This window comes from Zingiber officinale, chromosome 3A (assembly GCF_018446385.1).
Source record: "Zingiber officinale cultivar Zhangliang chromosome 3A, Zo_v1.1, whole genome shotgun sequence".
In the NCBI taxonomy this organism is placed as follows: Eukaryota; Viridiplantae; Streptophyta; class Magnoliopsida; order Zingiberales; family Zingiberaceae; genus Zingiber; species Zingiber officinale.
This window is the reverse complement of record NC_055990.1, coordinates 19,904,069-19,972,627: the sequence shown is the minus strand read 5'-3', so window position 1 is coordinate 19,972,627 and position 68,559 is coordinate 19,904,069. Positions and strand designations below refer to the sequence as shown.

At 38.8% G+C, this 68,559-nt stretch overlaps 7 protein-coding genes across 14 annotated transcripts; 5 read left to right on the top strand and 2 right to left on the bottom strand.

Annotated features, from left to right (window-relative positions):
- The first annotated feature begins 2,068 nt into the window (after positions 1 to 2,068).
- LOC122051283 (cyclin-A2-1-like) lies at positions 2,069 to 8,267 on the top strand. Its single transcript, XM_042612324.1, has 12 exons — positions 2,069 to 2,289; positions 2,986 to 3,312; positions 3,501 to 3,951; positions 4,217 to 4,323; positions 4,464 to 4,556; positions 5,482 to 5,615; positions 7,095 to 7,170; positions 7,252 to 7,328; positions 7,397 to 7,430; positions 7,516 to 7,671; positions 7,760 to 7,894; positions 7,975 to 8,267. The coding sequence occupies exons 2-12, from the start codon at positions 3,031 to 3,033 to the stop codon at positions 8,029 to 8,031; spliced, it is 1,602 nt and encodes a 533-aa protein (XP_042468258.1). The 5' UTR covers positions 2,069 to 2,289; positions 2,986 to 3,030; the 3' UTR covers positions 8,032 to 8,267.
- Positions 8,268 to 41,811: 33,544 nt separating this feature from the next.
- On the bottom strand, positions 41,812 to 46,100 carry LOC122051282. 5 transcript variants are annotated; one of them, XM_042612320.1, is made up of 8 exons: positions 45,033 to 46,099; positions 42,872 to 43,201; positions 42,677 to 42,802; positions 42,467 to 42,547; positions 42,309 to 42,358; positions 42,187 to 42,226; positions 42,012 to 42,093; positions 41,812 to 41,920 (listed from the first exon to the last, which is right to left on the bottom strand). In XM_042612320.1, exons 1-5 carry the CDS (start codon positions 45,820 to 45,822, stop codon positions 42,330 to 42,332), a joined length of 1,356 nt encoding a protein of 451 aa, XP_042468254.1. In that variant the 5' UTR covers positions 45,823 to 46,099; the 3' UTR covers positions 41,812 to 41,920; positions 42,012 to 42,093; positions 42,187 to 42,226; positions 42,309 to 42,329. The 5 variants fall into 5 exon arrangements, with proteins under 5 accessions (XP_042468254.1, XP_042468256.1, XP_042468255.1 ...); XM_042612322.1 differs by having other exon boundaries at positions 42,012 to 42,358; positions 45,033 to 45,333; positions 45,412 to 46,100; XM_042612321.1 differs by lacking the exon at positions 42,187 to 42,226.
- A 1,891-nt stretch (positions 46,101 to 47,991) lies between these two features.
- On the top strand, positions 47,992 to 51,669 carry LOC122051280 (dual-specificity RNA methyltransferase RlmN-like). Of its 2 annotated transcripts, none has more exons than XM_042612316.1 (9): positions 47,992 to 48,213; positions 48,306 to 48,361; positions 48,532 to 48,634; positions 49,753 to 49,850; positions 49,969 to 50,099; positions 50,241 to 50,349; positions 50,777 to 50,968; positions 51,059 to 51,195; positions 51,284 to 51,669. In XM_042612316.1, exons 1-9 carry the CDS (start codon positions 48,057 to 48,059, stop codon positions 51,558 to 51,560), a joined length of 1,260 nt encoding a protein of 419 aa, XP_042468250.1. In that variant the 5' UTR covers positions 47,992 to 48,056; the 3' UTR covers positions 51,561 to 51,669. The 2 variants fall into 2 exon arrangements, with proteins under 2 accessions (XP_042468250.1, XP_042468249.1); XM_042612315.1 differs by having other exon boundaries at positions 48,294 to 48,361.
- Positions 51,670 to 51,924: 255 nt separating this feature from the next.
- LOC122051281 (photosystem I assembly factor PSA3, chloroplastic-like) lies at positions 51,925 to 53,999 on the top strand. The gene is made up of 3 exons (XM_042612317.1): positions 51,925 to 52,272; positions 52,350 to 52,514; positions 53,622 to 53,999. Exons 1-3 carry the CDS (start codon positions 51,925 to 51,927, stop codon positions 53,943 to 53,945), a joined length of 837 nt encoding a protein of 278 aa, XP_042468251.1. The 3' UTR covers positions 53,946 to 53,999.
- Positions 53,995 to 60,518, top strand: LOC122051278 (phospholipase A1 PLIP1, chloroplastic-like). Of its 3 annotated transcripts, none has more exons than XM_042612313.1 (8): positions 53,995 to 54,724; positions 57,139 to 57,236; positions 57,312 to 57,701; positions 57,785 to 58,519; positions 58,753 to 59,211; positions 59,290 to 59,349; positions 59,417 to 59,833; positions 59,903 to 60,518. In XM_042612313.1, the coding sequence occupies exons 4-8, from the start codon at positions 57,902 to 57,904 to the stop codon at positions 60,374 to 60,376; spliced, it is 2,028 nt and encodes a 675-aa protein (XP_042468247.1). In that variant the 5' UTR covers positions 53,995 to 54,724; positions 57,139 to 57,236; positions 57,312 to 57,701; positions 57,785 to 57,901; the 3' UTR covers positions 60,377 to 60,518. The 3 variants fall into 3 exon arrangements, with proteins under 3 accessions (XP_042468247.1, XP_042468246.1, XP_042468248.1); XM_042612314.1 differs by having other exon boundaries at positions 54,030 to 54,151; positions 54,610 to 54,724; positions 57,312 to 58,519; XM_042612312.1 differs by having other exon boundaries at positions 57,312 to 58,519.
- Positions 60,519 to 61,633: 1,115 nt separating this feature from the next.
- On the top strand, positions 61,634 to 65,001 carry LOC122051277 (1-deoxy-D-xylulose-5-phosphate synthase 1, chloroplastic-like). Its single transcript, XM_042612311.1, has 10 exons — positions 61,634 to 61,822; positions 62,196 to 62,324; positions 62,421 to 62,585; positions 62,679 to 62,829; positions 62,906 to 63,177; positions 63,282 to 63,555; positions 63,645 to 63,952; positions 64,045 to 64,326; positions 64,417 to 64,701; positions 64,777 to 65,001. The coding sequence occupies exons 1-10, from the start codon at positions 61,724 to 61,726 to the stop codon at positions 64,924 to 64,926; spliced, it is 2,115 nt and encodes a 704-aa protein (XP_042468245.1). The 5' UTR covers positions 61,634 to 61,723; the 3' UTR covers positions 64,927 to 65,001.
- A 140-nt stretch (positions 65,002 to 65,141) lies between these two features.
- LOC122051276 (pentatricopeptide repeat-containing protein At2g30780-like) lies at positions 65,142 to 68,285 on the bottom strand. Its single transcript, XM_042612310.1, has 3 exons — positions 67,855 to 68,285; positions 66,574 to 67,783; positions 65,142 to 65,503 (listed from the first exon to the last, which is right to left on the bottom strand). Exons 1-2 carry the CDS (start codon positions 68,251 to 68,253, stop codon positions 66,662 to 66,664), a joined length of 1,521 nt encoding a protein of 506 aa, XP_042468244.1. The 5' UTR covers positions 68,254 to 68,285; the 3' UTR covers positions 65,142 to 65,503; positions 66,574 to 66,661.
- Between the last annotated feature and the right edge of the window lie 274 nt (positions 68,286 to 68,559).

The following is a 68,559-nucleotide window of genomic DNA, read 5'->3' as shown; positions in this document are numbered from 1 at the left end:
ATATCAACTATAAAATTATAACTCCTATAATTATATAATTATAGTAATTGATCTTGTCCAAAAATTAAAAAGATGATTAGCTGGATACCCCGCTCTAATATTGACCAAACAAAGATCTCAAGCCGTCTTGCATGTCACAAAGAGTATTAGCTATTGTATCAGGAAAGGGGCCATCGACGTTGGCCCTCTAACACTTAAGTCATAATCAGTTTTAAGAGATGAATAATGAAAAAACTATAGTAATGAGTGTGTAAAAATATATAACCTTACATACCTCTGTGCCTATAGATGGTGACCTCCTTTTATAGTGATACTGTTGTGTATATACACTAATTTCAAATCATTTCCAAGAAAGGGCATGTTATAAAGTGACTTTGACACCTTTCTTAAAATGAGCTAACAAATCTATATGATTTGATAGGTTGGAAGTTTCGAAAATACGATTTGTCTGCTAGATATTCTCTGTTCTTCGTGACACAAATTGCTAAAAAAACGTATTAATTTATTGAGCTATGGGGCCCGCCACACACAGGCTACTTTGACCAACTAATTAAATCACTGATATCGTCCGACCGTCCCTTCTTCTTAAACAGTACTTGGTCGCTATTTATGAATGTAGTGGGTGATTCGACTTTCATTCAGCTTCCTTATTTGACCCGTAAGCAACCAAGTCTCTAGCGTGTTCGATTGGACCATAAGTCCTATCAGCTAAAACATTCGGTTAGGATAGCTGATACTTGATTTCACATGGACATTGTTTACAAATCCGTCTTCGAGTCTTGATCGACCGGAGGGGTTGATTGGATGAGCCCTTGGCTTAACCTTCCGCCCGCGCACGAGGCTGGAAACCAAGGCTTGATCAGACCAGAGGTTAAGTTAGTCCGATCAATCAGTCTCTTGTTCAGAATGATATCGACTACCTTTTATTTTGATTCACGTTAATCGATTTGCTTAACTTTGATCCATCCAGAGGGTCACCGTAAACATCGTATCAGCCATTTTAATTATGTAACCGCTATACTCTTTTAAGGGGTAGATATAGTGGGGGATGGGGGCATCAGCTATCACCCTTCTTTATCGGTGATGGAATCCTAGTATTATAGGATTTCATCGATGAAGATGAAAAATACCGTATCTTATTTCACATAAAAATTATTTTTTTTATTTTTAAATTTCTGAAAATTTCTGTTTTAGCTGCTACATTATCATAAAAATAAAGACACTTTAATTTAGATTTTAAAAAAATGTACGGAGACAAAATGAGATAATAAAATGAAAAAAGGACGCCTGTTTTGACTTTTGGCTTAGTTTTTGTTTGACCATTCCAAAAATAGTCAGTTCAATATTATTATAATAATCTTAATTAAAATTATCGTAATATATAATAAATAATTTTCTAATTTTTTAAATTAAAAATACTTTAAAATTAATCAGAATTAGTAGCTGGTATAATTAATTATAGCAACTGTTATAAAGGATTAAAAAAATAAACACCGGACAATGACTAATCATAACATCATAATTTTCCAAATATAATTAATTAGTAAAAAATAATAATTAATATAACCATAAAATCAACTCATATGATTGAGTTTTATTTTAAAAATTACTAAATTTATTAACCATCTATATTAATTTTTAGATTTTTTTTACCTTTAGGTTTAATTTTTTTTCCTCCACGTTGGCCTTCAGACTTTAAATTGGAAATATAGTTAGAATAATCCAATTTTACATTTTAAAGCAAATATTAACTTGCATTAATTTCCCTTTTCAAGTTATTTGAATCTAATTTTACATTTAAAGCAGATCGGCCAATAGGAGCTGTACATTAATTATCCATCTCTGACTTCTAATTCTTTTTTAATGTGGCAAAAACAAAAAATAATAATAATAAGAAAAATAGAATTAAAAGAGTCCGTCTCCGATCACTGGTGCTTTTGTTAGATCCAGATCGGGCGGCCAGGAGAGACCCTGTTTTACCGGGTTGACGGATCGGAATACGCGATCCGATAAAATTCGGGAATTTGAAATGCGTCTCGAGCGGCAAAACCACGTGGCTTCGCTGTGGGCTTCTCGGTCCCTTTTTGAGCGCTCCTCTCACTCCCTTTGCCGCACTACTCGTCGCGATCGGGACTTGGGGGGAAGGAAGCGGGTCGTCGTCGCCGTCTCCGGGCCGCGCCGCCGCCACATTCCGTCAAATCCTCTCTCGATCTTGGCTCTTTTCCTCTCGGGGCGGCGGGGCGACCGGGTGTGGGCGGCGGGGCGACCGGCGAGTGCCGGAGAGTTTAGGTAGGGTTCTCACTTCGCCTTTCCGGATCTATTGCATGTTTGTCTTTTTTACTTAATATGCACTGAAATGGACTATTTTTGTCTCTTCGGTGCGTTACATTTCCGGATCTAGGCTTTGACTGTTCTTGAATAGATTGTTTTTCATTTTTTTTTTTTTTGAACGAATCTCGAATGATGGGTATTTGTTGGCTTCGATACTATGGACTAGCCGCTGTTCGTTCATGTTTTACCATTTTTTTCCTTTTTTCCAAGAACAATTTCCTTACTGGATTTGGAATGAACTTACCAAATTTCATGATCATTTGCGTGCAAGAAGTCGTTTTCCCTGTTTCAACACGTAAATACATGAGCCGTCACATATGAGGCGTTAGTTGGTGGGTAAAAAGGTTGTCTTACCAGTTACATCGTTCCCGTGGATCATTTTTCCCTTATCAAATGTTTCTGTGAAATGGATTTACATGAATGCAGAAGTATTTTGACATGCATGTTCTCTTTAACGTTTCTCCTTTGGTTGGTTTTCAATGAATCAAGGGAAACAATGAAATAAAAACACAACTTTGCTACCATGCAAGATTATTCTGAGCCTGGTGCTATTACTTTAAAAAATTATGAAAGTTGCAATTTGTATATACACCGATAATGGTAATATTCATATATATCCTTTAATAGTGTCTGAATTAGTTATCCATTTTCCAGGATCTGCAAGAACTTTTATAATTGAGAATATAGCTATTTTCAGCAATGAAGAAGGAAAATTGCTCAAGTGTTTCTCTTGATGCTCGACTTACAAGAGCACGTGCTGCTGCTTGCCGTGCAAACAGTGGATTACCCCCTTTGCCATCATCCGTCGCAAATCCAGAGAGGAAGCAGACATGTTCAAAGAGAAGGGCTCATGATATAAACAGTCATATTGCTCCATGTCCAGTAGGTTCACAGTGCAAAAAACGTGCGGTTTTAAAGGATGCCACCAATACCTCTTCACAGAATACTTCTAGAAAATGGATACCATCAGGCAAAGTGCAGGTTTAGTAATGATGCACCTTTGGTTATGTTCAATAATTCCTCCCCTTATCTATTCACTAAACTTGGCTTCTACATTTTTAGAAAGAAAAAACACATAAAACTTTTTTTTTTGTTGAGTTCCTTTTCAGTATTCTCATAGATGTCAGTTTTTGACAAAGAGCTTTTATTTGTCTGTTCCCATATTCCAGCCTTCTGTTCAAAGACAAAGAAGAGCTCCTTTAAAAACCAAAGGGTGTGTTGATTCTAAGGCTTCAAATTTGTCCCTAGATGGAAATGAACCAATCAATGATAATGTGGAAAATCTATTGAATGAAGAAACACAAAAGATGGAGATGTTGGTATCAAAAGAACCTTCTTTGTTGGAAAGAATGGACTCATTTGAATCAGACAACAAAGGGATGCCATTAGTAGGCAATGCCTTTACTGATGATAATGAGGAAAATGAGATGTTTGAAGAAGAACATAAGATGAAGATCTCTGAGACAAAAAATTCTTCTTCTTTGGGAAATGTGGAAGATAGCATTGTAGTGTTCAAAGATATGGATACTACTAAGGATAGAGAGAGTACATGCGCAACAAGTTTGGTTAGAGCACATAACTTCGAAGGCAACCTTGAATTCACAAAACAGACAAAGAATGGTTGGCTCTCACTCTCGGCTCTTTTTTCCCTTTTAATGATAAATCTAATATCAATCAATATGCTAACCTAGAATTGCTCCATGCAAGGTATATGATTGTGATATCAAACTTAATCAAATTACCATGTCACATTGTCTGCTATTTGGATCATAAATTAACTTTTGAATGTTATCCAGTCTCTTGTGATTTCTTCTCCTGTTGGATCACTGTTGATTTTTCAAGTGCATGGTTATGTTAATGATGTACTATCTTTATTGCAATTTAGGAAAATTTAGCGTCTTGGGGTTCATTGACATTGATACAGACCATGGAAATCCTCAAATGTGCTGCACTTATGCCTCAGAGATATATACAACCCAATGTGTAACAGAGGTATTTTTTTTATGAGCTTCTTGTTCTAATATCTGGGTCCTTTGAGTGTTGCTTTTCATTGAAAATATATGCTTTGTGCAACCATCATGGCCCTGCTGAATTTTTTGTGATAGTAATATTCCAAGTTTATTATTTGTCAGCTTGTTCGGAGACCGGTTGCTAACTACATGGAATCATTGCAACGGGATGTCTCTCAGAGTATGCGGGCCATTCTAATAGATTGGCTCGTGGAGGTTTGTCAGTTCTTATCCTTTTCATCGTCTTCATACTTTCCTAATCAATTTTGGTCAGAAGTTTTATTGATTTGATTTTTTTTTTATCTGGTTGCCAGTAGAGTCTGAGAGAAAAAAAAATCAAGGATAACAGTCATGGATTGATGCTCTAGTTTAGGGGGCAAGAGCCACTCCTACTACCTTTGGGTTTGCTAGTGCATGTTATGTCATTTCGAGTTTTGGCTGTTATGTTCGAATTTTTATATAACATATACCTGTTCAAATAAACTAGTCAACTTTTAAAATTTTCAGTTTATTGATTGGAAAAAATGATAGTCTGGAAAGTTTTATAAAATATTTGAGCTGCAGTTTTACTCGAGATGGTAAATTCGTTGATAAGACTAAACAAAAGCCTAAATGAAGTGCTTTATCTGATTTCTAATAAACCTAATTGTTTACTTAGTGAAATTTAAGCTTTATAAATTTAACCTACTTTGCTCTATTCTGCTTACTCTATTATTCTCTCCTTTCCTTAGCACGTTTCAAAAAATTCATACAAATTACAACAACCATTTAGTTCAAGTTGCAGATATATTTATCTGCTGAGGCTTGAAGCATTCGTTGATTGCACCTTATCAACCTTTCTTCCTTTCCCATTACTCTGTATGAAAGCTACCATATTCAGCATCAGAAACTGATCGGGTTCACAAAGCTACATTCATTATGTACATTATATCATGAAGCTTATTTTTTAATGATCAATTGTAAAGAATATGTTAAATGTTGGTTCTATGTGATTGGATTTTTTCATCATCCTTTAAAAAATCAACATTATTGCCCTCGTGTTTCTCTGAGATATATTGGTGCAGTTGCAACTGTGTAATCATTTCTCTTTGAATAAAGACGTTGTTGCCCCCTTGAAGTTTCTGCATATTGTCTTCTTCAGGTTTCTGAGGAATATAAGCTTGTCCCGGATACACTTTATCTTACTGTACATATAATTGACGAGTTTCTTTCACATAACTATATCGAAAGACAAAGGTTGCAGCTCCTTGGCATCACTTGCATGCTAATTGCCTCGTAAGTTTACTTTTCAACTTGTATGCTACCTTTTTTGTGCCACGAGTATATTGTCTACAATGCTTGTACCATTAGATTACATTTTATCCTTTCTTTATTCCACAAAATACTAAATATTATTGCAACATATGTCTTTCTTTCCCTATGGTACCACATTCGGGCTAGATAATGTTTTTTTTATATTGTCTCATGACACATTTATTTTGTTGGAACCGTTTCTCTTATTAATTATCTTGGAGTAATCATTTTTTATGTATATATTTTAAGCTGCTAGTGATACTTCTAAGTTATTCTTTTGACCACTCGAGGAACTATTTATTCTTAAATCTATATACCAAGGAATATATATTTTAAGCATGCAGGATATGCTGACGGAGAGAGCTCAAGGTATTAAATGAGTCAGGTAAGCCAACTGGTTTGGGAGGATTGGAGGGCTGTGCGAGTTGTACTAATTGTTGGGGGTTGGTGTGCAAAGGGTGGGTAGGGGTGGTTAAATTCATATTAGATAGCCCGAGTGAGTTGTTGTACGGCCAACAACTTGGGTGGTCCAAGCAAATTAGATGGTCCACAAGGGCAATGAGGATTTTGTTGGTTGAGTGCATCTACCTACAATTGAATTATTTGGATTAGGCAGATTGAGGTTTATGGTAGATGAGCCCATAAGGTGAATAGGTGAATTGAGCATATGAAGTGGACTGAGAGAAATATATTTTTATTTTTTTTATATTGTGGGGATCATTAATTATAATATTCTTACAAACAAAACTTACGAATAAAAATGAACTATCTATTCCATTTATGAATCAAATTTATGAGTGCAATATCTTAATCTATTGCTACCCTATTCCATTTCTGTATTGTTCTTCCTACTATGGAGGAATGAAAGATGTTGATAGGAAGAGGAAAGTAAAGTTAACCCTTGTTTATGTTTTCATAGAGGGATAGAACGCATGGCTGGCTTCTTTCTTTTTAACGTTTTCGTTGGAGTGAAAGGAAGACAGAAGAATTCTGTTTTTTTGAAATTGATTTATCAAAAACAAAAATAATAATAATTATACAAATAAAGAATATTACTTTGCAACTTTTTCTTAGTAATTAGCCACATTCTGCCCCAAAAGTGCCAATCTGGCAGTAGCAATTTTGATCAAAATTGGGAAATATGTTCCTTGACTATAAATTGCTTTGTTTATTTGTAATGCTCCTTGACTACACTGAACTGATAAATGTAGACTAAGTGAGATCATGTTGGCAAGACAGTTATGTTCTCATATCTTCATTGTAAATCCTTGATGCTTCCATCTGTCTTAGAGTCGCCATAACAATAGATTTGGTATCAATATGTCAATGCTGATTTCTTTAAAGCAAATTCACAGTTCTCTATCCTGATTCTTTTTTACCAATTTCTGTGTTTATATTATGTTTGAACAATTAGAAGACAGATTATGCATGCTTATTTCTAATAACTTATCCTGTATATAGAAAATATGAAGAAATATGTCCTCCACGTGTGGAAGAATTCTGTTTTATAACTGATAACACCTACACCAAGGCAGAGGTACTTTATTAGCTTAGAACATATAAATCTGTCCATGATTCTGCTTACATCTAATCATTGGCACTGTTAATGTACCACTAGGTTTTGGAAATGGAGAGACAAGTACTCAGCTTTTTGGGTTTTAAGCTCTCGTTACCTACAACCAAAACCTTCCTCAGGTAAAATAGAAACCTTTCAGTTCGATTCAAATCAACACCTGCCTAAAAACATTTCCAATCATTTTCAGGAGATTTTTGCAAGCTGCAAATGCGTCGCATGAGGTATTGTATATCTAATCCATTTGATCACAAGAAAACATACTTGTTATTTCTTTCATAATGACTCTTTATGATCTGCATTTTTCAGAATCAAACGTTGACCTTTGGGTACTTGACCAATTATTTGGCAGAGATGACCCTAGTGGAGTATAGTTTCTTAAAGTTTCTCCCTTCGATCATAGCCGCATCCGCTGTGTTCCTGGCTAGATGGACATTGGAGTCGAATCACACGAACCATCCATGGGTAGATATAAAGAAGCACCTCGTCTCATTCCCAATCATCCAAGTGTATCATTCGAACCTGATAAATCTGTTTTTGACTTCAAATACAGAATTCCACTCTAGAACATTACACCTGCTACAAGGCCACTGATCTGAAAGAGGCAGTCTTGGCGTTGCGAGAGTTGCAGATGAACAGCAAGAACTCCCCACTCGACGCTATACGTGAAAAGTATAGCCAACCAAAGGTAAAAACTTTGTCCAAACAATGCATTGATTCTTCTACCTCCCAACCGATATACCCAAATTCCAGCATTTTGTTTCACAGTTTGATAGTGTAGCCATCCTCACGTCTCGATCGATTGAAGAGTCGCTCTTCTCGTAAGGAAGCTGTGTTCATCTCCGACATAATGGATTGACTTGACTTCATTGAAAGGGTAACTAAGCTAACAGCATGCTTTGTCCCTTTAAATATTATGGCTACTGATTCGGTGGCTATTTTTTTTTACCATTCCTTGTAAAACACTTGTTTCCTCATGTTGTGGGTTCACAAAGTTGATGCCTGTAATCAATAACGATATTTATTCACGATAATATTCCACGTAGTGTATGTGTTATGTACCTCTGTGACTGCTGTAAATAAAAGGATTTAGTCGTGTGGTTACGGCACACGGATTAGGGTTGTGAAATTTTCAATTGTGCATGTCTTCTAGAAAGATCCTGTTGGTTATTTCTCAAAAAGTTAAGTGGACCTTCACTTTGTGATTTATGTTGTGGACCATGATTTCTATAAATCACGAGACATGGTGGTTTCTTTCAGCCAACTTGGTATGAGTTTATATATATTTATTTTCAGAGATCATTAAGCCTACTCTCTCCATGAAAATATACATAATTATATTGAGTGAGACAAGGTTTAGAAGTATTAATTATTTTTTTTTGAAATCGAACACAATTTATTGTGAATTGCAATAGTTGGAGATATGCTATTACATTTAATTTTGCTGCTACTTTTCGATATGAATATTATTAATGATACTATACATGTGCAAATAGATTTAATTTATTTACATATCCTTGTTTTACTTTTTCTTTCGTATTTTTGTATGATCAATGTATCAAGGAAATAAATCCTTGATAGTTTGATCATATGCAACATCATATTGAGTGAGACAAGGTTTAGAAGCATTAAAAGTTTTTGAAACTAAACATAATTTATTATGAATTGCAATGGTTGGAGGTACATTTAATTTAGCTTGTTTGATATAAATATTATTAATGATACTAAACATGTTCAAATCAATTTAATTTATTTTCATATCCTTGTTTTACTTTTTTCTTTCATATTTTTTGTATGATCAAAATATTAAGGAAATAAATCCTCTTCTCATTTTGATGTTACCAGGAAAATTTGGTTAATTTAGTGTTTCGTTCAACAATTATTTTTTGAAGAAATTGCTATAGTGATTTAGTGTTTTTAGCTAGGAAAAAAATTTCATTTCCGTGTAATAATTCGACCCTTTTTTTTCTTCTTTTTTGTTTTTTCAAAATTGTAGAATCATCAAAACTTTGATGACTCAATTTTATTTTTTCTAATGCGAGAAATGAAAAGGAGAAGGAAAGGAATTCAAAGGGGAAAAATATTCTTGAGAAATGATATGTTCAAGGAATATGGAACACGAAATCCTCAAGGAATGACTCAGCACTTCTTACGTGGAAAAAAAGGAAATAAAAAAAATATTTCGTATTGCACAACCTAACTTTTGCCCTAAATCCCGCGGCTTCTCCTTTCCCCTCTACCTGCGACGCGATTCTCGGCTCGACTTCTCCCTCCTCCACCCACGACGATGGCCAACCGAACCCTAAGACGCCACCCCAGCAAAGCCCTAAAGTCGTCCTCCACAAGTGAAGCCCTAAAGCCGTCCTCCACCAGCAGAAGCTCATCCTCTACTCCACGCGGCGAAGCTCCAAGCTCCTCCATGCTGTGAAGCTCCTTGAAGCTTCTCAAAGCCCTAAATCTCCTCCACGCGGCGAAGCTCCATGCTGTGAGGCTCCTTGAAGCTTCTCGAAGCCCTAAATCTCCTCACACGCGGCGAAGCTCCAAGCTCCTCCACGCTGTGAAGCTCCTCAAAGCTTCTCGAAGCCCTAAATCTCCTCCACGCGGTGAAGCTCCAAGCTCCTCCATGCTGTGAACCTCCTCCGCTAGTGAAGCTCCACCACCAAACATCCACCAGAGAAGCTACTCCTGGCAGTATCTCCTTCTTCCTCCTGCCCTTTCCATTTTGGTAACTCATTGTATCTTCTCTTATGTTTTAGTTAAATGTCATGGTGATGATTGAACAATTCATGAACTGTCTTATTTATTTTTGATGGAAATATTTCTTCCTATGCAAAGAGTTTCCAATGTATAGGAAGTGGATTCACTCACAGTATCTTTTCCTGTATTTTAGTTAAATTTCATGATTCATTATCCTGCTTAAAGGGGTACCTTGATTGATGCTTTGTTGGTTCTTCACAAATCTGACATCAATAATGTGTGTTGTTTGTTCCTTGCTATTTTGTAAGTTGTGTATTCATAACAGCAAAAGAAACATATTGAATTATTTATTTATGTATCTTCCTTGTGATATTCTCATTTCAGTTTTTTTTCCTAATGATGTTCTTAAACATTTCTTTGTGCTATTATTTATTTATGATTGTCAATAAATATTTTATTTGAATTTAGGTTGTAAAATTGTTATGGAGCAAGAACTATTAATTGAGGGCGATGTGAAAAATTTGGGTGATTCGTCAAACTCAAATACACTTGATACTCCACAAGTTGGGATGTATTTTTCATCTGAAGAAGAAGTCCGTGCTTTTTACAAATCATATGCCCAAGGTCTTGGTTTTGGGATTTCAAATAGAGATGCCAATGGGTCGGGTTCGGGTCGGATTCTATATCCTCCGTACCCATACCCATCGGATATAGGATATCCGATGGGTATATCCATACCCATTAAAGGACCGGATATATTCTATATGTGTAATTTTTCTTCTTTCTATCGAACTATTATCATTCAACAAAAACATATTAAAATTAACATCCTATTAATATATATATATATATATATATATATATATATATATATATATATATATTTATTTATTTAAAAAAATAGATTAAACATCTATATAGTCTCCTACTAATATCAACAAAAAATAGTAAGTTGATTTTAGAAAAAGAAATTTTCTTTAATATATGTATATATATTATTTAATCGGGTATTCGGGTCGGGTATCGGGTATTGATAGTCCCTTCATACTCTCCTCCATTCGGGTCGGATGTCGGATCCTCCATCGGGTTCGGGTGAAATTATCATCCCTAATTTCAAAGTTGGGTTCCAAAAAAGGAGATGATGGCCAGATAAAGTATTTTTCATTCGGATGCTCTAAAAATGGTAAGACCGTTCCTAGAGTGAAAAATTCCTTTTTTCCTAGAGCTTATAGCAAAACGGATTGCAAAGCAAAAATTAATATTACAGTTCAGAATGATGAATTATGTGTCATTATTAGTATTCAACTAGAACATAATCATGCATTAAGTCCAAGGAAGTCAAGACATTTCAGATGCAATAAAGTGTTAGATTCCCAAACTAAGAGGAAATTAGAGTTGAATAATCAAGCAGGAATAACTTTGAGTAAAAGTTTTCAATCATTTGTTGTTGAAGCTAGTGGTTATGAAAATTTGTCGTTTGATGAGAGAAAGTGTAGAAATTATGTGGCTGAAGCACGGAGATTAAGGCTTGGGAATGGTGATGCAGAAGCCTTGAATAATTACTTTTGTCGTATGCAAAGTAGAAATTCAAATTTCTTTTATGTAATTGATGTAGATGAAGATTCTCGCATCAGAAATATATTTTGGGCTGATGCAAGGTGTAGGGTTGCATGTGATTCTTTTTCTGATGTCGTTACATTTGATACCACGTATCTTACCAATAGTTATGATATGCTATTTGCTCCGTTTGTTAGAGTAAATCATCATGGTGAATCCATATTACTTGTCTGTGGTTTGATATCTAAAGAAGATTCAGAAACTTTCATTTGGTTATTTAAATCATGGTTGACATGCATGAGAGGAAGAACTCCACGAGCTATTATTACGGATCAATGCAAAGCCATGGAAATTGTAATTCTTGAGGTATTTTCAGACTCTTATCATCGTTTATGTCTTTGGCATATTATGAAAAAACTTCTAGCTAAGTTTAGTAGTCATGCTAACTATAAGTTGATAAAGAGAAACTTGAAGAATATTGTTTATAATTTTTTGACATCTACAAAATGTGATAGCAACTGGAAAAAATTTATCAAAGAATTTAACTTAGAGAAAAATGATTGGTTGAATTCTTTGTATGAAATTCGTCATAAGTGGATGCCTGTGTATGTGAAAGATAAATTTTGGGCAGGAATGTCGACAAGTCAAAGAAGTGAAAGTATGAATGTTTTTTTTTTATGATTATGTTCATTCAAAAACAACTTTGAAGTAGTTTGTTGAACAATATGACAATGCTTTGAAAAACAAGATTGAAAAGGAAGATAATTCTGATTTTGCATCTTTTAATTCAATAATTCCGGTCATCAGAAGCAATCCAATTGAAAAGCAGTTTCAAAGTGTTTACACTAACAAGATATTTAAGTTGTTTCAAAATGAACTACGAGGTTTGATGTTTTGTAATACTTCATTTGTGAAGGAAGAAGGATCAACATTGTTTTTTGAGGTGATGGATGTTGGTTAGTCCTAGGAAAACGTACCGGTTCCACTGTACAAAATTCTTTGTACAAGTGTCGAACCTTTCCTTAAATAACCTATTGTGTTCTTTAGAAGTTAAATTAGGAATCGCAGACGGAACTTAACATCATTGATTCCAAATTTAACTTATCTGTTCTTAATGGTTTAGATTTGAATCGCAAGCGGAACTTAACACTATTGATTCAAATCTACCTAAGTTATTAATTCCATAAATATTAATTTCCAAAATTAGCTTCCAGGACTGCATGGCGAGGCACATGACCTTCTTGGATATGGGAGCAACCACCACCGCCTAGGCAAAGCCTTTTAAGGAAATCTAATATTTATTTCCTTAAATAACTCTAGGTTAACCAAAAAGAACAATCGAATCACAAATTCGAAAAAGAAGAAAACACAAACTCGAAAAACTATTTCGAAAAACTAGATCTAATTGTCTCTTGTATTTACAATTCTTACAAAGAAAATAACTAGTATGATGCGGAAGAAAATTACTAGTTATACCTTCTCTTTGTAAGCTAATAACCTCGAGATCTTCTGCCATATTCCTCGCCTCGCCTTGGACGTCGTGTGAGCGACGATCCTCCAAGATGAACACCACCCAAAAGAGTCCTTCCTCTTCCTCTAGAATTCGGCCACCACCACCACCAAGGAGAAGAGAGCAAAGGGAAAGGGTGAAGGGAGAGGGTCGGCCACCAAGGGATCTCTAAGCAAGAGAATAAGAGTTGTGTCTCATGAAGCCCCCTCACCCCTTCTTTTATATTACTTGCCCAAGGCAAATAAGGAAATTTTTTTTACAAAAATAAAATCATCCAAGAGTTTTTCCTTTTCCCTTTTAATTTTTCCTTTTCTTTCCTCTTGATTGAATCAATCACCAAAATTAATTTTTTGTGATGATTTTATATTTTTATTATGGTCGGCCCCTTGCTTGGGCACCAAGCAAGGTGGCCGACCACCTCATCAAGAGGAAAAAGGAATTATTTTTTAATAAAATTTTACAAGAAAAAATTCTTATAAAATCTTACAAGCTCTCTTTCATAAAGTAGGAGTTAAAAAAAGGAAAGTTTCTAAAAATTAAAACCATGTTTTAAAATTTAAAAATTCTCTTATAAAATTTCCTTTTTTAACATGATGATAGAAAATTTTAATTTTAAAACTTATCTCCTTTTTTTTTCTAAACCACGAGGATGGTTAAAAAAGTAAAGTTTTAAAACTTTTTAAAACTCTCTATTAAAACATGTGGCCAAATTCAAATAAGGAAAGTTTTAAAAATTAAAATCTCGCTTTTAAAACTTATAGTTTTCTAATAAAAGAAGATTTTAAAAATTTAAAACAACCCTCCTATTTGAATTAATATTGGCCGGCCCCTACAAGCTTGGTCACCAAGCAATAGGGTCGGCCCCTATAAGAGGATGTGGCCGGCCATTGTTTGGTCACCAAGCAATGGTTCGGTCCCCTTCTTGGACACCAAGAAGAGCCTTACATTTGGATGGACTTGAGGCTATAATGAGGCTACGACAGGGACCTAGAGGAGAAATTGGTTTTGGCCTTCCGATGAGCTTGAGTATCTCGTGCTCGCCCTGAACACACAACTCAAGTTCATCGATAATAACTCATTCCACTAGAGAGTTATTACCGCACTACCGCACCAATCCCAAATTACATTATGGGCTCCTTCTTATCATAAGTATGTTAATCTCCCTGTGTTTAAGATTACGAATGTCCACTAATTAAGTAAGTTACTGACAACACACTTAATTAATATCTAGCTCCAAGAGTAGTACCACTCAACTTTATTGTCATGTCGGACTAGGTCCACCTGCAGGGTTTAACATGACAATCCTTATGAGCTCCTCTTGGGGACATTCTTAACCTAGATAACTAGGACACAAATTCCCTCTATAATCAACAACACACACTATAAGTAATATCATTTCCCAACTTATCGGGCATATTGATTTATCGAGCTAAACCTCAACCTTTGATAAGTCAAAGAAATAAATATTAAATATATATGCTTGTTATTATATTAGGATTAAGAGCACGCACTTCCATAATAACTAAGGTTTAGTTCTTTTACTAAGTCAGTACAAAAAGAACATACATAAATGGTCATACTCAATACACTTAAAGTGTATCAGTGTAATTTATTAGTCAAGATAAACTAATACTTAATTACACTACGACTATTATGATAGTTTGTTCCATTCTATCTTAGTCGCGAGCAACTATTTATAATTTATAGAGAACCGACAACTTGATCTTCTGAGTGTGACACCACACTTCATGTTTTCTACTATATAAATTAATTGAACAATTACATTTAACAAATAAATGTAGATATTGACCAATGTGATTCTTTTATTTCAACAAATAAATGTTTACAAAAGCTAGACTTTTAGTATACACTCCAACAATGGAAACTGTATATGGAAAAGATAGAACAACTCCAAAAGAGATTTCCTTTTGGGTACAATATAGTGAGTTACAATGTCAGATGAAGTGTTTGTGTCGTCTCTTTGTGTTTCGTGGAATTGTTGTTGGAGTGTATACTGAAAGCCTAAGCTTTGTAAACATTCATTTTGAATAAAGAATCACATTTGGTCAAATTATCTACATTTAGTTGTAGTTGTTCAATTAATTTATACTGTAGATAACATAGTATGTGGTGTCACATACAGAAGATAATGTTATCAGTACCTTATAAATTATAAACAGTAGCTCACGACCAAAATGGAAAGGAACAAACCATTAGAAGGTCGTAGTGTAATTAGGTATCAGTTTATCTTGACTGTATAATTACACTAGTACACTTAGAGTGTATTGAGTAGGACCATTTGAGGTCGTTTCTTTTATACTGACTTTATAAAGAAACAAAGACCTCGGTCATTATGGAAGTGTGTGCTCTTAATCCTGATATAATAACAAGCACATATATTTGATATTTATTTCTTTAATTTATCAATGGGTGAGATTTAGTTCGATGAATCAATAAGCCCGATAAGTTGGGAAATGATATCACTTATAGTGTGTGTTGTTGATTATAGAAGGAAACTGTGTCCTAGAGATACTAGGTTGATAATGTCCCCAAGAGGAGCTCATAAGGATTGTCATGTTAAACCCTGCAGGTGGACTTAGTCCGACATGACGATAAGGTTGAGTGGTACTACTCTTGGACTTAGATATTAATTAAATGAGTTGTCGATAACTCACTTAATTAGTGGACATTCGATATCTTAAACACAGGGAGACTAACACACTCATAAGAAGGAGCCCAAAATATAATTTGGGATTGGTCGTGTAGTTCAATAATAGTTCTCTAGTGGAATGAATTATTATTGATAAAATTAAGTTGTGTGTTCGGGGCGAACACGGGATGCTTAATTTTATCGGGAGACCAAAACCAATTCCTCCTCTCGGTCCCTATCGTAGCCTCTTATTTATAGAGTTCTATATCCACCTATACCCACCTTATATACCCACCCAATAAGGGTCGGCCAAGCTAGCTTGGGAACAAGCTAGGGCCGGCCTAGGTATGAATTTGGGTGGCCGGCCCTAGCTTGAACCCAAGCTAGTGGGGGCCGGCCAAATTAAATTAAAAAGGAATTTTAATTTTAATTTTTATTATGCGGAAGAAATAATTTATTAAAGAGAATTTAAATTAAAATATCTCTCTTATAAAAGATCTACAAAAGATTAAAGAAAGAGATTAGATCTCTTTCCTTATTTGTAGATTGGTGAGATATTTTATTTTCTCTTTAAAATTATTCACATGATAATAAAATTAAAATTATAGAAATTTCCTTTTATTAACCATGAAAAGATTTTTAAAGAGAAATTTTATTTTTTAAAATTTCCGGAAACAAATTAGAAAGTTTTAATTTGTTGATTGAAACTCTCCTAATTTGCTCTTTTGATTGTGGCCGGCCATCACAAGTTGATTGGGAAATTTTATTTTATTTTTCTCAATTAATTCATGTCAAGGAAAATTAAGGAAATTTTATTGTAATTAAATTTCCTAATTTGCCTAGGCCAAGGAATATAAAAGAAGGGGTGATGGTGCCTTCAAGAGACACAACATCTATTATTTCTCTCCCTCTTTTGTTCCTTGGTGTGGCCGGCCATCCTCTCCCTCTCTTCCTCTTGTGGTGGCCGAACCCTTCTTTTCCATTGGAGCTCTTGTGGTGGCCGGATACTACTCGGAGAAGAAGAAGAAGAAGGAGAGAAAGCTAGCATCTCTTGGAGCTTGGTTAGTATTTTGGTTTTCCTCCTTGGTGAAGTTTTTCCTTTGTGGCCGAACCTTGCTTGGAGGAGAAGAAGGTGGTTGGTGGTTTCTCATCTCAGAAGATCGTTGCCCACACAACGTTCGAGGTTAGAAGAGGAATACGGTAGAAGATCAAGAGGTTTTTCTACAAGGTATAACTAGTAATTTTTATTTCTGCATCATGCTAGTTATTTATGGAAATAATACCAAATACAAGAGGCTTACGTTCTAGAATTTCGAATATGTTTTTTCGATGCTGTGTTCTTTTGTTTTTTCTTTTCCTTGTGATTTGATTGTTCTCTTTGGTTAACCTAAAGTTATTTTAGGAAATTAAATATTAGCTTTCTATAAAAGGTTTTGTCTAGTCGGTGGTGGTTGCTCCCATATCCAAGAAGGTCATGTGCCTCGCCACGTCGATCTTGGGAACCAATTATGGAAATTAATATTTAATGGAATTAATAACTTAAGGAGACTTGGGTCGAACGTGTAGTTCCGCGAGAGATCCAAGTCAAAACCTAAAAGAACAAATAGATTAAGTTTTGGATCAAACGTGTTAAGTTCCGCAGGCGATCCAAAATTTAATTTAAAAGAACACATGGTAGCTAGGAAAAGGTTCAGACCTTTGTACAAAATTTTTGTACAGTGGAACCTATAGGTTTTCCGAGTAGCAACCAACAATTGGTATCAGAGCTAGGGTTTTGCCTCTGTGTATTTGGTATTTAGTTTAATTATGCACATGTCATACATAATTTAGGCAGGTTAATAGTAGGATGTGCTAACTTTGTGGATGCAGGATCCAACTATTATGGCTTTTAGTTATTATGTGTGTGATTGGACCCTTGGACATGTCAAGGGCATTTATCGTGTGTGCATGATTGTATTAAAAATAGAGCTGTATTTAGTTTTATTAGGATTTTATTTTGATCTAGATACATGTACATTCCTTTTATGGAATATAGGATCAAAATGTAAAATTCTATTTATGTCATGGATCGAATCTTGCAAAGCGTGGAACCTTCTAAGGACCAGAGGTGCAGCGGAACTAGGAGCAAGATGGATGCGACAGCTAGACCCGGTGGCGGTGGCCAAATATGGCAGCAGCTTGGGATGACAACACACGGAGGACAATTAGAGATAAAAGCCATAATAGTTGAAAATTAAATTTTCTATTTATTGCTTTTATATAATGCTGTGTGTGCATGTTAGTTTACAAGTTTTAGTAGGCTAGCATAGTTAAAATTCCTCATTTATAAATAACTAAGTGGGAGAGGATTTTTAAATAAATCCCATGGTCTCCATTACTGGTTTGTAAGTGATGCAAACAAGCTTGCGCGTTGGCTCTGAGTGCCTTCCTCCATAACGGATGAGCTTGTTTGCGGATCACTAGAACAGACTTCCATTTTTGGATGACTATAGGAAGTTAATTAAGAGCGTGTGATCTTCCCCAACGGAAGAGGCATAATCTTATTAATGGACTTAGTGTCAAGTAATGGTATACACTTAGACACATCTAATAGTATCCTCCCCATCGGAGTCACTGCTATTATTTGTGTGACCAAAAGATACCAACTATTAATTTTATTTGTCAAAAAGTTAGGTTGACAAGATAATAAAATTAATGGGATAAAACCCTCCTTTTACAAATGTTGAATTTGTATACGTCCACACTAACGTGGCATACAAAATTCACGGTGTTTTGAAGGTGTTGGTTAATTTAAAATAGTATTGTTTGAGGAATCAATATTATTCTAAATTTAGAGTGCTGACCAAAAGTTATTTGTGATTCTTAGGAAGTCTTTCAACCCACTGTCCATCATACTTCAACAGAATAGACTTACTGGACCAAACTACATAGATTGGAAAAGAAACCTGGACATTATTCTTATTGCTGAAAGCTATAAATTTGTACTGACTGAGCAGTGCCCTGATGCATCTACTGAGAGGAGATTGAATATCATAGGAAATGGGTAAAAGCAGATGAGATGGCGCGGTGTTACATTTTGGCTTCAATGTCAAATGTATTGCAACATCAAGATCAGCAACAGCCTATGATATTATGAACAATCTCAAAGAACTCTTTGGTCATCGGGATAGGGCTTCTAGGCAAGAAGTCATGAGAAAGATAATGACAGCCATGCAAGAGGGTACTCCTGTGAGGGATCATATCCTAAAGATGATGGCTTATCCGAACGAGATACGGATCCTTGGAGGAGAAATTGATGGGAAACCCGGATCGATATGATCCTCAACGCTACCTAGAAGTTTTGAGCGGTTCCGCTTTGAACTATAATATGAATAAGAGGGTTTATTCATTAGCGGAACTATTGACAACTTCAAGCAGCAGAAGGATTATTTAGTCACAATGCTCAAATTCACTATCGAAAATGGTTCTACTTCTAAACCGAAAGGAAGAAGAAGAAGAAACAAGTGGTTCAGGAAAGAAAGTGAATAAATCTCGAGTACGGGATTTAAAGCTGAATGAAGACGAAGGGCAAGTGCTTCATCAGTAAGCAGGCATTGGAAGGCGGACTGTCCTCGTAGGAACCAAAACAAAGGTATATCTCATACTCTAGTTGTTGAAACATGTTTAGCGGTGTTATCTACCAGCACCTGGTGTGTAGATACGGGAGCCACTGATCATGTCTGCAATTCCTTGCAGGGGTTCCAGGAAACCCGACGACTATCTGAAGGAGAAATTACCGTCTACATGGGCAATGCTACTAAGGTGACAGCTGTTGCAGTGGGAGATGTCTACTTATCTTTTAGTAGAAATAGAAATTTGATTTTAAGAAATTGTCTTTATGTACCCAGTTTTAGAAAGAATTTAATTTCAGTTTCTAAACTGTTTTTAGATGGATATTCAGTTTCTTTCAGTAACGATGTAGTTATTAAAAGAAATAAAGTGATTATCTGTTCTGGTGCATTAGTTGATAATTTGTATACTTTAAATCTAATTTCTTCCACAAAGCAAAACATGGAAATTTATAACTCATCTTCTAACTCTAATAAGAGAAAAGAACCTTCGGAAATGAACCAAGCATATCTTTGGCATCTAAGGCTTGGTCATATTAACTTAAGTAGGATTCAGAGGCTTATAGCCGATGGACTTTTGAGTTCATTTGAGTTGAAAAATTTTCCAACTTGTGAATCTTGCTTGGAAGGTAAAATGACCAAGAGGCCATTCAAGGCCAAGGGGTATAGAGCCAAAGAAGTGTTAGAATTGGTTCACTCTAATTTGTGTGGTCCTATGTCTGTCCAGGCAAGAGGAGGTTTTGAATATTTTGTCTCTTTCATAGACGATTATTCAAGATATGGATACATTTACCTAATGTGCCGCAAGTCCGAGTGCTTTGATAAGTTCAAAGAATACAAGGCTGATGTGGAGAAACGACTAGGTAAAAGTATCAAGACACTACTGATCCGATCGTGGTGGCGAATACCTCTTAGGAGAGTTTAGGAATTACTTATCGAGGTCGGGATTCAATCCCAATTGTGCTGGAACAAGAATGGTGTGGCAGAGCGAAGGAATATGACTCTTATGGAGATGGTTAAATCAATGATGAGTTATTGATTACCAAATTCGTTTTGGGGATATGCTCGGGAAACACATTCCGAACTTAGTACCTTCTAAATTAGTTTCTTCTACTCCCATAGAATTGTGAAATGGGCGAAAGCCCGTCTAAGACATATTCAGATTTGGGGTAGTCCAGCACATGTCTGAAACCAGATCTTGATAAGTTAGAATCCGTCAGAAGTTTTCGTGTTTGTGGGGATATCCCAAAGGAACGAAAGGTGGTTTATTTTATAGTCCTAAAGACCAGAAGGTCATTATTAGCACCAATGCCCGCTTTTAGAAGAAGACTATATAATGGATCACAAGCCCGAGCAAAGTTGTTTTAGAAGAACTTAGAGAGGACACGTCTACTTGAGTACCAGGACAAGATGAAGTACCACAAGAGCGCAACACGTGTCACACATGATACACAACCACGGATGCCTCGTCGTAGTGGGAGGTTGTAAGGCAACTGAAGATTCATGTTTTTGGGAGAGTCTTGGATTTGATCCCGTAAACATGAACCTGATATGATTAAGCACTCCAAGATACAGATGCGGCATCTTGGCAAAAGGCGATAAATTCAAATAGAGTCTATGTACTCTAATAAGGTCCAGGAGCTTGTAGAACCACTGATGGTGTAAAAGCCGTTGGATGTAAGTGGATCTACAAAAGGAAAAGAGGATGACGGGAAGGTAGAAACCTTCAAAGCTAGGCTTGTTGCGAAAGGGTACACTCAGAAAGAGGGAATCGATTATGAGGAAACCTTTTCACCGGTAGCCATGCTTAAGTCTATCCGGATACTCTTATCCATTGCTGCTCATATGGATTATGAGATTTGGCAAATGGATGTCAAGACAGCTTTCCTTAATGGAAGTCTTGAAGAGAACATCCATATGAAGCAACCAGAAGAGTTCATTGAAAAAGGCAAAGAGCATCTAGTGTGCAAGCTCAATCGGTCCATTTATGGACTGAAGCAAGCTTCAAGGTCTTGGAACATCCGGTTTAATGAAGTAATCCAGTCATATGAATTTATTCAAAGTCCGGATGAGTGTTGTGTATATAAGAAGTGTAACGGAAACGTGGTGGTATTTCTTGTACTATACGTAGATGATATTTTGTTAATTGGCAACAATGTCAAGGTATTATCAGACGTAAGGGTATGGTTGTCCAAACAATTTGATATGAAGGACTTAGGAGAATGTGCACACATTCTTGGGATCAAAGTTATAAGGGATCGCAAGAAAAGAATGTTGTGTCTGTCTCAAGCTTCATATATAGATACAATCCTTGCTCGTTTTAGCATGCAGAATTCCAAGAAAGGTTTCTTACCTTTTAGGTATGGAATAGCTCTATCTAAAGAGATGTCTCCTAAGACATCAAAGGAGATAGAAGACATGAAAGCAGTTCCTTATGCCTCGGCTGTAGGAAGCCTTATGTATGCAATGCTATGTACGAGACCTGATATTTGTTTTGCCGTGGGCATGGTCAGCAGATATCAGAGTAACCCTGGACAAGGACATTGGACTGCGGTAAAGCATATATTAAAGTACCTGAGAAGGACTAGAGATTATATACTAGTTTACCAAGCAGACGATTTGCTCCCTGTGGGTTACACGGATTCAGATTTCCAATCAGATAGGGATAACAGTAAGTCTACATCAGGCTATGTGTTTACTTTAGGAGGTGGAGCCATTTCATGGAGGAGTGTTAAGCAGAAATGCGTTTCGGACTCAACCATGGAAGCTGAGTATGTAGCAGCCTCTGAGGCAGATAAAGAAGCAGTATGGCTCAGGAACTTTCTAATGGACTTAGATGTGATTCCTGGTTTGCCCAAAATCATCACAATTTATTGTGATAATAGCGGTGCAGTTGCAAACTCGAAGGAACCACGAGCTCATAAGGCAAGTAAACATATAGAGCGCAAGTACCACCTGATACGAGATATCGTGAAGCGAGGAGAAGTTGTCATCGCCAAGATTGCATCAGCAGATAACCTGGCAGATCCTTTCACTAAGGCCCTTCCGGCGAAAGCTTTTGATCGGCATGTGGAGGGAATGGGAATCAGATGTATGGTAGAAGATATGGCAGTTTAGTCATTAGTATAAGTGGGAGATTGTTGGAGTGTATACTGAAAGCCTAAGCTTTGTAAACATTCATTTTGAATAAAGAATCACATTTGGTCAAATTGTCTACATTTAGTTGTAGTTGTTCAATTAATTTATACTGTAGATAACATAGTATGTGGTGTCACATACAGAAGATAATGTTATCAGTACCTTATAAATTATAAACAGTAGCTCACGACCAAAATGGAAAGGAACAAACCATTAGAAGGTCGTAATGTAATTAGGTATCAGTTTATCTTGACTGTATAATTACACTAGTACACTTAGAGTGTATTGAGTAGGACCATTTGAGGTCGTTTCTTTTATACTGACTTTATAAAGAAACAAAGACCTCGGTTATTATGGAAGTGTGTGCTCTTAATCCTGATATAATAACAAGCACATATATTTGATATTTATTTCTTTAATTTATCAATGGGTGAGATTTAGTTCGATGAATCAATAAGCCCGATAAGTTGGGAAATGGTATCACTTATAGTGTGTGTTGTTGATTATAGATGGAAACTGTGTCCTAGAGATACTAGGTTGATAATGTCCCCAAGAGGAGCTCATAAGGATTGTCATGTTAAACCCTGCAGGTGGACTTAGTCCGACATGACGATAAGGTTGAGTGGTACTACTCTTGGACTTAGATATTAATTAAATGAGTTGTCAGTAACTCACTTAATTAGTGGACATTCGATATCTTAAACACAGGGAGACTAACACACTCATAATAAGAAGGAGCCCAAAATATAATTTGGGATTGGTGCGGTAGTTCAATAATAGTTCTCTAGTGGAATGAATTATTATTGATAAAATTAAGTTGTGTGTTCGGGGCGAACACGGGATGCTTAATTTTATCGGGAGACCAAAACCAATTCCTCCTCTCGGTCCCTATCGTAGCCTCTTATTTATAGAGTTCTATACCCACCTATACCCACCTTATATACCCACCCAATAGGGGCCGGCCAAGCTAGCTTGGGAACAAGCTAGGGCCGACCTAGGTATGAATTTGGGTGGTCGGCCCTAGCTTGAACCCAAGCTAGTGGGGGCCGGCCAAATTAAATTAAAAAGGAATTTTAATTTTAATTTTTATTATGTGGAAGAAATAATTTATTAAAGAGAATTTAAATTAAAATATCTCTCTTATAAAAGATCTACAAAAGATTAAAGAAAGAGATTAGATCTCTTTTCTTATTTGTAGATTGGTGAGATATTTTATTTTCTCTTTAAAATTATTCACATGATAATAAAATTAAAATTATAGAAATTTCCTTTTATTAACCATGAAGAGATTTTTAAAGAGAAATTTTATTTTTTAAAGTTTCCGGAAACAAATTAGGAAGTTTTAATTTGTTGATTGAAACTCTCCTAATTTGCTCTTTTGATTGTGGCCGGCCATCACAAGTTGATTGGGAAATTTTATTTTATTTTTCTCAATTAATTCATGTCAAGGAAAATTAAGGAAATTTTATTGTAATTAAATTTCCTAATTTGCCTAGGCCAAGGAATATAAAAGAAGGGGTGAGGGTGCCTTCAAGAGACACAACATCTATTATTTCTCTCTCTCTTTTGTTCCTTGGTGTGGCCGGCCATCCTCTCCCTCTCTTCCTCTTGTGGTGGCCGAACCCTTCTTTTCCATTGGAGCTCTTGTGGTGGTCGGATACTACTCGGAGAAGAAGAAGAAGAAGGAGAGAAAGCTAGCATCTCTTGGAGCTTGGTTAGTATTTTGGTTTTCCTCCTTGGTGAAGTTTTTCCTTTGTGGCCGAACCTTGCTTGGAGGAGAAGAAGGTGGTTGGTGGTTTCTCATCTCGGAAGATCGTTGCCCACACAACGTTCGAGGTTAGAAGAGGAATACGGTAGAAGATCAAGAGGTTTTTCTACAAGGTATAACTAGTAATTTTTATTTCCGCATCATGCTAGTTATTTATGGAAATAATAACAAATACAAGAGGCTTACATTCTAGAATTTCGAATATGTTTTTTCGATGCTATGTTCTTTTGTTTTTTCTTTTCCTTGTGATTTGATTGTTCTCTTTGGTTAACTAAAATTATTTTAGGAAATTAAATATTAGCTTTCTATAAAAGGTTTTGTCTAGTTGGTGGTGGTTGCTCCCATATCCAAGAAGGCCATGTGCCTCGCCACGTCAGTACTGGGAACCAATTATGGAAATTAATATTTAATGGAATTAATAACTTAAGGAGACTTGGGTCGAACATGTAAAGTTCCGCAGGAGATCCAAGTCAAAACCTAAAAGAACAAATAGATTAAGTTTTGGATCAAACGTGTTAAGTTCTGCAGGCGATCCAAAATTTAATTTAAAAGAACACATGGTAGCTAGGAAAAGGTTCAGACCTTTGTACAAAATTTTTGTACAGTGGAACCTATAGGTTTTCCGAGTAGCAACCAACAATTGTCTGTAGACATTTGATGTCTATTCTGGTAAAAAGAAAAGTCACTACAGTTCCAGAACATTATATTTTGGAACGATAGCGCAAAGACATTAAACGTGGATATCAAGGAATCACCAATATTTATGATGATTCTTGTCAGTATGCAGAGGAAAGACGAAGATATAATAATCTTCAACCATTGTTACAGGAAGTGGGACAACTTGAGTCAAAAAATGATGAGAGGTTCTTTGTTTTAATAGGGATATTAAAAGAAGCAAAAAAAAAAAAAAGGTTTATGGATACCAACATTGGTGATTCATTGGATGGTGATCATGAGAGCAACATAATACATGAGGAATCAAGAAATGAGAGCAAAAAGTTTCACAGCCCACTGAAAGTAAGGTCTCGTGGGCATCCACCGACGAAAAGAAAACAATCCAAAATTGAGCAAATTGAGAAAAGGCAAAGGCAAAGTCTCGAAAAAAGGTTTGGTTTGTATATTTGGATGTAATTTGTTACTTTGGTGTTAAGTTAGGTTGATAATTTGTATAAGTATATTTGTCTACAGGGTTCTACAATTGATAGAAAGCAAGATGAGTTATCAAACATTGAACAAATTGATAAATTTTCAGGTTTGATTGTAGATTCTTCATTTATTGTATTTCCAACTTTTTTGTTAAATCTAAGTGGCGATTCTGTTCTTATAGAAAGTCAGAGATTGTTTAGATTGGATAAAGAACTGTTGATTCCTAATGATATTGTGCAGGTATCATTATTGCTTCTTTCACTTTAAACTTTCTAATGTTTGACGTATTATCAGTAACTATCATATAACTTCATCCTTTGTATCAAAATTCTATATTTTCTATGTAACATTTGGTTTGGAAAGAAAATGGTCAAGTGTGTGGACATATGTGCAGACAATGGAGAGAACAAGGTCTTTTGAGAAGCCTATTGATTTGTTACAAATGCATGCTGATTTGTTCAAGGTATCTTCTCTTATCCAGTAAGACACAAATTTTGGAAAAGATTTTTTCACAATCCTTGGCTTGATGGTAGATGCTCCTGATTCTCTGTTTGTTCCAGGAAGGTAAAAGTACAAAGATGAATTTTGAGATTAATGATTATCCAGGATCAGGTGGGAAATGATCGCTATACTTCCAAACCACCAGATTATAAATGGAGATGTAGTATTTCATGAAGGCAAGAGTTAAAATGCTGCTATTGGAATGTATTAGAAGATTGAAATGCAATATAATTGAACTTCTAAATTTTGTGTATTACTGGAATTGTTGTCTTGTTATTGAACTTCAAACACTTTGTTCCTTCTAAGATTACTGGAATTGTTGTCTTGTTAAAGTTATATTGTGTTATTGCTCTGCCACATGTAATTGACATATACAATTGTAGAACTTGCTAGACATAAATATACAAAATGGTGTTGGTGCAGCGGAGACCGGCAAGAGGGGGGTGAATTGCCTGCAATAAAAACTAAACCCTCCTCAAGGCTTTCAACTTAAATAAAGCAACAGTTATGAAATTCAACAGAACTAAAATAAACAGAAATATAAGACTCAGCTATTTACTTGGTTACAAGCAAGAAGGTTGTGAATCCAAGACAGTAAGAGAGTGCACTAAAAGAAGCCTCCTTCTCTGAAGGCGGAGTAGCCTTTTACACTTGAAGAGCACAGAACTGTTGCTTAGGAAATGAGAGTACATGAGTTGTATTTCGAAATCGTTCGTATTCGTTCACTGTTTTCGATATCTCAGAGCTACCCGAGACCCTCTTTATATAGGGGTTCTCGAGCTTATCAGTTCACCTGATCCTTCGGGATCAAGTTTGACTCGAGAGGGATCGGTCGATCGATCCCCAGGTTTGGTCGACCGAACCTGCTGTACCTGCCCAGCTTCGCGTCCAGGTGCAGTCTCTATGGATCGAGCTTGGGTTCGGTCGACCGATCCTTTTGTTCGGTCGACCGATCTGCCAACGGTCTTCTGCTGAGTTGGCCCGATCAGATTGCTCGACTTGGTCTCTGGATAGACTTCGGTTCGGTCGACCGATCAGAAGGTTCGGTCGACCGATCAGCTCCTCAACGGTTGGCTGCTTGATGTGGCTTCTGACGTGTCACCAACAGTTGTCCGGCTTCGGATACAGAAGGGTTCGGTCGACCGATCAAGGGGTTCGGTCGACCGAACCATTGACAAGTCAACTTCCAGTTGACTTGTTCCGGTTTGGTTCCTTGGGTGATTGCGGCCTACCAGAATAGAGCTCACCCGAACCCAATTCCCGGCCTTCTCCTTGAGCAGGCTTCCTCCCCGCCTTTACGTCCCTCGAACGCCGCGCACATTCTTCTCGCCCACCGGGTGTACTCTTCCGCAGCTCTCCCGTCCTTCGGACGCACCGAGCCCGTCGGCTCCCTTCCCGTGTCGTCCTTCTCGCCAGCTGCGTCTTCCGCTCGACTTCCTGTGCTCCTAAGTTCCTGCACACTCAGACACATGGATCAGACAAAATGCAGGACCTAACCAACTTGATTGATCACATCAAAACTACCACGGGGTTCAACAATCTCCCCCTTTTTGATGTACATCAACTAAGTTCAAGTTAGGGGTCAACCAAACAAATAGTAATTTGAAGAAAATTACTAAACTAACAATTCAGGCATAAATTTGCAATTTTGAACTAAATTGCAACATTAAAATATATATAAAAAATTTTAAATTCCCCCCAACTGAACTTATCTTTTATTCTCCCCCTTTGATCACAGCAAAAACGGGGACAAAAACATTTTCTTAGTGTCAAAATGTTTTTCAAAATGCAACTAAAAATTTTCTAAAAAAATATTTCTAAGTTCCAAACACTTTTTCTAAGCACTATTCAATTTTATTTTCAATGCTTTTATCAAAACGTTAATTAAACAGTTCATTTCTAAATTTGGCTTCCAGGTAGTGGCGAGGCACTAGGCCTTCTTGGTTATTGGAGCAACAACCACTTTCTAGTCAAAGCCGCATTATAAAAATCAATGTTTAATTTTCTCTTTTGAAGCCTTTAATTTTAAAGGATTAATTAAGTACATATTTTGGAACCCAATAGAGGTTCCTTCCTACTGGATTAGTCAGATACTTAGGGGGTATATAGTTTCTTGGTACTTTTTTAAGTTGACCCTGATGGTTTCTAATGTACCAATTTAATTTTCCATAAATCCTAATTTTTGAACTTGAAAATTTCTTCAAGCATGCATCACTTTTCAATTTTTCAGTTTCATTTTTTAATTTTGTATTTTCTAATTGCAAAATCTCATTTTCCAAATTTAAATTTTCCAAACTTATTTTTAAATTGGCAATTTCTTTTTCTGATTTGAATAGATCTTTAGACAAATCTTTAATAAACTCAAAAGATTGTTTAGGGTTTAGGGCACGTACCTTACTTACCTGTTTGTCGGTAGCTCCCCCTTCATCGCAGCTTTCCTCTTCTGTCTCTCCCCCTTGATCAATGCTCATCTCTGAGTCTGAGTTATCTTCAAAGAGGTGGTTGGCCACCAATGCTAGTCCCGAGAATTCTTCGATTTCTGACTCGGAGGATGAAGAGTCGTCCCATGTCGCCTTCAAATTTTTGTGCTTGGAGGAATTTGGTTTCTTGTAATTGGTCTTTGTCTTCTCCTTTTGTTTGCACTTCAATTTTGGGCAGTCCTCCTTGATGTGCCCTTCTTCGTTGCAATTGTAGCAACGGACTGTCCTTCTCTTTCTTTTGACGATGTTTACTTGACTACGATCTAAATTGGTTAGATTTAAAAAACTTGTTAAATCGTTTTACCATTAACGCAGCTTCGTTTTCGTCAATTGTCGCTTTGGAGTCGGGATCGTCCTTTTCAGCTCGTAGGGCAATGTTGAGGTTCGACTTTTCTACTTGATTTTCTGTAATTCGAGATTCGTGAAGTTCGAAAGTTGAAATCAAATTTTCTAAACTACTTACCTCAAGATCCTTAGAGATGTAGTATACATCTACTAAGGATGCCCATTCTGGAGTCCTCGAGAAGGCGTTGAGCACGTATCGGATGGAATCCCGGTTCGTTACTTCTTCTCCAAGGTTGGTTAGTTGCGTGATCAGTTCTTTAATCCTTGCTTGGAGCTGCGCTACCTTCTCGCCTTGGTTCATTCGGAGGTTTGTCAACTGGTTCCGGAGGATGTCGCGCCTAGCTAGCTTCACTTCGGATGTACCCTCGTGAAGCTCCAGGAATTTCTCCCAGAGATCTTTCGCGGAGTCGTAACTTCCGATCCGGCTTACCTCCTGAGGTGGCAGAACACTGAGGAGGTGGAATTCTGCTTTTTCCTTGGCAACGAAGTCGGCTTGCTCCTTCTTGCTCCACATGTTTTCTTCTTTGTCTTTAGGAGCTACAAAACCATATTTCATAGTAATTACAATATCAAAATCTGTTTTAAAGAATACCTCCATTTTTCGCTTCCATGTAGCGAAATCTCCGTCGAACTTCGGGGGATGAATGTTTGCGCCGGCCATTGTTCTGATCTTTGTGCTTTAGATGACGGTTAGTCCCTCTGAGGCTGTTGGGCTCTGATAACACTTGTTGGTGCAGCGGAGACCGGCAAGAGGGGGGTGAATTGCCTGCAATAAAAACTAAACCCTCCTCAAGGCTTTCAACTTAAATAAAGCAACAGTTATGAAATTTAATAGAACTAAAATAAACAGAAATATAAGACTCAGTTATTTACTTGGTTACAACCAAGAAGGTTGTGAATCCAAGACAGTAAGAGAGTGCACTAAAAGAAGCCTCCTTCTCTGAAGGCGGAGTAGCCTTTTACACTTGAAGAGCACAGAACTGTTGCTTAGGAAATGAGAGTACAGGAGTTGTATTTCGAAATCGTTCGTATTCGTTCACTGTTTTCGATATCTCAGAGCTACCCGAGACCCTCTTTATATAGGGGTTCTCGAGCTTATCAGTTCACCTGATCCTTCGGGATCAAGTTTGACTTGAGAGGGATCGGTCGACCGATCCCCAGGTTTGGTCGACCGAACCTACTGTACCTGCCCAGCTTCGCGTCCAGGTGCAGTATCTGTGGATCGAGCTTGGGTTCGGTCGACCGATCTGCCAACGGTCTTCTGCTGAGTTGGCCCGATCAGATTGCTCGACTTGGTCTCTGGATAGACTTCGGTTTGGTCGACCGATCAGAAGGTTCGGTCGACCGATCAGCTCCCCAACGGTTGGCTGCTTGATGTGGCTTCTGACGTGTCACCAACAGCTGGCTTCGGATATAGAAGGGTGTTGATGTGGGAAGCATCCGACGATCGAACCTAAGTTTTGATAATGAAAAAGGATTCAAAGTTAAGGTTTGTGGTGATCTAACATGTTAAATAAGTGTTTCAGGAAAGTCCTAGCTGCGGTTAGGTAAAGGGAAAATCCTAAGGGGCGGTAACCTTAGGTCCTAGGGGGCGGTAACCCTAGGTGAGGGAAAACCCTAAGGGGCGGCAACCTTAGGTCCTAGGGGGCGGTAACCCTAGGTGAGGGAAAACCTTAAGGGGCGGCAACCTTAGGTCCTAGGGGGCGGTAACCCTAGGTGAGGGAAAACCCTAAGGGGCGGCAACCTTAGGTCCTAGGGGGCGGTAACCCTAGGTGGAGGAAAACCCTAAGGGGCGGCAACCTTAGGTCCTAGGGGGTGGTAACCCTAGGTGGAGGAAAACCCTAAGGGGCGGCAACCTTAGGTCCTAGGGGGCGGTAACCCTAGGTGGAGGAAAACCCTAAGGGGCGGCAACCTTAGGTCCTAGGGGGTGGTAACCCTAGGTGGAGAAAAACCCTAGGGGTGGTAACCCTAGGTCCTAGGGGGTGGTAACCCTAGGCGGAAAGACCAGTCGGTCTGGAGGACCAGACTGGCATCAGGTAATCTCTCTTGAGGGGAGTAGGTGAGGACGCGTTCCCCGTAGAGGGAACAGTAGGCGTTGGGTCGACCTAGGGTTTCCGGTTGGGAATCCGAAGTCAGACTCGGACAGTCCGAAGACTGTCAGTTCTTCTTTACTATTTTTTATCAACTTCTAACACTGTCTTGCAGGGTATTTGCTCGGACTAACCTTGTTTTGCAGGAGAGGAACTTGCTGGAAAAAGGTGGTCCGGGCGCCTGGGATGGATCCGGGCGCCCGGAGGTCCAGGCGCCCGGAACAGGTCCGGGCGCCCGGGACCAAGTTTTATCCCTGCCATGACTTCGCCACGTGGAGCATCCTGGTTGGTTGGCCACGTCACACTCCAGGCGCCCGGAAGGGATCCAGGCGCCCGGAATGTCATATAAAAAGAGGGTCGAGGGTGCAGCCAAGGAACAACAACAAATTCTAAGCTTTCTTCTGTGAAGTGCTGCCAACGAGACGACCTTGAAGTGCTACGACTTGACGTCGACAACCCGAAGCTCAGACTCTTCAATCTTTTGTTGTCGGTATCAATTTACTTATTGCATTAATTGTAATTCAAATTGTAATCTTTCCGATATTATAATTGTTGCCCACCGAAAGTGGTCAAGGATCGCGGGCCTTTGAGTAGGAGTCGCCATAGGCTCCGAACGAAGTAAATCCTCCTGTCTCTGTGTGCTTGCTTTCTTATTTTCCGCTGCGTTTTAATTACTCGAGTGTTTTACGAATCAAACGAAATAGCCACGAGCGTTATTCACCCCCCCTCTAGCGCTTTCGATCCATCAATTGGTATCAGAGCGGGGTCATTTTGAATCGGTGCAACCACCATTCAAAATACTTTTCGTGGTATTTTCAGATATTTCGGAGTCGATTAGAATTTAGCTTTATAGCTAGATTCTAATTCTTTTTCTCGAATCGGCTTTCTGCTCGGAGTTGGTGCAGCACCACCCGAGTTCGTGATCCATTTTCTTCCTTCCGCACTACTAAGCCAGGACCAAGTCCTGGAACATTTTTTTTAGTTGTTTTCTTTTTAGGTTGATCTGAAATAGCCCTTCAAGAAGGCTACAGTACAGCCCGACCTCCGCTATTCACTGGAGACGACTTCGGGTACTGGAAGGGTCAGATGGAGGCATATCTCCAGACTCACTTTGAAGTCTGGATGATTGTCAAAACCGGACTCCAACTACCAACTGATAAGGCCGGCAAACCACTACCATACGAGGATTGGGATGCATCTCTAATTAAAAAGGTGGAAGCTAATGCCAAGGCAACATGCACCCTCCAGTGCGACCTATCAAAAGAAGAACTCAACCGCGTCGGCCCCTTCAACAGTGCCAAAGAGTTGTGGGAGAAGCTCATTGAACTTCACGAAGGGACATCCGACACCAAAGTAAGTAAAAGAGACTTAATTTTCAATAAATTATTTAACATCAAATTGCAGGAAGGTGAATCAGCTGCCCAACTACATGCTCGGATTCAAGATCTACTCAATGGTCTTCATGCAATTGGACAGAAGGTAGACAATTGGGACATCATAAGGTATTCTTTAAATGCTTTTCCAAGGAACTCCTTGTGGGCATCTATGGTAGATGGCTACAAGGTCTCCAAGGACTTGTCTACCATTAAGTTAGATGAACTTTTTGCAGAATTTGAACTTCACGAACAGACTAATGCATGCTCGACCGAGAAAGGGTTGGCTTTGGTTGCAGGAACAGGGAGAACGCGCGAATCAAAAATCAAGCGCAGAACCGAACCTGAGTCAGAAGAAGAACCAGAATCGAAAGACGACGATGAACTTACAACCGAAATAGTCAACTTGGTAAAGAAGCTCTACAAAAAGAAGGGCTTCAACAAAAAGGATGTCAGAAAGGCCATCCAGTCTAAAGAAGCCCAACCAAGCTCGAAGGTTAAATTCGAAGTAACCTGCTACGGGTGCAATCAGAAAGGGCACATCAAGGCTAACTGCCTGAACCAGAAGGATCCAAAGAAACCAAAGAGAAAGAAGGCATTGAAGGCAACATGGGACGAGTCTTCCTCCGAGGAATCCGACGACGAAGAACTAGAGCAGACTAACTTTCTCGCATTGACAGTCCGGGACTACACCAACGAATCCGGAAGCGAGGACGAATCGGAAGCCGAGTTCGAGAGAAGCCACGGATCCGCATCCGTTTCCGAAGGGACAAACCCCTCTGTAAGTCAAAATAGGTTATATTGCATAATTAATTATTTAATGCATAAAGTAGCTAAGTCCAAAATTTGAATCAAGTCGCTTCTAAAGGAGGTAACACTCCTTAAAGAGATGACTAATAACGAATCCTTGACTGATCCAGTTCAGACTGGAATCTCAACTCAAGTTCAAAAACTTGAGGAAGAGAATTCCAACCTGAAAAGTCAAGTCAAGGATTTGAAGACAACCGTAGAACGATTTTCTTTGGGATCCAAGAATCTTAACTTGATTCTTGGAACACAAAGGGCAATCTACAATCGAACTGGACTAGGATACAAAACGAAAAACAAATATAGGTCATACCTATCTCTCATACAAAGAACCAATAGAAAAATGGTCTAAGCATGGGTTGCCAAGTCCAACCTGATCAATCAAGTTGGATTTGGACAGTATTGGGTCCCTAAGGATCAAATACATTACCTCAATAGACCTTATCGAGGCTATGATCCAGGGGGAGCCAAAATTATTCAAACTCGAAACTAATTATTAATTATTCAAAATTCAAATTCGAAATTAATTATTAAAATTCAAAATTCAAAATTCGAAATTCGAAATTAATTATTCAAAATTCAATCCGAAATCAATTATTAAAATTCAAAATTCAAAATTCGAAATTAATTATTCAAAATTTGAAATTAATTATTCGAAATTAATTCAAAATTTCAAAATAGAAGAAGGGTCCAGAATAGCTGACAACTCCGAAATTTATTTACCCGACTGGGTAACCAAACTTAATCTACCCGAAATGGGTAAACAAGAGTAGATTATCCGACAGGGTAAGTAAGGATAGATTAAAAGGGTTAGATTTAACTTGAAACACAGTACTGGTGAAGTTTTTGGATGATAGTACGTTGGGGAAGCTTGAGCATCGCATGTCTAGGAAGATATGGCTTCGACCTGGTACATTTGGCCAAGTGGAACTAACCGAAGCTACCCTTAAATGAATCCTAACTAGTTAGACCAAGGTTCAGTATTAAGTTCAATGGGTAGGACTATTTGGAAAACCTCAAAGGCATGGTTACTTTAATGAGCTCCTTGTGACTCACCATAGCCTAGAAGTTTATCCAAAGAATGCTTACTTGTTGAACCCAAAGCTAAACCTGAATCTAACACAAAGTTAAATCAAACCCTTAAATTGAACCTCAATTCATCTCACAAAAATTCTAGGATTCCTTGATTGAAAATTCAGATCGGGTGAGATGACTAAGTAATTAAAAACAAACTGATAATTAATTGAAATTCAAATTAATTTCAAAATTACTTCAAAACTTAATTTTAAAATTCAATTAAAAAATCCTTTAAAAATTATTTTGAAAATCATTTTAAAAATTCCTTTAAAAATTATTTTGAAAATCATTTTAAAAAGTCCTTTAAAAATTATTTTGAAAATCATTTTAAAAATTCCTTTAAAAATCTTTTAAAAATTATTTTGAAAATCATTTAAAAAAGTCCTTTAAAAAATTATTTTGAAAATCATTTTAAAATTCATTTAAAAAAGTCCTTTAAAAATTATTTTGAAAATCATTTTAAAAATTCCTTTAAAAGTCCTTTAAAAATTATTTTGAAGTCCTTTAAAAATTATTTTGAAAATCATTTTAAAAATCCTTTAAAATTATTTGAAAAATATTTTGAAAATTCATTTCAAAAATCTTTTGAAAATGCATTTCAAAATCATTAAATTTTTTTAAATCATTTCAAAATATTATTCAATTAATTTCAGAATGTTATTCAATTAATTTAAAAAGGGTCTAAAAATCTTTAATTCTCAAATCATATTATAAAATTATGATTGCAAATGTTAACTCCATCTCACGTTCACTCATATGCTAAACATGCTTGTTTATCTAGAATGAGTGAGATGGAAAGATAGGAAAATTGTTTTTTAACCTCTCATACTTGGACTCCTGAACTCAAAGAATTTATTAAGGCATTTATTAAGGGGAAGTGATTTTAAATTGGTTTTAAAATTAGTTTTTCGTTAAAATAAAATTTTAACTTGACCTCAAAATAAAAAACAAATTTTTACTTATCTTCAAAAATTAAGGTTATTCTTAACTTAACTTTAAAATTGAAATTATTTATGACCTGGCTTTTAAATTATAACTCTTCTAGAATGTTTTCAAAACTAAGCCTTTATGTAAAACCTCTTTAAGCTAAGTACTTAATCAAGTCTTCTTTAACTAAGCTTAGTTAGACTATACTCTAAACTTAGCTATTTGGCAAGAAGTTTTCTCAAGACAATCATTTTTAAGCTGAATATATAGCTAAGTATTTTCAAATTTAGCTAAGTATTTTTTAAAGTTAAAAAAAAAAAAACTAAGTCTCAAAGCAATTGTTTTCACATGCTAAGTTTTGCTGAAAATGCTAAGTATTTTCCAAAGCATTCTCAAAATTTCATCAAAACAATTATCTTCATAAGTCTTTTTAAAACTAAGTCTTTTTAAGGTTAAATACTTAACAAAACTATTATCTTCATAAGTTTAGCTAATTCTTTGATAAAAGTATTTTAAATTTAAAAATCTTAGCTAAACTGAGTCTTGATCAAATTTTTTTGTTTTTGCTAAACTCCCTCTTTAAAAACTGAGAAATTAAAGTGTTGTGATATCACAAACATTTGCTTAGTTACTTGTTAAAGACAAAAATAACCTTATCTTAGCTAAAAGTATCTCTCAAACTAAAGGAAATGGAAATATTAAGATTAAGCATGCTTGTACTTAAGGGATCTGATACATGATCAAAACAAATCTTAACTCATGCTTGGATCTTAGGGCTCTGATACCTTACTAAAACAAAATTTGTAAACTATTAAACACTAAGGTTAACGCTTCTCCTTTACCTTAAGTATCTTTGCAATTCATTTATCTTAAACAGCTTTTCAAAAAACTTTTTCAAATTTACGACTTTCAAGTCTCTTCTATTTAAATTTTTTTTTAATTCTGTTAGAAAATTCACTAAGTTAAAAAGAGTTGAATATATCACAACGAAAAATCTCCTCTAGTAAAATCAATGCTTTGTCTTGAAAAGTTAAGTTTTTTCAAAGCTAGCTTATTTTTGATATATGGCAAAGAGGGAGAGTAGAAATTCAAAGTAGAGAAATTCAAAGAAAAATCCAAAGGGGAGGTTATATTAAGGGGGAGTTTGTAATGCTATTTTTTCCTTGTACTTATACCTTACTGCATATTATTACTTAACTTTGAATTTCGATTGCCATAATCAAAAAGAGGGAGATTGTTGGTGCGGGAAGCATCCGACGATCGAACCTAAGTTTTGATAATGGCAAAGGATTCAAAGTTAAGGTTTGTGGTGATCTAACATGTTGAATAAGTGTTTCAGGAAAGTCCTAGCTGCGGTTAGGCAAAGGGAAAATCCAAAGGGGTGGTAACCTTAGGTCCTATGGGGCGGTAACCCTAGGTGAGGGAAAACCCTAAGGGGCGGCAACCTTAGGTCCTAGGGGCGGTAACCCTAGGTGAGGGAAAACCCTAAGGGGCGGCAACCTTAGGTCCTAGGGGGAGGTAACCCTAGGTGGAGAAAAACCCTAAGGGGGGGGTAACCTTAGGTCCTAGGGGGCGGTAACCCTAGGTGGAGGAAAACCCTAAGGGCCAACCTTAGGTCCTAGGGGGTGGTAACCCTAGGTGGAGAAAAACCCTAGGGGGTGGTAACCCTAGGCGGAAAGACCAGTCGGTCTGGAGGACCGGACTGGCATCAGGTAATCTCTCCTGAGGGGAGTAGGTGAGGACACGTTCCCCGTAGAGGGAACAGTAGGCGTCGGGTCGACCTAGGGTTTCCGGTTGGGAATCCGAAGTCAGACTCGGACAGTCCGAAGACTGTCAGTTCTTCTTTACTATGTTTTATCAGATTCTAACACTGTCTTGGAGGGTATTTGCTCGGACTAACCTTGTTTTGCAGGAGAGGAACCTGCTGGAAAAAGATGGTCCGGGCGCCCGGGATGGATCCGGGCGCCCGGAGGTCCAAGCGCCCGGAACAGGTCCGGGCGCCCGGGACCAAGTTTTATCCCTGCCGCGACTTCGCCACGTGGAGCATCCTAGTTGGTTGGCCACGTCACACTCCAGGCGCCCGGAAGGGATCCAGGCGCCCGGAAGGTCATATAAAAAGAGGGCGAGGGTGCAGCCAAGGAACAACAACAAATTCTAAGCTTTCTTATGTGAAGTGCTGCCAACGAGACTACCTTGAAGTGCTACGACTTGACGTCGACAACCCGAAGCTCAGACTCTTCGATCTTTTGTTGTCGGTATCAGTTTACTTATTGCATTAATTGTAATTCAAATTGTAATCTTTCCGATATTATAGTTGTTGCCCACCGAAAGCGGTCAAGGACCGCGGGCCTTCGAGTAGGAGTCGTCATAGGCTCCGAACGAAGTAAATCCTCTTGTCTCTGTGTGCTTGCTTTCTTATTTTCCGCTGCGTTTTAATTACTCGAGTGTTTACGAATCAAACGAAATAATCACGAGCGCTATTCATCCCCCCCCCCCCTCTAGCGCTTTCGATTCATCAAAGGGTTCGGTCGACCGATCAAGGGGTTCGGTCGACCGAACCATTGACAAGTCAACTTCCAGTTGACTTGTTCCGGTTCGGTTCCTTGGGTGATTGCGGCCTACTGGAATAGGGCTCACCCGAACCCAATTCCCGGCCTTCTCCTCGAGCAGGCTTCCTCCCCGGAAGCCTTGGGTGATTGCGGCCTACCGGAATAGGGCTCACCCGAACCCAATTCCCGGCATTCTCCTCGAGCAGGCTTCCTCCCCGGCTTTACATCCCTCGAACGCCGCGCACGTTTTTCTCGCCCACCAGGTGTACTCTTCCGCAGTTCTCCGGTCCTTCGGACGCACCGAGCCCTTCGGCTCCCTTCCCATGCCGTCCTTCTCGCCAGCTGCGTTTTTCGCTCGACTTCCTGTGCTCCTAAGTTCCTGCACACTCAGACACAGGGATCAGACAAAACGCAGGACCTAACCAACTTGGTTGATCACATCAAAACTACCACGGAGTTCAACAAATGGGACATTAGTTTTTACCCATTCATCAAATCTAAGATTGTTCTGCTTACTTTTGCTCTCTTCCTCTATCCTTCCTCACTCCTTTCTTTCCCTTTTAAATGAATAAATTTATATTTTGTAAATTACTTCCTTTCTAAAAAAGGTATGTATTAAATAACTTTCACAAGCATTGTATGTGTGTACTAACGTTGGTATTGAGAATGCAATGAATTAAAGGTCTTCCTTCTTTGCAGAAATTTGTTGATGAAGTGATGGACCTAGTGGAGCTTGACAACCTTAAGGATGCCATAGTGGGTCTTCCAGGAATCACAGGGCTTTCCACTGACCAAAGAAAGAGACTGCCAATAGTAGTAGAGCTTGTTGCTAATCCTTCTATCATCTTCATGGATGAACCGACATCTGGTCTTGATGCAAGAGCTGCAGCTATTGGCATGAGAACTGTGAGGAACACAGTTGACACTGGAAGAACTGTTATTTGCACAATCCACCAACCAAGTATAGATGTATTTGAGGTGTTTGATGACATTCTGTAGCTAATAATAGATGACATCTTGTGTAGAATTTATGCATGTTTACATGCCAATAAAATAAACCTTGTTACTGAAACAGCTTCTGCTAATGAAAAGAGGAGGCTTGATCATCATAGGAATAAACTCATACACTTTGAAAATTTAATTTCTCCATTACATTTTGAAAGATGCTTGGAATAAACTCATAGGACATGAAAGGATATGTGAGTGAACAACCAAGAATAACTAAGAAGGTACATTAAATCATAAAACATTGATAAGGTACATTAAAAACCTAGAAACATCTTTCATTACATCTAAAGCTATTTGCTTATAGTAAATTACATCAACCATCTTAAAATCATCACAATCCAGATAAATACAACTACAACGATAGCAACTCTAAACTTCTTATTCAGTGAAAATATTTCATCACTCAACTTTATAGTAACAGAGTTGTTCACATCCTCCAGAAGATCATTGCAATCAATTGCACCCTTGTAACTATTATATTTCTTCAATTCACTAATCTCCATCGGTAATTTTTTGTTATCCATCTTCAAATGATTAATAATTGCCTTAGTTCTTTCTGACAATTCTGGGTCATGCCATAAGAAGAAGCCGCATCCCCTATCCTAAATATCAAATAAATTTAATGAAAACTCAATAGTTAAATAACATATAAGAGATCTCAACATATAAATAAATTTGATTTTGAAACAATTTAATATAAATAAAACTTACTTTAAATTTTGGACATGAATAAAAAATGCCTTCCTGGATTAGTTTCCTTCCATGATGTCTAGAGGGTAGCTCTTAATCCACAATAACATAATATATTGGGAGTTTCACCTTGTTCATCATTCATGCTTCTTTGAGTCAAAGATGTTCCTGATGAAGAGCTGGCTTCCATGGATATTTGTTCCTTTGTCCTGTAATTTTTTTCATATCAATAGTTGTCCTTAGTTAACTAGATACATACTTTAATCATTTCTCACAAATAATTCGCATGCATCTCTGAGTTCCTAAATCAGACTCCAGTATAGTGTTAACACTGACTGATCCCAATTAAAATAGGTATTGGTTGGTTTATCTTTCTACAAGTGCCTAGCATAAAAGAAAGAAATAATCCTATAGAAGAACAACTCATCAATCATGACCCAAACATGTAATAGGAAAAATTACAGCAATATGAGAAGAAATGCCAGCAACTGACAAAAAAGAAAAGAAGAAGAGTAAACAAATGCAAACTAGAAAGATCACCTAATTACCAAATTGTTTGCAACTATATGATATAACAATACTTCGTCCATAACATCATATATGGCAAAAGGGAAGCATATTTGCTTACGCAGCCTAAAATCCTTCTAAAATCTGAAGTCAATCATTACAACTCCTAAATCCAGCAGATACAGTAACATCGACGATCAAAGAGTGGCATTTCCGTGCTGAAATGAGCACTAGAAACATATTCCTCCAATTAATCAGCCAATAAAAATCCTCCAAAGGAACTACAAGGAAAAAAATAACCCTTACCTTCCCTCCGAACGAGATCCTCTCCACATCGACCAAGTTAGTGTGGTGTTGGGCGTGGAGGAGTTTTGCTGGTGGAGGAGTTTTAGGTCCGGGGGAAGTATGGCGTTAGGGTGTGGAGGAGATTTATGGCTTAGAGAAGCTTCGAGGAGCTTCACAGGGTGGAAGAGCTTGGAGCTTAACCGCGTGGAGTAGAGGACGAGCTTCGTTGGTGGAGGAGCTTTAGGACTTTAGGGCTTCGTTGGTGGAGGACGGTTTTAGGGCTTTACTAGCGTGGTGTTTTAGGGTTCGGTTGGCCGTTGTCGTGGGTGGAGGAGGGAGAAGCGGCGACGGTGGAGAAGAAGGGAGAAGTCGAGCCGAGCCGCGTGAGCTTCACAGCATGGAGGAGCTTGGAGCTTCACCGCGTGGAGTAGATGACGAGCTTCTGCTGGTGGAGGATGGCTTTAGGACTTTGATGGGGTGGCATCTTAGGGTTCGGTTGGCCGTCGTCGTGGGTGGAGGAGGAGGGAGAAGCGGCGACGGTGGAGGAGAATGGAGAAGTCAAGTTGAGAATCGTGTCGCAGGTGGAGGGGAAAGGAGAAGTCGCGGGATTTAGGGCAAAAACTAAACTATGCAATACGAAATGCTTTTTTTATTTTCTTTTTTTCCACGTAGGAAGTACTGAGTCATTCCTTGAGGATTTCGTGCCCCCATATTCCTTGAACATATCATTTCTCTTAGATAAAAAAAGGACAATAATTCATACTCTTTTACCAAGTAAGACAAATTTTCCACCGTCAAAATTTTCTACAATTTTTGTTTCCGTCCTCCCAAATCAGCTACAATGAATAAGCAGAATTTTCCTTTTTTTAAAAATAAATTTAAAGTCTATAAATCACGACTATAATAAGGTACATACCAAATCTTAACACAATTAGACAGCCACAACTGAGCTGACACATAAATACGCTAACATTCTAATAGCACCATCACTACCTTAACGGATCTACCTTTTTCTAATAGCACCATCACAAGTTTGGCAAGGGGCTTTTTTCCTCTGGAAAAAAGTTGTATTCTACAGCTTTATCGACAACCACAATTTGACCCTACTTTGCCTCTCAGATACAGCAGATTGAAAAATGAGACAGTGAGGAATAAACAAACCAAACAACCAGAGAAATCTAAAGGCTTCACAGATCAACAACTCTTCCATGTGTAAACTGAGGCGCCTTTGATACCCACAGAGCAGAAGTAGAAGAGCCATCTAGCATTGGGAAGTCGTGCTCTGGATGGCGGCGTGCATCTGATCACAGAACCAATAAAATGAAGTAAAGATTGGAGTTAAGAATCGACTGCTAGAATGCGCCTAGAAATATGCTGTTGGTTGCGGTTGCTTAATGACAGAGCATGCGAGGACAGGTTTATTTTAAAAGAAAACTGATATTTGAATCCCTATGGATGCACTCTTGCATAAGCTTAATGTGGAGAGGTGAAACTAACAAATTTGAATTCTTCGAGCAAGTGTCGGGCTAAATCAGATGATTATCAACCAAGAATCCTTTCAAGAAGATATGAAACCTAAGTATGGTTCCCATATGTTAAGCATCTTCTATACCAACACTAATATTCTTCTCTCAAGAAAGAAATATGCGTGTTAAGAAGTCCTCAACCTTAAATCGTCAAAGTTTTATGTTGAAGAACTATGTAGGTCACTTGTAAAAATAAAACAAGGTGTCAAATTACTCAAGTGACTAAATAAAATGGTGACAATTGCAATTTTAATCTTTTCATCTAGCAGGAAAAAAGATTTTTAACAGGTATCAATTATAAATAGTCATTTTATTATTGACAAACAAATGGATAAAGTCACACCTTAGCCCTTGAAGATCCTTTTTGAAGTCATAAGCTAGAGTTTGATACTGAAGGTAGAAGTCTAAAGTAGCTCATGACTTAAAGATAGGTTGATGAAAGAAATCCAACATGATATGACCGCATGACTGCCAACTGAAATTAACAACAATACGTAGCACTCATAAGAGGTATAAGTAAAAGAAGATTGTAATTTCAGCATCATATAAAGACTGCATATACTTACCCTATCTTACTCAAGATTGCTCCATAAAGCAACCGTGTAAGCATAGAAATTTAAGTTTCTAAGTTGCCCTGACAAGTTTTTCCTTCATTCCATGGAAACAAAGGCAAAGGAATAGAATTAATAAATGAATATATAAGGTAGAAAAGCAAAAACCAATTATATTAAAATCACTAACTGCTATTGCCAACAGCTTAAGTAGGGTTGCACACTTGTTCCTAAAAAGTCAATGAAGTTGAAGGATATAACCCTTAAACATGCATCTTAAATTTCACAATATATTTAGAATATAGAACCAACCTCCAACAGACATAAATTTGCTCAAGCAACTCCATAAATAAACATGTTTCCTGTATGTTAAACTTGAAGTAGTCAATATTTACCTTAAGAGTCCAGTTTCCAGTAGACAGGTTAGAAAACTCAATTTGTCAACTAACTCAATGAAAGAGATTAAATACCTCGACAAAGTACAAGACATAAAGTCGAGGAAATAGGCACAAGGTCTTGAATCTTTTCATTTGTAAATATCGCTCCCACAGCTAGATGAATTTTAGACAAAAAATGTCACTTGAGTAATATATAAGACAATTGTCAAAGAGCTATAAAATCATTTTGACTAATTAAGGGCTTTGTTCGTTTGACAGAAAAAAAAGTTGATTTTCAGGGACCTGAAAGGACAGTAGATTTTTCCTTGCTCCCATCTTTATCAATCTCATCATCAGCAGTTTCAGCATCTACCAGTGAGATCAAATGTATGGAATACTCTCCGTCTGATAGCCAAGCATACTGTATTTCTGCAGAGAACATAAATTGGGGGAAAAAAATATACTAAACAGAGATGTATAGAACAAACTAGAACATACCTGAAGAAATATCAGGAAGAACAGACAAAAAGTGCACTTCCATGACATTGTTTAGTTGGCATGCATGCGCATAATTGAAAGGCATAGATGACTGAGCATTGAGTTCCAGTGCCATTCCACCACTTTCATTAAAATTCAGAAAGTGTAAACCACCAGCTGAATCCAAGATCAAATATTTCTTCTCTGACAGAACATGGATGCGAACTGCTTTTAATGATGAGGGAGTTGATTTACTGCCTTTATAACTTTGCAATTCAGCAGGCTTGATGAACACAAAAAATGAGTAGGGATCACTTGAGTCTTGTGTCACTCTGACAGTCTTAAGCTTATCTGCAAGCAAAGATGCCTATCGATAAGTTCTCAACTCAAATAACAATGATAAAAAATTTAAAAACATTGGTCATACTTTTGCCATCAAAGATATATGCATTACACAATAAAATGGTTAAACACCAATGACTTTGAAATGTGAATTAAAGCCAAACATATAACTCAAATTAAACTTGACAGATTGCAGATTTCCTATTAACAAACTTGTATAAATGACACTCATACTCTCTTTCCTAATTGCTCTGCACATCAATCCTCTACCATGATTAGTTTATTAGTTCTGCACTCCTATCCTCTACCCTAATAGGTTATCAGTTGTGCTATCAGCATGATATTGACAGTCAAATTTTCTTTTTATCAAATATCTTAGAAAAGCTTCAGTTTTGTGTTACTCAATGTTCACAAAATTTCCAAATAGGAACTAGTGTGGCGAATGATTTCAAGTGTATGCTCCACCAGACAAGGAATATCAACGAATTTCAAACTAAGAGGATGATGTTTAATGAACTCAGTTCTCTAAATGAAAGGATATCATTATGTTAAAATAAAAGTAAAGGTATTTATCATAGTATATGCCATTATAGGCTGTTAACTATCTACTCAGCAAGAGAAGGAATATTGAAAACTAAGAGACAGTTTATTATCATTATAGTTTTCAAACTAGGTTGTTGACACTATCAATTTCTAGACTTTCGGCAAAAGTGATTATTTATGTGAACTTATAATTAACCGGAATCACCTGTAACAGACAAAAACTAATTATCTATGCTTCAAGTTCGAAAAAAAAGCAGTTCTGTTTCATAAACTTCAAGTTCTATTAAATTTGTCTACACCTTACACCTCTATTTTAAGCAACTAAATTTAGTTTTCCTCTACACCTTACACCTCAACTCCAAGTTAAATTTGTCTACCTTTAGAATCTCTTTATTGTCTTTGAACATGTTCATATCATCTTAGCTTTTATTTGATCATTCTACATCTGTTGAATCAATGCCAAAGTGCTCCTAAATGGCAGACAATATCTTTTACTTTATTATTTATGACGACCCCATAAATTCATCTTTACATTCTTGTATCTATTAAATTAAGTTTTAGTATGTATCTTTTTCTGATAGATCAACTCTCTGATTATGAAGCATGACTTGTCATGCGACAATCAAATAAGCATTTTTCTGATGACTCAGAGCCCCAAAAGTTGCTTTCCATTTAACTACAACCTTTTATACTATAAATAGTCTCCATCAATGTCTCCATAGTGTTGAATAATACATCCAACTAGCCAAGGTGTCTAAAGCGTGATCACAAGAATTTCATGCCCGCTTAGACAATGTATTACCTCACTTCTTTTCCTATTATCAAAACTATTTAATACGTTGAATCTTAATTCCACTTAACTTTAAACCTTTAATTTCTAAAGTTTCTCTCCACAACAATCTTCTTAGTTCTTAATTTTGTTGAATGACTTACTAAACCATATTATATTAACCTATCCAAACTTCAATGCAAATAACACACCTCTGACCATTCAGTCATTCTTGAGGGGCACCTCATATGCTACTCAAATGTTATATTGGCAATCATATTCCAACCTAGATGAAACACCTATTTCCTTTTATTGATTTACGTAATATGACCTATCGATTCAGAAATATAAATGTAATCAACAAAATCCAGAACTGTAAAACCCAGAAGAACGAACCAGACACATGCCTTAGCTCAAATATCAATATTGGTGAGGAAGAAGAATGCAGAGTCGCAGAGACAGAGAATAGACTCTTAACAACGAAAAAAGAATAAATATTTGGAAGTTTATGGGGAGTAGCACATCTACCAGTCTTTTCTTCGACTTCAGGAATCAACGAGCTCTTGATAAAATTCTTGGGAATCATCAATCCATTTGGCAAAATTTTCTTGTAGAGATCCCCGGTTGATGCAGTTGCCTTCTTGATGGTTGAAACGCAAGATTTCGACAGCTTGCCCTTGATCAGCGGTCGCAAAGGAAAGACCCGGACGCCGTCCACCTCTCCCAGGAGCATAAATCCCATCGAAACCGTGATCGAGTAGATCGGAAGCGAGAGCTCTACCACTGCGCACTTCATGAGATGGACGGTGGCCTCCTCCGCCGCAGCCATCTTCGCGGCGAAAACCCAGATCTGATTAGCAGCGACCGAGTGGATAACAAACACGTTAGCCGATCCAGCGAGCCGTACCGTGTGCCCGTGGCGGAGGCCGAGAGCGACAGAGAACCGGCCGCGGTCGTTTCTGAAGTCAAGGCGAGCGGGGCTGAAGGCGGAGGCGGCGGAGCCTCCGCGGGAGAGGAGGATCCAAACGCGGAGCTGGATGCTGGAGCCGGCAGCGAGGGGTGCAGCGGTGAGGAACAAGACACGGGAGGAGGGAAGTAGGCGGACGAAGCAAGCGGCGGTGGAGGGCGGGGGAACAGCGGTGTGGTTGGGTGCGGGAAAACGCGTCGGGGAGAGGGAAGGGTAGAGGAACGCGGAGAAGTCGTCGAGAACTAGGGCGAGGGAGCGAGACGAGTGCTCGTAGAGCAGGTAGGAGACGGCGGCGGCTGGCGAGGAGGTCGTCGGGAGGGGGAGATCGAGCTTGGAGGCGTGGAGACGCATAACACCGCCTAGGAAGCGGCCGCGCGGTGGCACCGCCTTCGGGTTTTACTCAGCGCCAGAAGCCATGGCCCCGGCGCGCGGAGTCGGCGGCGATTCTGCGCCGGCCGCAAAGGACGAACAAAGATCGGATCCCTGCGAAATCGGCTGTCGTGGATCTCAATTGGAGTTCACAGCCTCGATCTCTGCCGGTTTAAGGCTCAACGATATAAAGTGAAATATTAGGATTAGACACCTGAATGTTTTTTACTCTCCTACGATGCCCCTTATGGTTTCCGCTTCTACCTTAAATTAATTTTGGGAGAAATTTTTACAAAAGTGCCTCTAATTTTTTTAAAATCAGCACAACGTGCTCCTTATTTCAAGTTCATCACTCTTTTGCCGCCACCCCACCATCCTTCCTACAGATTTATATTTACCAATCACTTATCATTTTTTTTGTTATAATCTGATTATTCAGTTCTCCGATTATGTGATCGATGATCGATCCATCCCATCAAGGTATCAATCACTAACATAAATTTAAAAAATACATATAGATTACATCAATCATCCAATATTACAAATAATTCGAACACGGTGATCATATGATATATTTTATGAGAGATTCGAAGCCCAATCTACCATTAGTAGTTGTAGAAGGGGATGATTGATAAAAATTAGTGTAAAAATTATATTAGGATAGTTTAATTGAAGCTCATTTATTGAGATTAGATTTTTTAATTCGTCGGATTAGCATCCTTTGAAATATTTTAAACAGGTCGGATTAATATTTTATCAATTCATTTTAAAATATATCAATACAAATTGACCCGCTTGGGTTCGTGATCCATACGGATGATCTCATGGTGGACTAGATTGACTTGCATATTGAAAAAAAACTTTTAAATTTAAAAAATAAATTAGAAAAATCAATGGACTTACGACCCAATACAGGTTGACTCATTTGGGTCCGCGGCCCACACGGATGGCCTCATGGTGGACTAGGTTGGTCTACATATTGAAAAAAAACTTTTAAAATTAAAAAATTTAATAAAAAAAATCAATGGACTTGTATATTTTAATCTTTTCTCTGTATATATATATATTACGCCCGACTCATAGCATAGGATGATTGTGACTGACTAAATAGTCGAGATGCCTGCAAGTGTTAGCTCGCTTAACTGCAATCCATCTTGGATTGGAGATTTCTAATTTACCAAGATGATTGACCATCCCATCCCTTTTTTGCCCCATCATATTTTTTATGGATAAACTTGTCTCATAGATTGATCTATTTGACTGCACTAATTGAAATTAGTATTATTAGAGCATTCACAATGCTAACCCATTATAACATCTATCATCTCATCAAAAAGTATGGGACTCACTCCATCTCATCAAAAAGTATGAGATTCACTGTTACAAATTCATTATAACGATATATCTCTTCCATCCATATTTCTTTTAATATTAACACTTATTATTTATGAATCTCTCAATCATCTTAAAATTATATTATATTAAATAAATATATTTTAAAAATATTAAATTATTTTTTAAAATAAATAATAATATTATTAAAAAATACATTCATATTTTATTATTTATCTATTTTATTCAATTTTTATTTTTGAAAATTATAATGTTTTTATATAAATAAAATAAAAAAAATACACTACAGCAGCATCATATTTTAGTGTTTTATTATTTTTAATCCAATGGCACGTAGCATTGCGTTCAACCACGACAGTCTTAACGCTACATCACATTGATTTTAACATTAACATACAGTTATAGCATTTACCGTCGAATACGAATACAGATGCTCTTATAGATGGGAAAAAAAATTCAACCAAATTTATGTTTTGAATTTGATGAAAATGAGATCTAAAAGATGACAGAGATTAAAAATTTGGGCGTCTCTTGATTGTTTGAAGAATACGACCACTTTTGAAGTGTGATGATTTTAATATTGTGGGATGTTTTCTTAATTTTGGTCTACCTTATTTCACCATAATACAATTATTTAAAATTCTTGGTGGACAAATGAGAAATTGACTTGGACTTGGAGAACTGAGTCCGAGTGGGTACAATTTGAGCTAATGGGCTTACGAGTAAAAGATTTTGTTAATGGGCCTAATGCCGGCCCGTAAAATGTGAATAGAGAGGAAGAGGGATGGAATTGGATGACGATAAAGCGCCGCCGCCGCACCACCGTTGGCGTTCCTTTCGGCTACTCCTCCCGGTGCTTGCCCATGGCCGTGCTCATTCGATGGACGGCCTATTCTGTCTCCTCTCTGGTTTGCTTTCCTTCTACAAATGCTAGTGCTCGCCTAAATCTGCCACGAGGATCCTTTTCCAGATTTTCCGGCGGTCGCCCCTTCTCGACTTCGCCGATCCATCAAGAATCTGGTATTAATTTCTCCTCCTCCGGATCGTTAATGTTTTCCTCTTGATAAAATTATCCTCATATTTTCTGTTCGCTTATCGAGTACTGGGTTTAGGCGATCCTGCGAGCTCCAAAGTTACGTTGAAGGGGATGGATTTTCGAGAACTCGAAGTAAGCTTACTCTCACTTTGTTTTTGATGTTCATCATTTTGTATCTGCTTTGCTGTGTGTAATATATGATTGTTTTTTTTTTTTTTCACAAGGTTTCCAATTGTAAGCTTTGACTTTAGAGATTATTATTTCGCAACAATTTGGTTAAAAAAACATACTTTTTTGAGCAGAATTGGGTTCAGTCTCAAGGATTTAGGTCCGGGCAGGCATTGATGTTGTGGAAATGCCTCTACGGAAACAACAGTTGGGCACAGAGCTGCGATGAATTGACAGGTCTTGCGCTAGACTTTTTCCAGCTTAGTTGTTCTCTCTTTCTAAAGTTATTCTCAAGAAGATTTTGGTGATATATGATTGCAAATAGGTGATGCATGATTGCAAAAGATAAATTGAGCTCTTATTCTCCCAATATTATAGGACACAATATAAACAGAATTGAATCAAGTCTTTAATAGCAATTGATGGAACAAATAACAACAATTAATCAAGTTACTCTTTATCTGAGTGTTAAGTTCAAGCATTGGATATGATAAAAAGGTATATATGAAAAAAGAACAAACTTTTAGCATCCATTGTAGAGCTTCTTTCTCATTCGCTCCATGAAAAGCTTCACACATGCATCCCACTATAGCGATTTCACTTGCATGTTGTGTTTAGTTCACACTCTCATCCTGCTCAGTCTCAACTTCTAGCGCAGGCTTGTCAAATTATGCCATGTTGTCCTTTTCCAGAAGGAATCACTGACCATTTTTACTTATCTATCCATCCTTGAAGGTTCTGAGTATGCCCTTGTAATAGTGCTCATTATATGAAAAAATCCTCAAATTCCATGTAATGATCAGTAAAAGTTCTGTCCCATTGACAAGTGTTCTTGGACGGTTGGATTGAAGCATGATATCTCATACTGGGATGTATTGGATTGATCATATTGAGTTGAATCTGACTGAGTCAAATCCAGCCTTATTTTGATCCAATTACATCTCGTTATTGATCCACTTCCTCCCAATTTCTGTGCAAGTTGATCTTTTACAACTCAGTTTACTTCCCCCAAGAAGATAGATAACTGTGACACAATTGCAAAGTTGCTCCATAAAATAACACAATTGCTGTTTGATCTCTCCCTGGATGTCTCACTTTGATAGCAAATCAAGGCCAATTTCAACTCCAGGTCCCATCAATAACTTGTTTTTGAACGCCCTGCTGTTTTTGATCTTTCGTTAAGTAATTTTCTATTTCACCATCTCAAAAAAACATGCATTATGTCAATTGCATCAGCTCTTCACATTGACATTTAATTTAGAATTACTTTTTTGTGTACAAAACTTATTGATCTTATTGCTGTTGTATCCTTAATTATTGTTCTGCCATGTATATCTTACTTTGTATTTTTGCAGGGTTAAATAAAGAATTTAGAAAAATGCTGACTGCAAATGTTTCTCTAACGGCATTGTCACTGAAAGAAGTTCTAACAGCATTAGACGGAACTCGAAAGGTAAGTTTGTCTTCATCTATTAATTTTGATCAGTAGTCTATATGTTCAGTTCAAAACCTGCTTTATTCTTGCTTTTAGAGCATTCAAAATTAATTTTGGATCACACAGGAGCTTGCAGATTTTGTTCACGTTGGAAGAGGGATCAGTGATCGAAACAGTTGTCATCCCCTGCAGACAAGGGAGAACTACTGTATGTGTTTCTAGTCAAATTGGCTGTGCCATGAATTGTCAGTTCTGCTACACTGGGAGGCACGTCCATTTTCTTTCTTTTTTTTTTTGTTTAATATTGACTCTGGTTTGCTCATGCTGATGATATATTTTGTTTGGACACCTTGGTATGGACACACTTGGGATAATAGCTAAATCTAACTTGTATCTGAAATATCTCAGGATGGGCTTAAAGAGGCATTTGTCAACGGCAGAAATTGTTGAACAAGCTGTGTTTGCACGCAGGTTATTCACAAGCGAATTGGGACCCATCACAAATGTGGTATTCATGGTATGCACACAATCTTATCAACTAGAATATTTCATAAAGTGATCATTAAAATCACTATGCATCGACATCTCTTGTTGAAAGGTTCATCCGGAATGAACCGTTATAACAAAATAGAAGATATCCCAATGGTTTGAACAATCGGATAAAGAATGTAGAATAAAATAAATGAAGAAGTTAACTCGTTAAAATCTAAACACTATTATAAGTTGAATTAGCACAGCGTTTGCTTATAGCTAGGAGGCTAAGAAACCATTTCAACTTTTACTACGATGTTTGAAAAAGTTAATAATAAGCAGTTAGCATTGCTTATCACATAATTTGGCCGATATTTGGTGTTTTCAAATTGGAACAATTTATGTGGTTATTTTTTTCAAAGTCTGCACTCATTTGATGTGGCTTCTTCTGAAAACTTGATCATTTTGTTTAGGGCATGGGCGAGCCGTTGCACAACATAGACAATGTCATCAAAGCAGCTGCCATAATGGTTCATGACCAAGGTCTCCATTTTAGCCCAAGGAAAGTCACTGTTTCGACCAGTGGACTTGTTCCTCAGTTAAAACGGTTTCTCCGTGAATCACCATGTGCATTGGCGGTTAGTCTAAATGCTACTACAGACGAGGTAACTCATAATGCTTCTCTGACTTGTAATCTTATTGAGGCGGGTTGTTCCGTATGTGTATAGACTATCAATCTAAGAATGTATGTGCAGGTGAGAAATTGGATTATGCCGATCAACAGGAAGTACAAACTGAGCCTCCTCCTCAACACATTAAAGGAAGAACTCTCATCTAAACACAAGTACAAAGTATTATTTGAATATGTGATGCTTGCTGGAGTGAATGACAGGTTTGAGCTGCTTCTATTCTTCTATTATCACAGGCATCAACCCACTTTCATCACCATTTTCATGATTCTAGTGTTCTAACGTTGGCAGCATAGAGGATTCCAAGAGGCTTATTGAACTTGTTCGAGGCATTCCTTGCAAGATAAATCTCATCTCATTTAACCCTCATTGCGGAACTCTGTTCAAGCCGACTGCAAAGGATAAGATGATTGAGTTCCGCAACGTCCTCGCAGAAGCAGGCATCGCTGTGTTCTTGCGACTCAGCAGGGGGGACGATAAGATGGCAGCTTGTGGGCAGCTAGGAAAGCCTGGAGATGTGCAAGCGCCATTGCTTCGTGTTCCTGGGAGATTTCAAATGGCTGTGTAACGTACCAGAGTTGATTTAGCAGGTTTAATCGTCGTTTTATTTTCATCTCATCATGTTCAGGAACTAACCAAGAAATTAGAAAAATTCACGTTACCTTCTCATTCTTCAATTTGTAATCGCACTCTTTTGATGTCCTTTTTTTCAAAAAAAATTTAATTTTTTAGCCATAAGAAAAAATGTTTCTTGGAATGAAAATTTTGGAGAGGCCAAACGGCAGGATTAATTAATGAATTTTAATTTCTAAAATTCAAAATTATTCTTTTTATGAAAAAAGCCCCAACAAATGTTAAAATGGTGCTTTAACCCCTTGCTCGATCCATTAGGGGATAACGATAAGCTGAGCTCCAATTGCTGAGCGAAGGCCATGGGGGCACCGGCCGCAACCCTTGCTTCGGTCCGCCTCTTCTCCTCCTTCCTGCCACCGACACCCTCCGCTCTCGTCCTGCGCGGCCGCCCATTCGTCCGCTATGGCCGCGCCGCTAGGCTCTCGGTCGTCGGCTACATGGAGAGGAAGCCCAACTCCATCTCCGGCTTCGCCAGCAAGTTGATCGGGTCGCTCCCCATAGTGGGCCTCTTCGCCCGCATTCTGAGCGACGAGGGCGGCGTCGGCGAGGATCTGATCGACTTCGCTGAGTTCCGGCGACGAGTAGGGAAGAAATGCAGCATCATGGATTCCAGAGCCTTTTATGAGTTCCAAGACCGCCGCGGAAGAGTTCGTATCTAATCCTTCATACATAAATCTCGTTTTTTTTTTCCTATTTTGTTGTAATTGTTTCCTTTTTTACATAGGCAGGGGATCCACTTTACGTTCTTATGTGTTGCTGGTTGGCTGCACTTGGTGCCGGACTCTTGAAGTCGGAAGAGATACTGGAAGGGGTAGCAAGGCTCCGCATTTCGAATGATATTGAATTTGCGGAAGAGACTTTCTTTGCTAAAATGACTGCTGCGAAGGAGGTGATTTTTCTAGCTTCACCCTCCTTCAGTTTGATATCTTCACTCTTGTCACTTTACTTTCAGCAAAAGAGGGAACAACTCATTAAATCTTATCAATTGAGTTGAAATGTTAATGTAGATGCCTGCAAATATTTCTAGTCTCAAGCTTCTGTATGTTTTCGGCTGGAAGCAACTATCAATTCATATCTTTTCTTAGAATTGCTAGTTGAAGGACTTGCTGGATAGTTGCTAGCTGTGTATGATTGGGTAGTTTCACATAGTTGCGATGGGAAATTATCCTTTGTGAGTACTTCTAAGGGCAAACTCCTAAACAATGAGAAGTAGGTAGATTTTTTGGCTTAATGCCTGGCAAAACAAAATCATGGAATGTAGAAATTATTAAACTGGAGTGCAGTAAGAAAATCTATGAGCTTCAGCATAGCTAGTTATTATCTGTTGATTCCGTTCTATACATTAGTTGATAAACAATCAAATTTAACTCATTGTATGACAATGATTCTTGTTATTGTTATTAGCTATGAATATTTTAATTTTATTGCAGAATTAAGTGTTTTCTCGCATAACTCATGCAGTATTATACTTTGTCATCTCTGTTTATCCTTTAATAACACTTGCCTATTTATTTATTTGGATGGAAATATTTCTCTGATAATAATATTTATTTGGTTTCTTTTGTAACGATTCTTACGGCCCATCTTTCTTGACTGGTTCTATACCGAGCAATAATATTGGTCTTGAACTTCAGATGCCGTCAGCAGGTCTGAGCTTTGATAAACCTATCGAACTGTGGCTTTATTATAACAATAAGTTTCCTGCACATCATTATCTTATTGTCATACCAAATCCCTTTTGCAGCTTTAATTTCTTGTTGGATGTTTGCTGCTTGATAGCATTCTCACAAGTAGAGACTAAAAACGCACTATTGTTAGAAAAAATTTTGAACAGCAGAATTCATGCAAATTCTGTCATAAGTTTTGCCAACTCTGTGTGCATAGGGAATGCTGCTCTTCAAGTGCTGTCTTGCTTTGTTATATCAATTCTTCAATGAGAATTCTTTCTCATATATACTGTGCATAATGCCTGAAATTGATTTCTACTTTTGTCCAGAGGCGAGCCAAAATGAAGAGTGTCGTTCCTGAAACTCCAATGGAGATTAGAGTCGAAAAAGCTTTGGATGCAATTTATGTCTGCTGCTTTGGCAATGATACAATAGAAGAGGAGGACAAAAGATTACTCTGCAATATGCTAAATTCCGTTTTCCCTTCTATTGGAAAAACAGAAATAGATAGAATAGTTAGTTCTATGGTAAAGGAAATAGCTACAGGTGAGAGAACTAATTATCCAGAGCCAAAATCTTTATCCAAAGAGGCCATAGAAAGGCAAAAGAAGGACCTTGAATTTCTGCAACAGAATAGAGAAAACTCCAGTTAACCTTGCTGTTGTATCCAAATTTCTTCAATTATTAATATAAATTTAGTTTGCATATACCAATCTGCCAGAGATTTTTTTTCATTGAAAACAAAGGTATACATTTCTAACTTGTGCAGAGTCCTTTATATGTTATATCAATTTTGTGCAGAATTCAAATGTTTGCCTACTGCTGAGGTAAAATGGTATTGATTACTCCATGATAACCTGTAAGCCAACTCTACTATGAAATTTTACTATTAGCTTGATGTTTGAGTTGGAGAATGTGCGAACTTTTAATATGAGCTTCAAGTTAAGTTGGAATTTGACTTTTAGTTCTTATTGTATTGAAATGGTTATTTTGTTTCTTCCAGTAAGATTGGATCTTGAATTTGTGATTTGTAACGAACTATTTGTACATATCCAGAGAGTGATATATGTTCATGTACACTGGTCCCCTCTGGTCATTGATTTGTTGGAGCATTTTTCTTTCCTATTGACCATACATAGCGGTGATTAATAAAATGCACTATTTCTGCATATTTCAGAACTTTGGTTTTGACTTTGCATAATGCCACTACCTTGCTTGCATTTGCTGATGGCTTGTTTTTATACCTTTGTTTCTGTAAGTTTTAAGTGTCTGGTTCTCGAGCAAATTATCTTGTTTCACTCTTTTCACCTGTTCTAGTTTCCAAGCGAGCAGCTTTTGAATTGAGCCAAAAGCTTGCAACCTGCTGACAGATCCAGAGGTATGTTGGCATATGGATGCAATCCTTGGGATGAGAGAATAAAGTGCCTAAGAGGTAAATGTTAATATGCTAAGTGAATGTTTGGATTTTCAGTCAACATGAAAAGAACAAGATTGATCACAAGACTAACCCGAATGATGCATGAATGTGAAATTAAACTAAAAGCATATGCTGAAATATCTTCCAAGTAAATGTTTCTTATTGGTTGTAAATCCAGATTTAGTGTGTGCATCACTCAGTTAACAGTTTTAACAAATAGATGGCTGACTAGTTTTTTTTTTTTTTTTTGCTTGTACAAATCTTTGGCTTCTGTATTTTAAACATATGTGTAAATTCTTAAATAAAATACAACACAAATTATAAATTGGTCGTTGTAAGCAAGTTCAATGAAGGCATGATTTTGTTATGATAGTTCGAAGTTTCTCAATAGCTTTGTTCTGAAGTTTTAGATTTTGTACAGTTGAAGAATGAATTTTCATTTGCATGACTAATGATAAAACATTCTAGCTGCATATGAGCATTCAACAAACTAATTAGTATTCAGATGGTTGACGAACCAATAAGGTACTGATAAATAAGTTTTAACTTAAATTTACTAACTTGGCAGGTGAAATATCACTTGTCAGTTTGTTAAATGGAGTGAATCAGCATGCGTCAAAGGATGCTGAATGTATCTAGCAAAGCTCCTTCGATGTTTAAATTAGTTCTTGATTGTGGGGGTGGGGAAGAAAAGGAAAATCCGAGTGCCTCAAAGTCCTCTACTATTGTATAACATCGACCTATGGGTCATACTGACGACCGACTTTGTGACGGTCTGATTTATATTGAAGATTGTACTGTATTATATGATAGTATTTGTAAGTTGAATGTATTATATGATAGTATTTGTAAGTTGAAAGTAATATTGAAGAAGTGAAAAATGAAATCCCATATACTCAATCGACTTCAGGGTCATTCGAGTTTAGTCTGTATGTTTTGACATTGAATGGAGAGTCATGTCTATTGAATCTGATCAGATATGGAGACGTTTGGCTATATATTGAGAGCAAATACTATACTTACGCTCAACCCAAAGGCATACCGGGTATATAATAGAATTATGCCGTGTGAGTCATGATTTCGACCGATCTTTATGTCGACCGGTTGTTCACAAGTAGAGTGCTGAATCCTTCAAGCACGACCAACCTTTAAGTCGGTCGTTCTTATATTGAGAGTGATGCGCTAGTTACCATCTCATCTTCACTTTAACTTACCATCTCATCTTAATTTTAATTTCCATGTTATTTTTAGGTCTATTCGTAGCATTCCGTATAAGTATCCTGAGTTATTACCTCGCATCAGACCTTGCTTTCTAAGCATTAGGCTTTGCGATACTACAGTAGTCGAGATGCTACATTTCTGGGGATGTTGGGAAGTTATAATAACCAAAAACACTATAGTGCTCGGAATACTACACAAACTATATTACTACAATTTCCAACATGCCAGTAGTCAGATTGCTGCAGGACTCTCGTAGCCACCACCTTGTGATGCTACAGTTTGACAACGACTCCCAAAAACTCAATCTGCCCGTAAACAATCATACAATATCAATGCATGGTTTAACAACTATCGTCTTTGGCCCCCAACAATCCTAAGTAGGGTTATAAATAAGCTAAGCCGAGTCAAGTTTTGGGATGTTCAAACTTATTTGATAAAGTAATCAAGTCGAGCCGAGCCGAGTCGAGCTTAAAATGAATCAAACTTTTGAAATGAGTGTTCAAGCTTGGCTTGGTTTATTTTTTATGATCTTGAGCTTGTTTGAAATTTGGCTTGAGCTTGGTTCATTTAGATGTTATCAAGCTCTCAATTCAAGCTTGACTTGAGCTTAGTTCGAGCTTGACTTGAGCTTGGTTCGAGCTTGACTTGAGTTTGGTTCGAGCTTGGTTCGTTTAGATGTTATCAAGCTCTCAATTCAAACTTGTTTGATTGTTTGAAATTTTTAGTTGTTTAATTGATTATTGAACTTGATAATTTAAATTTATTTTATTTTATTTTATTTTATTATTTATTTAGCATATTGAAAAGAGTTTTATTAATGAATATGGTTCATGAACGTTGTTCAGGAATGTTAACGAGTTAAACACATATGTGTTCAAACTTGTTTGTTTAGCTTAACGAGTTGTTCAAGCTTGTTTGTTTAATTAATCTTATGTATATTGAATGAACATAATCAAGCTTTTAACAAGTCGAATATCAAACTTATTCACGAACGCTTAATTCATTTACCGTCCTAATCCTAAGTAGAGATTTTCTTCCGGAGGACTATATAGAGATAGACCGAAGGATAATTATTTTTCTCCGCTAAATTCTGCACTTTCATCTGTTTTTTTTTTCCTCTTGCGTATCTGGAATTTCATTCCTGAATATAAAAGTGAAAGTGATCGCGCCGATACACTCAACTAACCCTAATGTTTCTTACTTCGCAGGTTATTGAATCTGGGCCTATGAGGAGGCTTGTGCAGCGTCACAAAAAGGTTTTCAGAGAGGAATCGGAGCAAACCAAAAAGACAGCCGTTTCCATCACGTAATACATCAGTTCCCATCTCGCAATTAAGCCTCTAATCCATCGTCACACCAACTCGTTTGGAATTAATTGCAGGAAATTAATTGCGCTGGCCGACCCAGCGAGCCACAGTCGCTGGCTCGCAGGTGGTGCCCGACCAGCCACTTGCCCGACCATCTCTTCGTGCCACGACGCCGCCACGTGCTCGTCTTCCCACTCCCGCCGACATCTCCATATATTATTATTATTATTATTATTGTTCGCCGGAGACAACTACCTCACCGGCAGAAACCGCCTACTTCGCCAACCGCCGCCGCCGCTATTTTTTCTTTTTTTTTTTGAATCCGCGACGAAGCCGATGGGTTCGATGGATCTGATGGATATTCCTCTGTTGCCTTCCGCGGTCTCGACGAAGCCGATGGGTTCGAAGCGTGAATCCGTGGAATCGGGTTCGCCGCTGCGGAGATCTCGATGGATTGCCCTTTGGTGACAGTTTTGACCTTCCTTTCGAGTATTCGGTTGTGGGCATTTTGGTCATTTTGATTATCCTGTTGGGTTTCTACTTATAGGGGGGAGGGTTGAGTCGCACGGGTCGCTGAAGAGGCAAATTCTTTCCTCCTTTCCCTGGTCAAAATTGAGTCGTCCTGTTCCGATCCAGATCCATCGACCCGCGGCGGCCGCCGGAGATGATGGCGCGAGCGGCGGTGGGGGTCCGCGTTCCGTGTCCGGGGATGGCGGCGGAGGGAATGGCAGGGCGGATGCGGCGGACGCAATCGTCTCCGCAGCTGCGGTGTTCACTTGCCGTCGTACGCTCGACGGCCTCGCCGACTGCTTCGTTGAAGAGCGGAAGGTCGGTCGGGGTGCTGTTTCCATTCGGTGGGATCATTTCCAACAGGATCCGGTCGTTTATGTTCGAGGAGGAGGAGGAGGAGGAAGAGTCGGCGAGCGCCGGCGAACTGAGGCTGGTGGAGGAGATCGAGGCCGATGCGGGAACGGAGATCCGCCAGCGCGCGAACTGGGTGTCTCGTATCTTGGAACTCCGGCGAAGGTGGAGGGATCGGCAGCGGCGGCAGCAGCAGCCGAGCGACGCGAAGGGAGGAGACGACGAAGTCGAAGGGAAGGAGGACGGGTATTGCGGCGTGAGCTACGACGACATGTCGCCGGAGGAGGCGAACGGGAATCAGGGCGAGTGGGATCGGGAATCGTTCGCGAGGTTGCTGCAGCCAGCGGCGTGGTCGGACACGATGCTCTTCTCCCAACTCGCGTTCCTCTGCACCAAGGCGTACAAGATCGCGGACATCAAGGTGAAAGCTCTCCCTTCAATCTCGGCCCTCCATTTCAATTCCAACGGCTTTCGTTTTTCCACAGACTCGCAGCTGTTCCACAACTGCCTAACAATTTGGAATTTTTTTCCGCAAATTTAAATGTTTATTTATTATGCATGTGACCACGTACCCATTCTTTATGTCGATTTGTCGTGACGCGTATGAGGGCCCAAATAATTCATTAATGGGCTGTATTGGGCCGGACATGGTAGGTGGAGGAGTTGCGCGCTTGGTACGGACTCGAGTTCGTGACCTCGTCCTTGGAGAAGAAGTCGGCGGCCGCCATCAGGGCCAAGCTCGAGGTCGACTCCACGCGGCCCCTACCGTCTCCCCCCGTCGCCTCCTCCCTCGCTTACGAGGTCGCGGCCTCCGCCGCCTCCTACGTCCACTCCGGCGCCAAGGTAAACGTTCCTCTCGCCGGCGGAAGCGGGGCCGTTGGAAGCTGCTTCCCTTCCGAGTCCTGCAGTGATGCGGGGACTACGAACATCCGCAGCTACAAGAATCCCGAGGTGGCCGCGTGCGTGGCAGCGTCGACGATGACGGCCGTGGTGGCGGCGGAGGCGGCGGTGAGGCAGGAGGCTGCGAAGGATCTCCGCTCCCTCCATTCCTCCCCCTGCGAGTGGTTCGTGTGTGACGAAGCGCGCACGCGCACCCGCTGCTTTGTGATCCAGGTGCGTTGACGCGACACTCTGCTATTTAAAAAAAGGGACTCTTTCGTCTTCTACAACGCATTGGCTCTCATTCCTCAGGGATCCGACTCGCTGGCTTCTTGGCAAGCAAATCTGTTCTTCGAGCCTACCAAATTCGAGGTAAACTGAATCTCTTTCATTCCTAATCCGTTGCAAGCTCATCGAAATCGACGTTTTTCACGAGCAGAGGATGGATGTTCTGGTTCACCGGGGGATCTACGAAGCGGCTAAGGGCATATACGAGCAATTCCTTCCGGAGGTCGCGGAACACCTCCGTCGATACGGCGACGGCGCCAGGTTTCGTTTCACTGGCCATTCCTTGGGCGGCAGCCTCTGCATCCTCGTCGCGTTCATGCTGCTGGCTCGAGGCAACGTGGAGCGCCGCCATCTCCATCCGGTCGTCACCTTCGGGACGCCGTCCGTGTTCTGCGGCGGCGAGAGGGTCCTGCAGGCGTTGGGCTTGGACGACGGCTTCGTCCTCTCCGTCATGATGCACCTCGACATCGTCCCCAGAGCCTTCTCCTGCGACTACCCCGACCAGGTCGCTCAGCTCCTCAAGCGGCTCAACGGCGCCTTTCGATCCCATCCTTGCCTTAACAATCAGGCACTCTTCCTGCTACAATCTTTACTCCCGTCAATTGGATTGCTATTAACTTGTGATTTGGTGTTGCAGAAAGTACTGTATTCTCCTCTTGGCCGGACGTACATCCTCCAGCCGGACGACCAGTCCTCTCCCTACCACCCTCTTCTGCCGCAAGACTCCGCCCTCTACGTGTTCGACGGGAAGCACACCGGCAAAGAAGGAGGTCAATCGCAAGCCGCGGCTGCCTCTGCCAGCGCACTGCGAGCCTTCATCAACTCTCCCCATCCATTGGAGACGCTGAGCGACCCCCGGGCCTACGGCTCCGAGGGCACCATCCTCCGCGACCACGACTCGAGCAATTACGCGAGGGCGATCGCCGGCCTGATTCGGCGGCACAACAAGCACCTCCGGAGGAGGTCAAGGAAGCAGCGGCTGGAGCAGTGGTGGCCGCTCCTCACCTCTGCCGCTGCCGGCTCCTGCGCAGGTCATCAAAATCCGATCTTGCAGAAGCCTCCGCAGCTGGTGCCCAACGAAGTGGCCACTACCACTACCAAAGGGTTTTGAGCAGGCTCACAATCTGCTCTACATTGATTCTTGATATATACATGGACGAATAGATCAGTTGTTGCAATAGAGGATCGATGGTTTCCTCTTTGTAAAGCGCATAACTAAGTGGAAATATTGATACAGTGATGTCCAGTGAAAATTTTTTGCAGTGTCCGATCGATCACCTTTAAAATTAGTCAGATCAGAAAACCTAACATGATTTATGTCCAAACCATTCTACAAGGAAGTAATACTTGATAAGTATAAAGTAGCCAACCTCGAGTTTGCAGCATATGCAGAAGTCCTGTATGATTAAATTAACAAGCAGATGTTGCTAAGAAATTCAGTGTAAGAGCTAGAAGAGTAAATGAATATCATAAGAGTGAACATGGAGAATAAGCTAGGAACAGCAATAACCATGGTTGTGCTAGCCAGTTTAGTTTAGTTTGGAACAGAAATTATAAGATCTGAGAATTCCCTAGACAGCTTCAACTAAGTTTGAAAGATTGTAAGTTAGCATGCATTACAGATATGTTAAGCATTTAGGTTCATCGAGGTCTATGTTGTCTTTTTCCTGCAATTTCATGTTAGTGTATTTTGGCAGCAACAAGAATTGTGAATTTGGACGACATTTCTCTCGTGTTGAGGTCAACAATGAGGTAGTAAGATACAGAGAAGTTAGTAAGTGGCCTTGATCAGCTAACTTTGATGAAGGTGAGACATTTAGTAGAAGTGGAGAACACATAAGTTTAAATGGTATCATAAAAAAACAAAAATATAAAATAAGTGTGATAACCAGGATGATTTGTAGTTGCACCATAGTCCCGGGATTTTAAAATTCAACTAAAATGTGAAATAAGTGTGTTATAGAAATTTAAAAATTAGGTATGTTTTTTTTAAAAAAAATTCATAATTTAAAGTATTTTTTTTTATAATTTAAGTCTCATAAATGTTTCGAAATGTTCCAGTGTAATAGATCTGTCTCATTTCTTATCCTCGCATTACAATCCGGGCTTTGATGAATTTGAGAAATGAATTGCTGCAAATCCATTTCCTTACCATCTTCCACGTGTCAGCATAAAGTCACCGACGTGGAAAACAAGTGCCTAAATCTGTCTGCTCCGATCAAATCTAGCTTAGATTACGCCGATCCACTTTATCCGTCAACGTATCTAGCGGAGCATTGGATGTCGATGTGGTCCAATCAAGGGACAGATTGCCATATCCCCAAGTTATGTAATTGGATTTCCAATATCCGTTAGGAGCCTGCCCAATTTCTCATTATTCATCCAATAATTTCGAAAGGCGAGATCGAACACTCTGGGTTCCTGCTCAGACTCTCTCCCACGCTTTCCTCCTCTCCTCATGGCTGCCCCCAGATTGATCTGCTTTTCCAGCCACTTCAAGGCTTCCTCTCTTACTCAGCCCTTGTTTGATCTCCGGCTTCAAACTGGAGTTTTCAAGGTTGAATTTTGGTTCTGGGTGTGTGTGTTAGCCTGTTAGGGTTCTTCCCTACCAGCTCTCTGTTAGGTTAATTTCTTTGAGAGAGGAATGATTCTTCCTTAGGTTTCTGTTTTCTGTTTCTGTAAGATAGAAATGCTGTTTGAATGGACTATCTCCTGCTCTTCCTTATCTTCCATGTTTCAGTTGAATTTTTAGCTTTAAAGTTGAACTTTTGGAATCTTAGTTGATGTTCATATTGTTTTTTGGGTGTGGTTGTTGATCTCATTATTTAGGAATGTGTTCTTTTTTGAAAAAAAAAAAATAAATACAGAGATACTAATTGCTGAAGCTTTGAATGTATTTGATGAGTGAATGAATGACTGATTGGTTGCAGCCAAGAAGAAGGTTATATGTTTGTGCGTCGTTGCTATCGGACGCCGGGGAGTACTACTCGCAGCGGCCTCCGACTCCACTGCTGGACACTGTCAACTATCCGATCCATATGAAGAATCTCTCTGCCAAGGTTAACCGATAATACAAAGGATGAAGTGCCACTCATGTGTTCTGTGAAATGCCCCTATTGGTTTCTGATTCTATTCTGTTATTCTTTTCGATGCAGGAGCTCAAACAGCTCGCGGATGAGCTCCGTTCCGATGTCATCTTCCATGTCTCGAGGACGGGAGGTCATCTTGGTTCGAGCCTTGGAGTTGTTGAGCTCACAGTTGCTCTGCACTTTGTGTTCAATGCTCCCCAAGACAAGATACTTTGGGATGTGGGGCACCAGGTTTCTAAAATCCCTGTATCAACTCTCTTCATTATAAGTCGATGAAAATTGCAATCTTATTTGAGTGGTTTTGGTTTGGAAACTATTTTGCAGTCATACCCGCACAAGATACTGACAGGAAGGCGGGACAAGATGCCTACATTGAGGCAAACAAATGGGCTATCTGGGTTCACGAAGCGCTCTGAAAGCGATTATGATAGCTTCGGAACCGGTCATAGTTCCACCACTATATCAGCTGCGCTTGGTATGCTCCGTATTCAGTATACTAATTAAGGCCAAGATCATTAACATAGTTGTGCCAATTTATGTTTGATTTCAAGGGATGGCTGTTGGGAGGGATCTGAAGGGCAAGAAGAATCATGTCGTAGCAGTGATTGGAGATGGGGCCATGACGGCTGGACAAGCATATGAAGCTTTGAACAATGCCGGTTATCTTGACTCTAACATGATTGTCATTCTCAATGACAATAAGCAGGTCTCTTTGCCCACAGCCAGTCTCGACGGGCCTATTCCGCCTGTTGGAGCTTTAAGCAGCGCCCTCAGCCGATTGCAATCTAGCAGACCACTACGAGAACTGAGGGAGGTTGCCAAGGTTAGAATGAAGAATCTAAAAATAATGTGTGTGAATGATCAAACATTTGGACCCTTGTTCTTGTTATTTTCATGAGTTTTAATTGTATGGTTGGAATTATTTAGGGAGTTTCAAAGCAAATTGGTGGATCAATGCATGAACTTGCAGCAAAAGTCGATGAATATGCACGAGGAATGATCAGTGGTTCGGGATCAACTTTGTTCGAAGAACTTGGTCTATACTACATTGGCCCGGTTGATGGCCACAATGTGGATGATCTTGTTACCATACTTGAGGAGGTTAAGGAGACCAAGACTACAGGTCCAGTTCTTATACACGTCGTAACAGAAAAGGGACGAGGGTATCCCTACGCAGAGAGAGCTGCCGATAAGTATCACGGTGATTTTCATTCAATTTTGTGTTAAAACAAACATATTAGCTCTCTTTTTTTTGTGTGTTGGTATCACAATATGCTCTCTTTTCTTTAGGTGTTGGCAAATTTGATCCGGCGACCGGGAAACAATTCAAGTCAAGCTCTCAGACTCAGTCTTTTACCAATTATTTCGCCGACGCATTGATAGCTGAGGCAGAGGCGGACAGAAACATAGTTGCAATTCATGCAGCAATGGGAGGTGGAACCGGGCTTAACTATTTCCTTCGTCGCTTTCCGACTAGATGCTTTGATGTTGGTATAGCGGAGCAACACGCAGTTACATTTGCAGCTGGTCTAGCCTGTGAAGGTCTTAAGCCATTCTGCGCGATCTACTCGTCGTTCTTACAACGAGCCTACGACCAGGCAAGCCGCTTCCAAAGTCCTTATTTGCGAGAACATGTTGATCGAGAGAGACAACATGGATCAAAATGAAATGTTTTGAGTTTGTTTGGCAGGTGGTTCATGATGTGGATTTGCAGAAACTCCCAGTAAGATTTGCAATGGACCGAGCAGGCCTTGTGGGAGCGGATGGACCGACTCACTGCGGTGCCTTTGATGTCACCTACATGGCATGTCTTCCCAATATGATTGTCATGGCTCCTTCCGATGAGGCAGAACTGTTTCACATGGTTGCCACTGCAGCAGCCATTGACGACCGGCCATCCTGCTTGCGATACCCTAGAGGAAACGGAATCGGTGTTCCTCTACCTGCAGGAAACAAAGGCGTCCCGCTTGAGGTATCAAGGAGATCATACATTTGAATTCTCGATACAAACTCTCTGATCGAGAATAACAAGTGCTTGACGAATGTTGTTTACAATTGATAGATCGGAAAAGGCAGAATTATGATCGAGGGCGAGAGGGTGGCACTTCTGGGATATGGAACAGCAGTTCAAAGCTGCCTACTCGCGGCTTCGATCTTAGAACAACATGGCCTAAGGGTTACGGTGGCTGACGCACGATTCTGCAAGCCGCTTGATCATGCTTTGATTCAAAATCTGGCCAAGCATCATGAAGTGCTAATCACAGTTGAAGAAGGATCGATCGGAGGGTTTGGTTCTCATGTGGCCCAGTTCATGGCACTCAATGGCCTTCTTGATAGCACAATCAAGGTGAGATATATCGGATTTAGTATCAAAGTCTAAAGTATGAATTTTGATCATGTTTTTTTCGCTTGCCTCGAACAGTGGAGGCCGCTGGTTCTTCCCGACCGATATATCGACCATGGAGCACCGATGGATCAGCTAGCAGAGGCTGGCTTGACACCATCTCATATCGCCGCAACAGTGTTCAATATACTTGGGCAAACAAGGGAGGCACTTGAGATCATGTCATGAGGGATAGATGGATAGCAAATGTTTCATTTGTTCTTTTATCCTCTCTTTGGATAACTGAGTAATTTTTTTAGAATACATATTAGTTAGGATGTGAGCAAAATTATAACAATTGTGAACAAAATTATAACCTTAAGTAATTTTAACAAACAATTTTGATCTATTATTACAGTAATTTTAATCAAATTGTAAAAAAAAAAAATCACCAACAAATAATATTAAAGAATATTGGAGCAACTTAACATTGAAGTAATTTTAACCAACACTACGCTGGAGCAATTTCAGATATTACTACATTGTTGAACCAATCTAAAAGGTATTTCTGATATTTTTACTAATAATAAAAAATAAAAGGGGGCTCTTTTATTATTTTTTCCCCCCAAAATTTTTCCTCCATGTTGAGATCACTTTACCTTTTATGTTAAATAAATAATCACTGAAACAATGACAAGGAGATGCCTCCTCAGCAGATATCTACAAGTATTAATGCACAGAAGTAAATCACAAATCACTGCTTTGCTTTAGCATTATCGGTGGATCGGGGAGATTACGGAAATCAATTCCCAGCCTCTGATATGTTCTGAAATAACAAGAGTTGGACCAAACAAAGTTAAAATCAAGCAAGTTAACGTAACTTCTACTCAAGAATTCCAAGTCAAAGTATGTAGAACAATCATTATTACTGAGGAGAAAAGCACTATTTCCATATCATGGTCTTCAACTCAGTCGGACCATAGCAAAGAGAATCAAGTTCCTAAAAATTGTGAGATCCAAAGTAATATGTTTAGCTTACTTTTACATTTAAACTTAGTATATTTTAGTCGAGCCACATAGAGTTGGTTCACTTGGATGTAAAATAGGAAAGCAGGGCTGCAGGGGAAGGTGAGGGAAAGAATCGGAAAATTGCAAATGAATCATAGGGTTATTGTTGAGCCAGTTCACCATTTTATGACGAAAAAATTGTAGGATAGTCAGCTAATGCATGCACCCTATCTTGAGATTGATGGGCTGAGGCACAAGAACTTAACCCTCCCACTCTCTCCCTCTTCCTATTCCATGCTGCATCAAGTGGTACAAGAGCGCAAACTACATCCACGGCATCTTCTATCTAATACATAAAAGAAAAAAAAATACCACTATAACTATTCCGATCCAAGAAAGATTTCTGTTGGTTTACCAACACTGTTATGGTAGTTGCTACATGTAAATAGGTTTTCATTAATTGGCTTAATACTAATATCCATCAAGCATGTGCATTAGCTATTGCTACTACCTACGGGGTAAAGTAGCAAAACAGTCTAATTAAGTTGCAATTAGGACCTTTATTTTAAACTTCTACAAAACACTATAAAAAAAAAGAGGTTGTTGAGTTTGCAACCTCAATACTTAATAAAAAAGAGGTACATCTTCCTTTTATACCACATCTTCAAGCATTCTATGTGAACCAAAGAGTAAAAGTAAATGACGAAAAATCTTTTTCTAATAGTTGAAGTTACAGAATAAGCATAGTTATTAGCTTGATATTTGCTTAATCCTAGAGTTTAATGCTAACCTTATCCACCATAATGGCACATCAGTATTTGTAAGAACACTAATGCTAATAGATTAGCAACTTAAGATAAATATGAGCATTTGTGAGGTAAAACTCACCCAGTAATATCTCCATTCAAAAGCTATGAAACTCAGTAATATGCTGGTTTGTCAGTTAGCAAAAGAATCATCTGGACTTCCTCAAATATCAAGTAACAAAAGCATCATCAGAATTTCCCAAACCATGTTTCCACATCATGCCAAAGACTGACTCTGCCTCTGATCTCCTTCCTGTGTTAGCATATGCCTTGTACATAATCAGAAATGTTTTCCTTGTTCGGTCAAATCTAAAATTCTCCATCTCATCCAAAACCCCATGCATCTCACCCAAGCGGTTCTGCTGCCCATACATCACCATCTTGCAGTGGTACAATGACCGGCAAAGCCGCCACCCAGCAGACTCTGCCTTTTTAATGAATCCAGCTAGCCGGTCCACTGCATTATTGTTGAAGTAACCGGAAAGGATCGACAGCATCACTCCTGTAGTAGTCACTATAGTTTGTCGCTGGAATGCCTCAGCTATTAATCTTTCCATAACCTCAATCAAGCCTTCCTGTGCATACATCCTGATCAAAAGCACATTGAGCCAAGCCCTATATTCATCCTCTGGTATTAACTTCATCAAAGCTTCCACCTTTTTGATTCGATCAGGTTGAGAACTCTTAGTATAGGCACATATCATTGTTCGGAGCAAAGTCATCTGCTGACTATTAACAGTCTCCTTTACTTGATCGTAAATCTGCTCCATCTTCTCTAAATTCCCTGAGTAGGCATAACCCCTCAACATCAGAAAAAGGGTGTTATCATCAGGCTTGATTGGCCCTTCCAACATAGATTGGTATATATTCTCCACTTTGTCCCACCTCCATGCCGTAACATACGCAGCAATGACAGTATTATAGGTATTGATGGTGTAGGGAAGCTCTGAGTCCTCAATCTCTTTGAGGACTTTCTCCAAATGATCCACAAGCATGGAACGAGAAAACAATGAAAGGAGAATGTTGTAAGTGACAATCGTGGGCTTGCACTTGGCATCGTTCTTCAAATCTTCAAACACGAGGATCGCTTTATTCGTGAGGCCATTGTACATGCAGGTGGACATGAGCGCATTGTAGATGCAGGTCTCATTGATGCCAGCAGCTATTGCGTCGCAAAAGAGCTCGGTTGCGAGCGTATCATTCTTAGTGCGTCCGGCCAGGGTGATCGCCTTGGAGTACTCCTCGGGTAGCACCGAGATCTCACAAGACAGCTTCTTTCTCCAGTCAAAGACCTACAATCGCTTAACCATTGTCGATACGCTGTGCAAAATTCATAAGGTAGCGAGAGGGGAAGAAGGGAAACCTGGAGGGCGAGGAGGGGGTGCGATTGGAGGCGCGATAGGAGCTCGACGGAAGCGAAGCCAGCAGGGGGGCGGCGCAGAAGGTCAGGAAAGCATCCGGAGCCCAAGGAAGCTTCAAGACCCTGGCCATCGGGGAGGGCGAGGAGCTCGTCCGCGAGCGCGTGAACGGAAAATCGGAGAGACTCCTTGTCCTCTTTGGAGACCTCGGAGTGGCTCTCGGAGAGGAGGAGAATGCGCTCGCGGAGGTCGGAAATATCATCGGAGCAAAACCAGCGGGGTCCGGAGGGAGCAGCATGAGGGCGGCGCGCGAGCGTAGGGCTTCGGAAACGGGGAATCGAAGATCGGAGGGAGGAGAAGCGGCGGCGGAGTAGGAGGAGGGCGACGAGCTGCTTTCTCGCCATTTAGGTCGCGTAGGTTGGAGACGAAGCAAGTATCTTGCGATCACAAGTACTGCGCTTGGATAGGCTTTAATAGGCCCAATAATAACATCGCGTTTATTCGGGCTTTCGAGCGCCGAGGGCTAATATAAAAATATTATAGAAACTTTCAAATTTTTTTACTATTTTTTTTATAATATTGGATTCAAATGAAAAAATCATAAAGAAATCTTCATTACAACTTTAATTTACCATAATACTATGAACAATATGTAAGTTTTTTTAAAAAAAATATTGATGTAAAAGAGTGGGACTCAAAATAATAAGCCT

What these genes read in the sequence shown, in the direction of transcription:
- LOC122051283 (XM_042612324.1), top strand. Translation starts at nt 3,031, where the DNA reads ATGAAGAAGGAAAATTGCTCAAGTGTTTCTCTTGATGCTCGACTTACA. An exon ending in CAACCCAATGTGTAACAGAG is followed by an intron (nt 4,324 to 4,463) that starts GTATTTTTTTTA and finishes ATTATTTGTCAG; the next exon opens with CTTGTTCGGAGACCGGTTGC. An exon ending in AAAAGTATAGCCAACCAAAG is followed by an intron (nt 7,895 to 7,974) that starts GTAAAAACTTTG and finishes TTTGTTTCACAG; the next exon opens with TTTGATAGTGTAGCCATCCT.
- LOC122051282 (XM_042612319.1), bottom strand. Translation starts at nt 45,822, where the DNA reads ATGCGTCTCCACGCCTCCAAGCTCGATCTCCCCCTCCCGACGACCTCC. An exon ending in TGAAGTCGAAGAAAAGACTG is followed by an intron (nt 43,202 to 45,032) that starts GTAGATGTGCTA and finishes CTTTGCTTGCAG; the next exon opens with ATAAGCTTAAGACTGTCAGA. An exon ending in ATGTCTTGTACTTTGTCGAG is followed by an intron (nt 42,359 to 42,466) that starts GTATTTAATCTC and finishes TTTAACATACAG; the next exon opens with GAAACATGTTTATTTATGGA.
- LOC122051280 (XM_042612315.1), top strand. Translation starts at nt 48,057, where the DNA reads ATGGCCGTGCTCATTCGATGGACGGCCTATTCTGTCTCCTCTCTGGTT. An exon ending in GAGCTGCGATGAATTGACAG is followed by an intron (nt 48,635 to 49,752) that starts GTCTTGCGCTAG and finishes GTATTTTTGCAG; the next exon opens with GGTTAAATAAAGAATTTAGA. An exon ending in CTTGCTGGAGTGAATGACAG is followed by an intron (nt 51,196 to 51,283) that starts GTTTGAGCTGCT and finishes TAACGTTGGCAG; the next exon opens with CATAGAGGATTCCAAGAGGC.
- LOC122051281 (XM_042612317.1), top strand. Translation starts at nt 51,925, where the DNA reads ATGGGGGCACCGGCCGCAACCCTTGCTTCGGTCCGCCTCTTCTCCTCC. An exon ending in TCCAAGACCGCCGCGGAAGA is followed by an intron (nt 52,273 to 52,349) that starts GTTCGTATCTAA and finishes TTTTTTACATAG; the next exon opens with GCAGGGGATCCACTTTACGT. An exon ending in AAATGACTGCTGCGAAGGAG is followed by an intron (nt 52,515 to 53,621) that starts GTGATTTTTCTA and finishes ACTTTTGTCCAG; the next exon opens with AGGCGAGCCAAAATGAAGAG.
- LOC122051278 (XM_042612313.1), top strand. Translation starts at nt 57,902, where the DNA reads ATGATGGCGCGAGCGGCGGTGGGGGTCCGCGTTCCGTGTCCGGGGATG. An exon ending in ACAAGATCGCGGACATCAAG is followed by an intron (nt 58,520 to 58,752) that starts GTGAAAGCTCTC and finishes CGGACATGGTAG; the next exon opens with GTGGAGGAGTTGCGCGCTTG. An exon ending in TCGAGCCTACCAAATTCGAG is followed by an intron (nt 59,350 to 59,416) that starts GTAAACTGAATC and finishes TTTCACGAGCAG; the next exon opens with AGGATGGATGTTCTGGTTCA.
- LOC122051277 (XM_042612311.1), top strand. Translation starts at nt 61,724, where the DNA reads ATGGCTGCCCCCAGATTGATCTGCTTTTCCAGCCACTTCAAGGCTTCC. An exon ending in TGAAGAATCTCTCTGCCAAG is followed by an intron (nt 62,325 to 62,420) that starts GTTAACCGATAA and finishes TTTTCGATGCAG; the next exon opens with GAGCTCAAACAGCTCGCGGA. An exon ending in AGCTGCCGATAAGTATCACG is followed by an intron (nt 63,556 to 63,644) that starts GTGATTTTCATT and finishes TCTTTTCTTTAG; the next exon opens with GTGTTGGCAAATTTGATCCG.
- LOC122051276 (XM_042612310.1), bottom strand. Translation starts at nt 68,253, where the DNA reads ATGGCGAGAAAGCAGCTCGTCGCCCTCCTCCTACTCCGCCGCCGCTTC. An exon ending in ACCCCCTCCTCGCCCTCCAG is followed by an intron (nt 67,784 to 67,854) that starts GTTTCCCTTCTT and finishes AAGCGATTGTAG; the next exon opens with GTCTTTGACTGGAGAAAGAA.